At 38.3% G+C, this 72,089-nt stretch overlaps 2 protein-coding genes across 2 annotated transcripts; both read left to right on the top strand.

Annotated features, from left to right (window-relative positions):
* The first annotated feature begins 39,684 nt into the window (after nt 1-39,684).
* On the top strand, nt 39,685-41,229 carry LOC145098790 (uncharacterized). Its single transcript, XM_079036397.1, has 3 exons — nt 39,685-40,580; nt 40,680-40,748; nt 40,877-41,229. The coding sequence occupies exons 1-3, from the start codon at nt 39,838-39,840 to the stop codon at nt 40,959-40,961; spliced, it is 897 nt and encodes a 298-aa protein (XP_078892523.1). The 5' UTR covers nt 39,685-39,837; the 3' UTR covers nt 40,962-41,229.
* A 6,012-nt stretch (nt 41,230-47,241) lies between these two features.
* Nucleotides 47,242-48,576, top strand: LOC145070978 (uncharacterized). The gene is made up of 2 exons (XM_079017933.1): nt 47,242-48,209; nt 48,365-48,576. Exon 1 carries the CDS (start codon nt 47,559-47,561, stop codon nt 47,994-47,996), a length of 438 nt encoding a protein of 145 aa, XP_078874059.1. The 5' UTR covers nt 47,242-47,558; the 3' UTR covers nt 47,997-48,209; nt 48,365-48,576.
* The last annotated feature ends 23,513 nt before the right edge of the window (nt 48,577-72,089 follow it).

Here is a 72,089-nt window from a genome sequence, read left to right as displayed (position 1 = left end):
ACTCAATGCTCAAATGTTGCTTGCTTTATGCTTTTAGGAGTTCTAGTTATCTTTTACTAAATAGTAAAGGAATATGTTAAGTTGCATATTGCAAGGACTTAATAATTTCAGAAGTTTAGGTCTAGCTCTATTTCGTAGCTCTTGTTTGAGTCCAACCGTTGTAGGGTAAGATCTCTCATTTGATGAATTATCTAGTCTTATTGATATGTAATGGTATTCGTGAGCTAGTTAGGTGGAGATAGCAGGGACTTCTTATGCAGTTGATGGAGGAGAGTGGGATGGTGATGAGAATAGTACGTAAAGCACTAGCAGTAGAAGGGACATGGTGAAGTCAAGTCAGTTCTTGAGGAAAGTACGGATTGATGTAGAAGGTAGTATGGGCCCATACTACTGAAAGCAGAGGATTCGTACTTGAATCAAGGAAGGCTAAGATGAATCCAGGGAACTTGTAGTATATGTGATCCATCGAGATATGATAAGTATTCTGATGTTTGTTAAGGTGTGTTTTTTCAGTATGGTGACACTACGCACTAGACCAGTAAGCAATTCAGGCGTCGATGAGGGGATCGGGCTCGGGTTCTGGAGTCGGGCAGCTAGATGACCAGATGAGGGAGTTCATCTCATATGAGATCACGTATAGTATTCTAGATCAAACTCATTCTGCACGATCAAGGAGGGTATATTGAGGCTTTAGATGAGAAACCGCATAGACTCGACGAGTTCCTCTTCGGTACTAACTCAGTCAATCTGCATCCGACTCGCCGAGTTGTATGAACAGCACGTCGAGTCCTCCTTCGACACATGAACACTCTGACTGTTACTCACCGAGTTGTATGAACAACTCGTCGAGTCTGTTCTTGAGGTATGAAGATTGCCTTGGACTCGCCGAGTCAGGGCATTGACTCGCCGAGTCCCTCCATGATTGAGTCCGATCTCCGACTATCTGAGTCCACCTATAATTCACTGGTTCCACTCGGCATGACACATAAAAGAGGAAGAAATTGGGGACTCGCGAATCGACTCGCCGATTCTGAAGAACAACTCGCCGAGTCGGTTGCATGCAACACTACTACGATGATTCTTCTCAAATCTAATGCATACAACTTATAGATCTGGGTTCATAAAGCTTAGTTACCACGTAAAGTTTCCAACTTTACGTGTACATATGCATGAAAAGAGATTTAAAGGCTCAAAAGACACTTAAAGGAGTAGATCTAGGGCTTTCAAGCAAAATGGATCTATAAAGGTGTTAGATCCACGACTTTGGGACTGAAACATGGCTAGACCCAAAGGCCAATCACCCCAATGTGATCTCTCTACCATAAATAAGCTAAGAAATTGGTAAAATGGCCTAATGTGATTTAATAAAGGAGAATCAATCGTAGATATATAGGAAATCTGATTATTACCTCGCTAAACTCGACAATAGACACATGATCTTGGATCTCCTTCTACTCCCTTGGATCTAGCTTCCTTCTTCTCTTCAAAACTTCAAGCTTCACACAAGAAATGTTCAAAATGCTCAAGGAATGGTTAGGGTTTGCTAAATGATGCTCTGAGGGTGAAAGGGACGAGGTTGGGGCTCATAACATGGTTTAAATAGGGTGCAAAACCCGGGGATTTAGGGTTTCATTCAGACTGATAGACTCGCCGAGTCCAGAATATGGACTCGCCGAGTCCAGGATATGGACTCGCCGATTCGCCAACTTAAATGTGCTCGAAATCCCATCTCTACTCGACGAGTCGGGCCACTGACTCGTCGAGTCCCTTTTGAAACTTGAAGAAATAATAATATTAAATAACATACTAGAATCGGGGCATTACAACTCTCCCCCACTTGTCTCAGACTTTGTCCTCGAAGTCTGCTGCTGCTGCTTCTGGGAATAACTCTGGGTAGTGCTCCCTCATCTCCTCCTTTGCCTCCCACGTCCACTCAGATCCCTTCCGGTGCTGCTACTAAACCTTTACCAACTGAACCACCATGTTCCTCAAGGCCTTCGTATTTCGATCGAAGATCACAATCGGTCTCTCAATATAATTCAGGTTGCCATCAACCTGAATGTCCTCTAAGGGTACGACTGCTGACTCGTCCACCAAACACTTCCGCAACTGGGAAACAAGGAATATGTTGTGGATCTGGCTAAGCTCTGCCGGAAGATCCAACCAATAAGCGACCCGACCTATCCGGGCCAAAACCCTAAAAGGACCGATCAACCTAGGGCCCAACTTTCCGCTCTTCCGGAACCTGATGACACCCTTCCAAGGTGATACCTTCAGGAGGACCATATCGCCCACCTGAAACTCCAAGTCTGAATGTCTCCTTTCAGCGTAACTCTTCTAACGACTCTGCGCAGTCTGCAGTCTACTATGAACCTGCTGGATCAACTCTGTCATCTTGAGCACCACCTCGGTGCTCCCAATGACGCGCTGACCAACCTCGCCCCAACAAATCACGGTCCTACACTTCCTCCCATAAAGCATATCGAAGGGAGGGCGGTCAATACTCGCATGATAACTGCTGTTATACGAAAATTCCGCTAATGGAACATACGTATCCCAACTGCCACAAAAATCTAGGACGTATGCCCGGAGCATGTCCTCAAGAGTCTGAATCGTCCTCTCGCTCTGCCCGTCCGTATGAGGATGGAAAGCGGTGCTGAAATGGAGACGAGTACCCATCTCGTCGTGAAACCGCTTCTAGAACCTGGAAGTGAAACGGACATCCCGGTATGACACTACTTAAACAGGCACTCCATGCCATGCCACCACCTCTCGCACATAAATATCGGCTAGCTTCTCAGCCAATATGCTCTCCTGGATCGGTATAAAATGAGCACTCTTCGTCAACCGATCCACTATAACCCAAATCGAATCCAATCCACGTGCTGTCCTGGGAAGCTTAGTGATGAAATCCATGGTGATATCCTCCCATTTCCACACTGGAATGTCTAACGGTAGCATCTTGTCGTGAGGTCTCTGGTGCTACGCCTTAACCTTCCTGTAGGTCAGGCACCTTTCCACGTACCAGGCCACATCCCGCTTCATGCAGGGCCACCAATAATCGGGTCGAAGATCTCTATACATCTTCGTTGCCCCTGGATGGATGGAAAATCGAGACTTATGAGCCTCGTCCATCAGTACCTGCCGTACTCCGCCCCAGTACGGTACCCAGACTCTCCCATGAAGGGTCAACAATCCTCGACTATCATAGTTAAAGGAAGCTACTCGGCCCACGATCCTTTCACACTTCTGCCTCTCCTCCTTGAGGCCCTCGGCCTGCGCCTCTTTGATTTGCTCCAATAATGGAGTAATCACTGTCATCCTCAAACAAATATCTCTGATCGGGGCCGCTGCTACCTTGCAGCTCAGGGCATCGGCCACTACGTTGGCCTTCCCTGGGTGATAAAGGATCTCACAGTCGTAATCCTTCAACATATCTAACCATCGCGTCTGCCTCATGTTCAGATTCGGCTGATCCATGAGGTACCTCAAGCTCTTGTGATCCGTGTAAATGTTACATCGGACCCCATAGAGATAATGTCTCCAAATCTTGAGGGAAAACACCACTGCCCCCAGCTCTAAATCATGCGTAGGATAGTTAGCCTCGTGAGGCTTCAACTGTCTCAAGGCGTAAGCTATCACACGGCCTCGCTGAATCAGCACTGCTCGCATACCTGTGATCGAGGCATCACAGTAGACTACAAAATTTTCTATTCCCTCCGACAGCGTAAGAATCGATGCCTTGCACAATCTCTACCTGAGGGTCTCAAATGCTGCATGCTTCTCAGGTCCCCAACGAAACACCACCGACTTCTTGGTCAGTCGGGTGAGCGGTAATGCTATCTTGGAGAAATCCTGGATGAATCTCCTGTAATACCCTGCCAAACCTAAGAAGCTACGAATCTCTGATGGAGACTTCGCGACCTCCCACTATATCACGACCTCTATCTTGGCCGGGTCTACCAGAATCCCCTTCTGGTTGACAAGGTGACCGAGGAACTGCACCTCGCGCAACCAAAACTCGCACTTGGAGAACTTCGCGAAAAGTCTCACCTTCCTCAAAATCTCTAGCACCTCTCTCAGGTGATCCTCATGCTGCTCCTGAGTCTTAGAATACACCAAGATATCATCTATGAATACTATCACAGACCGATCCAGCATCGGCCTGCACACGCGGTTCATGAGATCCATGAATGCGGCTGGGGCGTTGGTGAGCCAAAATGGCATCACCACGAACTCATAATGACCATACCTGGTTCTGAAAGCAGTCTTTTGCACATCCTCGACTCTGACTCACATCTGATCATACTCGGAGCGTAAATCGATCTTGGAAAACCAAGACGCTCCCTGCAGCTGATCAAACAAATCATCTATCCTCGGAAGTGGGTAATGGTTCTTCACCATTAGCTTATTCAGCTCCCGAAAATCTATACACATACGGTGCGACCCGTCCTTTTTCTTCACAAACAAAATCGGTGCACCCCAGGGCGAACTGCTCGGCCTGATAAAACCCTTGTCTAGCAACTCTTGCAGCTGCGTAGATAACTCCTGCATCTCTGGGGGAGCCAACCGACACGGTGCCTTGGCTATCGAAGCTGCACCAGGGATTAGGTAAATCCCGAACTCGACCTGCCTCTCGAGAGGTATTCCAGGAAAATCCCCTGGAAATACATCCGGGTAGTCTCGCACTACCGGACATCATCAACTGTTATCTTGCCCTTCTCCCAAGCATCTAAAACATAGGCAACATAACTGACGCAACCCTGCTGAAAATAGCGCCTCGCTATCGCCGCTGAAGACAGAACTGGTCTGCGCTGTGGCCTCTCGCCCTGAATCACTAACTCTCCCCCAATGGGAGTGCGAACCCTCACTAACTACAGCTCACAATCTATCATCACCTATTTGGGGCTTAGACAATCCATGCCTACTATAACCTTATTCCCTCGCAGGGGAATAGGGACCAAGTCCACCCGAAACTTCTCATCGAATAACTATAGAGAACATCCTATGTGTACCCACGCAACCCTAACGGTCCTATCAGCTTCTATCTCAACCTCAAGTGGACAATCTAGCTCCCCTGGAGCTCTGCTAAACCTCTTGCTAAGAGCAAGAGAGACGAATGATCGGGTAGCCCCCGAATCAAACAATACTGTAGCTGAAATGTCGTTCACTGAGAACGACCCTATACAAAACATATAACCATAAGAAACAATCAATAATAAATGCAGAGATAAGGGAGAAATACATACCCGCCACCACGTCAGGAGTCGCTCATGCCTCCTCTGCTGTCAGCTGAAAAGCCCTACTCTTCGCCCCTGGCGTCTCAACTCGGCCCTGACGGCCATCTGTAATCGTCAAAGTAGCAGGGCAGGTGCTGACACCTTCCCTGCAGCTGCTAAACTTGGACACTGGGACTTTTTATGTCCCCTTTGATTGCACTGAAAGAAAATCAGATCTGACGCCGCAATGGCGGTGGTAGTGGCTATATAATCTTTGCTCATATGCCCAGTCTAGCCGCACTTGTAGCAGCCGGAACTCCCTGCCTTACATACCCCGTCGTGCAATCTCCCAAACTCGCCACACCGACTGTGGCTCTACTGACTCTTGGATCTATGATCTGAAACCTTGGGCTTTTTGCCTGAACTCCCTGTACCCAAAGCCGCCTCTAGCTTCCTCTTCCTCTTTATTTATAGGTCAATCTCTCTCTCCCTCACTCTCTCTCTCTCTCTCTCTCGCAATAGCAATCATCTCATCCAACGTTTTACAGCTGGACTGGCTCACAAACTGGCGGATATCACTCCGCAGCATCTCATGATAACGGGCCTTCTTCATTTCCTCATCAGTTGTGTACTGAGGAACAAGAAGTGCCATCTCCCTGAACTTGGCAGTAATTTCTGCCACTGTCTCTATAGTCTGGGTCAAATCCTGGAACTCACGTGCTAACTGTTGCACCTCAATAACGGGTGCGAACTCAGCTCTGAACCTGGTGGTAAAGTCCGCCCAGGTCATGGCATCCAAAGTTGCATCATTCCCGATGGCATGACTAACCTCCTCCCACCAATCCCGTGCCCTGTCCTTCAAAAGACAGGACGCCAATCTGACCTTGTCCCCCTCAGGACACCTGCTCGTGCGGAATGCGTTGGCCACGTCCGCCGACCATCTGGTACTCGCTATGGGGTCCCGCGCCCCGTGGTAATCTAGAGCTCCACATACCCAGAACTCCCTGAAAGTAAGTGTGTGCGACCCCATCATGGCCGCTGTAACAACCCGTTATTTCCGGGCTTTATAAATCGAGTCTTGTAACCTCTTTGGAATGTAATAGGAATAGCATCGATAAATGAATTATTCAAAAGCTCTGATTGGAGTACACTATGTAGTAGATATCGTCTTAAGGTTTCCAAATATATAAAGAACACTAAAATCCGAGTTATGACGAAGAAGTTATGACCATTCTAAGATTTCCGACAAAACCAACAACACCGATTAAACGGAAAACGCAAAGTTTCAATATGATAGCATTTAGCCTTAGGTATCTAAATGAAAGTTATAGATAACATTAAACCGTGAGCGTACACAAAGAGAACGTCCAAATCTGACTTCGTATGAGGAAGTTATGATTTCTCCAAGATCCGAATATAGCAGTAGGCAGCTAAAAACTCGAATCGGAGATCGAGCGACTTTTGGCCGGAATGACCTAAACGAGAATCGAAGGTCTCGGCAATGGTATTTCAGCGGTAAAAAGTCTGGCAAAAGCCGACATCAGATAAAGAAGTTATGAATTTTCAAAGAAATTCCTTAAACACGTTGAGTTATAAAATAAATAATAAAAAATAATTTCGGAATTTGCCAACGGAGTCTAAACGAAAGTTGTAGAGCATAGTCTCACCTACGCGTGGATATAAAGACCATCGAAAACGGAGTTCGTATGAAGAAAATATGAATTTTTGAAGTTTATTAAATAAATTATATATTTATTTAAATCAAAATTTCGGACCTTATCCGAAGAGGAGTCAGCGTCCTCATCCGGGTACGCGCTGCCTACCCCTGTACGCCCCGCGTACCCGAGAGACTTGGCCTCTGATCGTCCACGTCGCCCTATCCGAGCCATCCGACCCGTCCGAAGTACCCGACCCGTCCGATCCGCTGTCCCGTCCGACCCGCCGTCCCATCCAACCCGCGTACCCAGCAACCCGTCCCATCCGAAGCCGAGGCAGTCGAGGCTTCGGTCATGCATGACGTACGCGTACGCGCTGCGTACGGGCGTACGCCCCGCGTTCGGAGGCGGTTCAGCCTTCCTATAAATAGGATGCGAGGGCTTCCGAGAAAAATGCTCATTTCTCTCCTCTCTCTCACAATCTTGCCTCGTTTTCCGTGCCCGTTCAAACCCGAAACTCTGGTCTTTTTGCTCAAGTCCCGAGGGTCGATTTTACTCCCGAGATTCCCGAGAATCCCGAGGAAAATCCGTTTCCCGAGACGAAACTCTGTCCGGTTTTCCATCTCGCTATCTTCAAACTATCAGGTGAGTTCATACCCCTGCAAGCACACTTTAAATGCGTTTTTAAATGCTTTTTATACTCTTTTAGGGGGGGCAATACAAGTAAACACACGACTAAAATCGTGTGAAACATCGATCTTTTTATATACTTTTCATACTGTTGTCTTAACTGTCTTATGAGGTCATTATCATGCAAAACACCTCACAACACAACTTTACCCTCTTGGGATACAATATGTTTATAAATAGAAATATGTTTTATTTATACGTTTGCATACAAATACATCATATCAAGGGTAACATTCTTTACTAAATCATTTTATGCATTCAAAGAACTTATGATTCATGCTTTGTCAAACATTGTGAAAAAGGATAAACTTTGCATACAAACTACTACTTTAATACAGACTTAGTTGAGAATCCATGAGACGTGTACATCTTCAAACACTGCCTTTTTGATAAAAGGTATCGCTACAAGTCCTGTCTATAACCAGAGTCTCCCGTTCGGAGAACGTGTCAAATGTGTATAGATCTATACGGGAAGTCATGATCCCGCGCCCTGACTGTTAGCTACAGTCCGTCTTTTGGGGTGACAGTTGTCATAACGCTACGACGCCTGAAGAACGTCGCTACAGGCATATTATGTTTAGTATGGTTATAAAACTCATCGGATATACAATTATTATGGTATTATGCTTTTATGAACGAGTAGCTATTAAAACTATTCTTCATCTAACAAGTGCGAATCTTCGCATAGTTTTACTATGTAAAACTATGACACAACTTACAAGCACGTTGTTTGCTTGCGATTTTCGGTCTTAGAGACTGCCAGTTATGTCAGGAAAATAAGGGTTTTTCCTGTATACAAACCAAACAACTAATAGGAAAATAAGGGATTTTCTCGGTTCAATTAGTTGCAACTTATATCACGAACATTCATATGCATTTCATACTTTTATAAGAAAATAAGGGTGTTTCTTGGAAAACACAACGAATCATATCTCAACTATTAGGGAAAATATGGGATTTTCTGGAGCTAATACATTCATTTTCAACACACGAATTATAACTCGTTACAATTGAAATACTACGTTTTCTGGAAAACATACAAACACTTTCGAATGGCATACATCTTCTCAAAACACCACTTATGAACTCACCAACTTAAATGTTGACACTTTTTCTTTGAAATAACTTGTATTCTCAGGAAACCGCTAGACCAGGTAGCAACTACTTCTGAAGACTAACGCGCTAGCGTTAGTAACATATTTTGGATCACCATTTTGTATTTGATTTCTTTTGCAAACATGTAACATATACAATCATGTAAACTTTTCAAATATATTTATATTATGGTGGTGTGTACTTTCCTTTCTATCAACTGTTATGATACTGAAAATGACGTCCTCCACCCCCGAACGTTTCCGCCGTTCTAGTTTGGGGGTGTGACAGATTGGTATCAGAGCATCGTTTATAGTGAATTAAGTATATCAAAACCATTTTTGGTATACAACTATAAACTCAACTGGGCAAAAACACTCTGAGAAGAGTCATACTTTTGAAATTAAATTTATTTAGTTTTTGTAAAGTAAGCATGCATTCATTTCGTACTAATAACAGTTTCACATCGGACCATTTTAGAAGTATTATATATAAGTTGTGCAGTGCAGGTACGCCTTGGGACATGTAATCGGAACTGGGAAGGATATAGCCTGATCAACTATATTTGTCCGAGAGCCGACTAACGTGTGCTGAGGGGTGTCTGCAGTGGACAACAAATTTTAAAACTTACCAAACCGTTACTAGAATCAAACACAAGAATTTAAATACTATAGGAGTATTTTGCTATCTAAACTAATTTAACTTACATGTTTTGCATGTTTCGACTTTATTCAATTCTTATGACCCTATTTCTCGTACAGTCAAATGGCTGGATTTCACCACCTCAATGACCCCTACTTTCCCAACCAAGGCAACGGAGGATGGATCGAAGATGATCCCGAAGAGGATGAGGAACCCATAGAAGTGGGTGATGACTCCAGTACTGACTCAGAGCCGGAATTCAAGCAAGCCGACTCCGGGATGTCAACGTGGAAGTGCAGGTTCACACTTCTGACATCCGTAGGCTGGACAAGATACAAGATTATGCTCAACTCCAGTCTGAGGCATTTCAGGCACAGATGATTGCAGCCCTAGCCGAATTAAGGGAGCAACAAGCCGCTTTTGATCGGCGCCTAATGGAATCGAAGCAATCAGATGCGGAGTCAAGCTCCAAGCGCAACCTACGTCGCAAATAGTGCCTGCCAGGATTTCAAATTTTGTTATAAATTAGGACTTCGGATAAGAGTATTCTTTTCTTTAAAACTTCCTGTAATCGGAGACCTTTAGAAAGGTCAAAAAGTTTTGTCTAAACTCGGATGTAACACAACTATATGTTTAATATATATAGGGCATATCTCTTTCTTGTTTTAATCATGTGTAGTCCGTTCAATTCATAAGTGCATCCATTCAAACGTTATTAATGAATCAAGCTCAAAACCCAGTGTTGGTCAAACCAAATTCTTAATCTATTTTAGATAGTTAACTCAATAACATTCAACTCGCAACCACCGAAACTTATAATATCTCATTTTTCTTTTGGCAGCGCAATGCCTCCTCGTAGATCAGCACGTACCAACGCAACCCCACCACCACCTCCACCACTAACTTATGATCCGGCAATGGTCCAGGCCGCTATCACAGCAGCAGTAGCAGCAGCTCTCTCTCAAATAAACTCCAATGCAAATGGAGGTACGGGAAGCAGCACGAATCATCCCAATCGTGGCCCCGGCTAAGGTCATGTGAGGGAGTGTACTTACAAGGAGTTCTCCAACTCGAAGCCAAAGACTTTTAATGGCAAAGGCGGAGTCATTGCACTAATGCAATGGTTCGAAAAGACCGAAACGGTCTTCAATATCTGCTCGTGCCAAGAAACAAGCAAGGTTAAGTTCGCTGCTTGCACCTTCATAGATCGAGCCCTCACTTGGTGGAAAAGCCATGTGAACTCAGTGACGCTCACTATCGCTAACGCCATGAGCTGGGAAGAACTGAAGGTACTACTACTGGAAGAATACTGGCCGAGGGGTGAAGTGCAAAAGCTTGAGCAGGAGCTCTGGAATTTGAAAATGATTGGGTCTGATCTAGTCGCCTACACAGCTAGGTTCAACGATCTCGCTGCTTTGTGCCCTACCATGGTCAACCCAGAATCAAAGAAGGTCGAAAGGTACATTTGGGAGTTGTCACCCCAGATTCAAGGGCATGTCCTAGCTTCCAACCCTATCACCTACAACAGCGCTAAATGCCTGGCACAACGACTCATCGACCACGGAGCGAAACAGAGTACCATCACAGCAGCCGCAATTCCACCTAGGGAGGCTCAGGGCCAGAGTAAGCCTTGGAACAAGAGGAGGGGACAAACCCTCCAGGAGAACCCCAAGAAACAACAAGTGATAGCGACCCACGCTATTACTGTACCTACCAATTCTGCCCCCACAAGCTCATACAATGGAAAGCTACCGAAATGTAACCAGTGCAACTTCCACCACCACGGTCCCTGCCGTGACCTTCAATGCACCAGGTGCAATAAGAAGGGTCATATAGCTCGCTATTGCAAGGAGCAAACCCAATAATTCGCCCCCACTGCTAACACGGGAGTAAGCCGCGCTTGCTTTGAGTGCGGGAGCACAGGGCACTACCGCAAGGACTGCCCGAAGGCAAACAACAGGAATACCGGCGGAAGAGGCCGAGTTTTCGCAATGGGACAAGATGAAGCCATTGCGGACCCTACTGTTGTTACGGGTACGTTTCTTCTCGATAACTCGTATGCATGCATTTTGTTTGAAGTGGAGCGGAAAGGAGTTTTGTGAGTCACGACTTTAAAAGAATGCTAAAACCAATACCACAATCATTAAGTGAACCGTTCATAGTAGAAATGGCCAACGGGAAAACCGAAGGCACTAAGGAGATATATTTAAACTGCACCCTAACTCTAAATGATAACCTCTTTCAAATCAACCTCATGCCAGTCTCGATTAGGAGTTTCGATGTCATCATTGGCATGGATTGGCTGAGTTCACATCGTGCGGACATCCTATGTTACGATAAGGCCGTTCGCCTTAATCTGCCAACCGGCGAAAACTTCCTTGTTTTGGGCGACAAACCTAGTACCTCTCTTAGTATCATCTCAAGTATCCAAGCTCGGAAGTACCTATGCAAGGAGTGTCACGCATTTTTAGCGCATGTTGTAGACGTGAAACGCGAAGTCCAGGACATCAAGGATGTGCCCGACGTATGCGAGTTTCCCGACGTGTTTCCCGAGGATCTTCCAGGGATACCACCCGTAAGACAAGTCGAATTCAGAATTGATCTGATTCCCGGAGCTACCCCAGTAGCCAAAGCGCCCTATCGATTAGCCCCGACAGAGATGCAGGAGCTGTCCAGCCAACTGAATGAACTACTTGGAAAAGGATTCATCAGGCCGAGCTTCTCACCTTGGGGAGCACCCGTGTTGTTTGTGAAAAAGAAAGATAGATCATTCAGAATGTGCATCGACTACCGAGAACTCAACAAACTTACCATCAAGAACCGATACCCCCTACCCCGAATTGACGACTTATTCGATCAACTCCAAGGAGCCAACTACTTTTCCAAGATCGATCTGAGGTCGGGATATCACCAACTGCGAGTCCTAGAGAGTGATGTTCCCAAGACGGCCTTCCGGACGAGGTACGGACATTACGAGTTCGTAGTGATGCCGTTCGGACTAACCAATGCCGTGGCCGTATTCATGGATCTAATGAATCGGGTATGTCGTCCATTCTTGGATAAATTTGTGATAGTATTCATAGATGACATACTCATTTATTCAAGGAATAAAGAAGAACATAGTCAACACCTGAGACAAGTCTTAAAGACGTTACGGACTGAGAGACTTTATGCAAAATTCTCAAAATGTGAGTTTTGGATTAGAAGGGTGGACTTCGTCGGTCACGTGGTCAGCAAGGAAGGAATCCACGTGGACCCTCGAAAATCAAGGCTATCGAAAACTGGTATGCACCAACTACACCAACAGAAATTCGCCAATTTCTAGGTCTTGCTGGTTATTACCGAAGGTTCATCCAAATTTTCTCCAGCATCGCAAAGCCTCTTACCGCTTTAACCCAGAAAGGTGTGGCCTACAACTGGGGAGAAAAACAAGATGTTGCATTTCAAACCTTGAAACAAGCCCTTTGCAGTGCACCTATCCTTTCTCTTCCGGAAGGGACCGAAGATTTTGTGGTGTATTGCGACGCTTCAAAGCAAGGGCTGGGTTGTGTACTAATGCAGAGGGGAAAGGTGATTGCATATGCCTCACGACAACTGAAAACGCATGAGGTCAATTACACCACTCATGACTTAGAACTTGGAGCAGTGGTCTTCGCTCTTAAAATCTGGACTACCTTTACGGTACCAAGTGCACAGTCTTTACGGACCACAAGAGCCTCCAACACATCTTCGACCAGAAGGAATTAAACATGAGACAACGACGTTGGGTCGAATTGCTCAATGACTACGAATGTGAGATTCGCTATCATCCGGGAAAGGCAAACGTCGTAGCCGATGCCCTTAGTCGAAAGGAGTACTCAGGCCGGAGAGTGAAGTCATTAGCTATGTCGATCCATTCGCACCTGTCAACGCAAGTCAAGGAAGCTCAAATAGAGGCCTTGAAACCCGAGAACGTGGCAGGTGAGGCCCTTAGGGGAATGGACAAGAACTTAGAAATCAAGGGTGATGGAGCACGCTACCTCATGAACCGGATGTGGACACCCAAGTTTGGTGGATTGAGGGAGGTAGTTATGAGCGAGGCACACAGGACCCCATACTCCGTACACCCAGGGTCAGTCAAGATGTATCTAGATCTCAAGCAACTCTACTGGTGGCCAAACATGAAAGCGGAGATCGCTACGTATGTGAGCAAGTGTTTAACTTGCGCCAAAATAAAAATAGAACACCAAAAACCCTCAGGTCTACTCCAACAACCTGAAATACCTTAGTGGAAATGGGAGCAGATTTCCATGGACTTCATAACCAAACTGCCCAAAACTCAGAGTGGCCAAGATACTATTTGGGTAATCGTCGACAGATTAACCAAGTCCGCCCATTTCTTACCGATCAAGGAAACCGATAGGATGGAAAAACTATCAAGAACCTACATCCGGGAGATCGTACGACTTCATGGAGTACCGATGTCCATCATCTCAGATAGAGACAGCAGGTTCACTTCCAGATTTTGGCAATCATTGCAAAAATCCATGGGAACAAGGTTGGACATGAGTACAGCATACCACCCTCAAACTGACGGACAGAGTGAGAGGACGATCCAAACCTTGGAAGACATGTTGCGAGCATGTGTAATCGACTTTGGCAAGGCATGGGATATTCACTTGCCTTTGGTCGAGTTCTCTTATAACAATAGTTACCATACTAGTATCAAGACCGCTCCATTCGAAGCCCTTTACGGCCGTAAGTGCAGATCACCCCTGTGCTGGACGGAAGTGGGCGACACATAATTGGCAAAAGGTCTAGTCCCTAATAGCACCCTCACTGGTCCTGAGATCATCAGAGAAACTACCGAAAAGATCGTGCAGATACGAGAACGACTGAAGTCCTCAAGGGATAGACAAAAGAGCTATGCCGACAGGAGACGTAAACCCTTGGAATTCCAGATTGGTGACCGCGTACTACTGAAGGTCTCACCCTGGAAGGGCGTGATACGCTTTGGGAAGCGTGGAAAGCTAAATCCCAGGTACATTGGACCCTTCGAAATCATTTCGAGAGTTGGTCCAGTGGCCTACAAACTCCAACTTCCAATCGAGCTTAACAAAGTGCATCCAATATTCCACGTATCAAACCTGAAAAAGTGTTTGTCCGACGAAACACTTGTAATTCCACTCGATGAAATCGAGTTAAACGAAAATCTTAACTTTGTGGAAGAACCCGTCGAGATCATGGATACGGAAGTTAAACAGACTAAGCAGAGTCGCATTCCAATAGTAAAAGTTCGATGGAATGCTAAAAGAGGACCCGAATTCACATGGGAATGGGAAGACCAAATGCTACAGAAGTATCCGCATCTCTTCCTCAGCCCCTAAAACTTTTATCTTGTATTTAATTTAGGGACGAAATTCCCTCTAACGGGGGGATGATGTAACAACCCGTTATTTCCGGGCTTTATAAATCGAGTCTTGTAACCTCTTTGGAATGTAATAGGAATATCATCGATAAATGAATTATTCAAAAGCTCTGATTGGAGTACACTATGTAGTAGATATCGTCTTAAGGTTTCCAAATATATAAAGAACACTAAAATCCGAGTTATGACGAAGAAGTTATGACCATTCTAAGATTTCCGACAAAACCGACAACACCGATTAAACGGAAAACGCAAAGTTTCAATATGATAGCATTTAGCCTTAGATATCTAAATGAAAGTTATAGATAACATTAAACCGTGAGCGTACACAAAAAGAACGTCCAAATCTGACTTCGTAAGAGGAAGTTATGATTTCTCCAAGATCCGAATATAGCAGTAGGCAGCTAAAAACTCGAATCGGAGATCGAGCGACTTTTGGCCGGAATGACCTAAACGAGAATCGAAGGTCTCGGCAATGGTATTTCAGCGGTAAAAAGTCTGGCAAAAGCCGACATCAGATAAAGAAGTTATGATTTTTCAAAGAAATTCCTTAAACACGTTGAGTTATAAAATAAATAATAAAAAATAATTTCGGAATTTGCCAACGGAGTCTAAACGAAAGTTGTAGAGCATAGTCTCACCTACGCGTGGATATAAAGACCATCGAAAACGGAGTTCGTATGAAGAAAATATGAATTTTTGAAGTTTATTAAATAAATTATATATTTATTTAAATCAAAATTTCGGACCTTATCCGAAGAGGAGTCAGCGTCCTCATCCGGGTACGCGCTGCGTACCCCTGTACGCCCCGCGTACCCGAGAGACTTGGCCTCTGATCGTCCACGTCGCCCTATCCGAGCCATCCGACCCGTCCGAAGTACCCGACTCGTCCGAACCGCTGTCCCGTCCGACCCGCCGTCCCATCCGACCCGCGTACCCAGCAACCCGTCCCATCCGAAGCCGAGGCAGTCGAGGCTTCGGTCATGCTTGACGTACGCGTACGCGCTGCGTACGGGCGTACACCCCGCGTTCGGAGGCGGTTCAGCCTTCTTATAAATAGGATGCGAGGGCTTCCGAGAAAAATGCTCATTTCTCTCCTCTCTCTCACAATCTTGCCTCGTTTTCCGTGCCCGTTCAAACCCGAAGCTCTGGTCTTTTTGCTCAAGTCCCGAGGGTCGATTTTACTCCCGAGATTCCCGAGAATCCCGAGGAAAATCCGTTTCCCGAGACGAAACTCTGTCCGGTTCTCCATCTCACTATCTTCAAACTATCAGGTGAGTTCATACCCCTGCAAGCACACTTTAAATGCGTTTTTAAATGCTTTTTATACTCTTTTAGGGGGGCAATACAAGTAAACACACGACTAAAATCGTGTGAAACATCGATCTTTTTATATACTTTTCATACTGTTGTCTTAACTGTCTTATGAGGTCATTATCATGCAAAACACCTCACAACACAACTTTACCCTCTTGGGATACAATATGTTTATAAATAGAAATATGTTTTATTTATATGTTTGCATACAAATACATCATATCAAGGGTAACATTCTTTACTAAATCATTTTATGCATTCAAAGAACTTATGATTTATGCTTTGTCAAACATTGTGAAAAAAGGATAAACTTTGCATACAAACTACTACTTTAATACAGACTTAGTTGAGAATCCATGAGACGTGTACATCTTCAAACACTGCCTTTTTGATAAAAGGTATTGCTACAAGTCCTGTCTATAACCAGAGTCTCCCGTTCGGAGAACGTGTCAAATGTGTATAGATCTATACGGGAAGTCATGATCCCGCGCCCTGACTGTTAGCTACAGTCCGTCTTTTGGGGTGACAGTTGTCATAACGCTACGACGCCTGAAGAACGTCGCTACAGGCATATTATGTTTAGTATGGTTATAAAACTCATCGGATATACAATTATTATGGTATTATGCTTTTATGAACGAGTAGCTATTAAAACTATTCTTCATCTAACAAGTGCAAATCTTCGCATAGTTTTACTATGTAAAACTATGACACAACTTACAAGCACGTTGTTTGCTTGCGATTTTCGGTCTTAGAGACTGCCAGTTATGTCAGGAAAATAAGGGTTTTTCCTGTATACAAACCAAACAACTAATAGGAAAATAAGGGATTTTCTCGGTTCAATTAGTTGCAACTTATATCACGAACATTCATATGCATTTCATACTTTTATAAGAAAATAAGGGTTTTTCTTGGAAAACACAACGAATCATATCTCAACTATTAGGGAAAATATGGGATTTTCTGGAGCTAATACATTCATTTTCAACACACGAATTATAACTCGTTACAATTGAAATACTACATTTTCTGGAAAACATACAAACACTTTCGAATGGCATACATCTTCTCAAAACACCACTTATGAACTCACCAACTTAAATGTTGACACTTTTTCTTTGAAATAACTTGTATTCTCAGGAAACCGCTAGACAAGGTAGCAACTACTTCTGAAGACTAACGCGCTGGCGTTAGTAACATATTTTGGATCACCATTTTGTATTTGATTTCTTTTGCAAACATGTAACATATACAATCATGTAAACTTTTCAAATATATTTATATTATGGTGGTGTGTACTTTCCTTTCTATGAACTGTTATGATACTGAAAATGACGTCCTCCACCCCCGAACGTTTCCGCCGTTCTGGTTTGGGGGTGTGACAGCCACCACCTCAACATGAAATGTGCCTAGCTTCTCCTCCATCAACTCTAGTATACCCTCCTTGATCGAACCAAAGATCATTGGAGTCTGCTCAAGAATGATATGAGTAACCTCTGAAGTGAAGAACTCTCTAGTCTGCTCATCCAACTGCTCGGCTCCCGAGCCTGATCCCGATCCCTCCCCGGCACCTGAATTGCCGCCTGCTGGTCTAGGGCGTAAAACCACCATTCTGAAAACACATCACGATAAACGTCAGAAACACTGATATGACTCGAGGGATCATTACTACTACCAGCTTTTTGATCTCATCTCAGCCTTCCTCATTTAAAGTATGGATCCTCTGCTTCTAGTAGTATGGGCCCCTACTACCTTCCACATCTATCCATACTTTCCTCAAGAACTGCCTCGACTCCATCAAGTCACTACTATTGCTGCTGATCTCTACTACTCTCATCCTAGGCTTGCCCTAGGGAAATCTCTGACTCAACCCAACCAGTCCTCAGCTGCTAAAGGCCTCCTTGTAATGCCAATTATCCATTACCTGAATACCATCACATGTGGCGAGGCTCAGATAATCCTTCGAGTAAAAGACTCGTCCCCACAATGGTTAGACTCAAACAAGAGCTGCGCAGCAGGGCCAAATCCAACACTCTGAGATTATTCAACCCTGTTCACATGTGATGTGGCGTATTCACCTAATGGCTAACTCCCATCACTTAGAGTCCCACAAAGCACAAAGCAAGCAGCATTCGGACAAGGAAAACTACTCAAGCGATTCTATCCTCATAATGAAAATTGTACTAGCATACAATGCTAAGCTCATGCTATCAGGCATCACCTAAACAGGCTATCCTACTGCTGTCTACTCCATACTAGCATACAATTATCATAAAGCTGAAATACATAAAGCAGGCACATAAGGCATCCTCCTAGATCCTTAGTCCTATAATAGCATGTTGTTCTACTGAAACTGAAACAGATAATCATAATATAAACTTGTATGGGTAATTTGGGAGTACTTACTTGAGCTCGGCTGATCGCATTCACCACACCCTTTTCTCTTTATCAAAACTCTTTCCTTTCTAAGCTCTTTTTCTAAACTCTTTTTCTTTTAAAACCTTTTACCATTTCCTTAGTTTAAGTTCAGACACACCCGAGAGTGTATCCAAATCCCTCAAACCAAGGCTCTTGTACCAACTTGTAACATCCCAAAATACGACCCAAATTTTTTTTCTTTTAATAATAATAAAAATCATATACTGAACGTCATATCATAAAACCATACGTCAAATATCTCAAACCATAATAAAATGTCGTGAGACAACTGTATCAAATCAAACTAAGTATCAAAACAAACTCCCAGGACAAAAACTGAAGCTGTGGTGTGTGCGATGCCATCATCCCGAGCTCTTCCCTTTACTTGCGACCAAAACTGAAACTGTAAGCACGAAGCTTAGTGAGCTCCCCCAAACTACCACATACTATAAAATACATATAAATCACATACTAGGCCTTGCCCACTGCATCGGACCGAAGTCCGGAACTGACTGGGACCTTGTCCCCTGCATCGGACCGGAGTCCGGAACTAGTTGCATTGGACTGAAGTCCGGAACTGACTGTATCGAACCGAATTCCGGAACTAACTGCATCGGACCAAAGTCCGGAACTGACTGATCATAGCATAACATAAACACATATCAACTAGCATAACACATATCATCTAGCATGAACACATATACTGCATACTGCATCAGGCCGTAGCCTGGAACACATAACACATAAACCATGTCTGAGCTACGATGGCATCAAACACACTATCAACTACATCGGACCGAAGCCCGGGAACTACTTCTAACTAATCGGGCCGGCATTGTGGCCGTAGACCCCTTCCTACTGGAAGGAAACTCACCTCGTAATCTGGCTGCTGAATGAATTGCTCGGCAAACTATCTGCTGCTGCTCCAGTATCTACCCGGCTACAATTTCCATAAGTACACTCAATCAATCACTGTTAACTATATTGAGGGTAAAATGACTATTTTACCCCTGGTCAAAGTCAACATCTTGGTCAAAGTCAACATACAGTTGACCGGACTCGTCGAGTTGGGTCACCAACTCGTCGAGTCCTTACTCTCACTTTCTTGCTTCTGCTCCCTACTACTTCTCGAGTTTGGCATAGACTCGACGAGTTCCTCTTCGGTACTAACACTCAGTCAATCTGCATCCAACTCGCCGAGTTGTATGAAGAACTCGTCGAGTCCTCCTTCAACACATGAACACTCTGGCTGTGACTCGCCGAGTTGTATGAACAACTCGTCGAGTCTGTTCTTGAGGTATGAAGATTGCCTTGGACTCGCCCGGTCAGGGCATTGACTCGCCGAGTCCCTCCATGAATGAGTCCGATCTCCGACTCACTGAGTCCACCTATAATTCATTGGTTCCATTCGGCATGACACATAAAAGGGGAAGAAATCGGGGACTCGCGACTCGACTCGCCGAGTCTGAAGAACAACTCGCCGAGTCGGTTGCATGCAACACTACTCCGATGATTCTTCTCAAATCTAATGCATACAACTTATAGATCTGGGTTCATAAAGCTTAGTTACCACGTAAAGTTTCCAACTTTACATGTACATATGCATGAAAAGGGATTTAAAGGCTCAAATGACACTTAAAGGAGTAGATCTAGGGCTTTCAAGCAAAATGGCTCTATAAAGGTGTTAGATCCACGACTTTGGGACTGAAACATGGCTAGACCCGAAGGCCAATCACCCCAATGTGATCTCTCTACCATAAATAAGCTAAGAAATGGGTAATATGGCCTAATGTGATTTAATAAAGGAGAATCAATCATAGAAGCAGAGGAAATCCGATTATTACCTCACTAAACTTTGCAATAGACACAAGATCTTGGATCTCCTTCTACTCCCTTGGATCTAGCTTCCTTCTTCTCTTCAAAACTTCAAGATTCACACAAGAAATGTTCAAAATGCTCAAGGAATGGTTAGGGTTTGCTAAATGATGCTCTGAGGGTGAAGGGACGAGGTTGGGGCTCATAACATGGTTTAAATAGGGTGCAAAACTCAGGGATTTATGGTTTCATTCAGACTGATGGACTTGCCGAGTCCAGGATATGGACTCGCCAAGTCACCAACTTGAACGTGCTCGAAATCCCGTCTCTACTCGACGAGTCGGGCCACTGACTCGTCGAGTCCCTCTTGAAACTTGAAGAAATAATAATATTAAATAACATACCAGAATCTGGGCGTTACATCAAAAGTTTGAGACCATATTGGATTCGATTATTCTTTTGTTTCACTTTGCATGTTTTGACTTCCCAAATAATAAAATTATTCAAACTATCCACATTCGATCATACTTTGGAAGTAGGTACTGAAGTTAGACTGTCATGAATGGGTCTGTAGATTGTCTAAAGGTGTTTAGACATAGCACAAGTTTGCTGCAATATTCATCAGTACTACTGTAATAAGATTTCAGTATTGGACTAAACACACGCTAGTTTGAATCACTTCATGGATTTTATCACGAGTGATCATGAGACGATAATATCTTATATTCTTGAAATGGAGAGATATGAGTTGCGGTTTACAAGTCGGTTGCACATTGATGATGTGTAAACGCACCAGTAACTCGGTGTTATGAAACATATCATCGTGTGTGATTTGATGAGTAAATAGAGCAAGCACATAATTCGAAGTTTATCCGTTCCTTTTACCCTAAGAGGGATAAAAGCGGTATCTGTGGACCCCTCGATGATTTAGTGATGACAACCCTAAGCGCTTGGCCAACCCTGGACTGATTTGGTTTGTTCAGTTAGTTGGTCGTCATAAATCGGAAATCGGGAAACAACACATGGACAGAGAGAATTATTATAATCCATGTCTCATGTCCATACGATATCTAGAATGGAGAAATATATGATCCCTTATCTAATATACGCCTTACCAATAAGATCAGAGTTCGGCAACTGTCTTTTTGAGAGCTATGATTGCTAATCGGAGTTTAAAGTCGTACTTGAAGTTGTGGTTATTAGACTTATCCAAGTGGGAGACTTTTGGATTAGGCATCTAAGCCTATAACTATAATTGGTATGTACTTGACCCGATACAAGCATGGTCCATTTGGGTTGCAACTCTCTGGAACAATTTGGTAGGATGGATATTTGAGAAAGAGGTTATTATGATTTATTAATATATTATAAGTATAATATATTAATTGAGAAATCATAGTATTTAATTAGTATTGATCAATAATTAATTTTGAATTAATTTAGTGATCAAAAGGGACTAATTAAATTGATACAGACTGATTATGTAAATCAGTAAGACATATGGTTTGGGCTAATGATCCATCGTTAATTTGTAATGGGCTAAGCTTATGTGAAGCTCCATGAAGTATTAGTCCATATAAGTTATCTACCAGAAGCCTAAGTGTAAGAACCAGGGTTTGATTATGACTCTTGGAATTCTACACTATATATGTATTCCTATAAAGAAAAAAAAAATCATGCACTATGTGTTCCTAGAAGCCCTAGACGATTTTTGTGTCTCCAAACCTCTCTTTCAAGTTCCTCCGCTTATTCTTGGTTTGTTGTAAGACATTTGAGGCACAACACTTGGGGTGCTAGGCTCTTAAATTGAAGTGAATTGTTATCGAGATTTATGAAAGCAAAATATGATTTGAGTGATTGAAGAGTTAGAACACGAAGAGTAAATATTAATCAGATCTTATATTGATGAAGACTGATTACAGAATAAGCAGAAAGGATATTTGCGTTTTTGGAAAGTTATCCTCTACTTCTATCCTCAGTCCCTATTTATAGGGAACATGAGTGTACAAAAAATATACTAATTCTAAACATTACACTTCACACAAATATGACTTAGTAAAATAACATAAAGATGAGAAACTATACAAACACAATATTCGACTTTTACAATTTTGCTTCTACAATCTCCCCATTTGTAAACAGTCGAAGCTATTCAGTCCATAAGCTTTTGAACAGCAGAGTGAATTTTCTTTCGCACTTCTCCATACCAGGAAATCACCTTCTTGAGATCCTTCTTGTCTCCTTCATTGTTCTTCTTGCAATTGTTCATACGAACAATAAAGTGCGTATATTGCGAAAAAGTATATTTTTCTACCTCTGAGACTTTAAACAAGAATTTCTTGGGCTTCCCCTTCGTATCTCTTCCTGAAAACACCATGCCGAAAGGTTTCAGGCATATTTCCCCAACAACATATTTGGATAATGCTGACTGGGATAAGGTTTCTTCCCAAGGAATGTTCACTTCTCTTCCCAACACATTCGCCAATTCTTCATCAGTAAGAGCCAAACAATCGAAGTAATTGTCGATGTATGTCTTAACATGTGCGAAGCCTATCTTGAACACTTCAGTCTCAGAGCCTTTGAGCTTATTCTCTTCCATATGCTTCAAAATCAAAGCCACTTGAATCAAATCTTTGCAGTTCATCAGAGGAAAATCAGCTACAGTGAAGTCATACTGCTTGTTGTCTGCTCGAATAACAAAATAACGGAAATTTTGAAGCATGTATTCAAACAATATATCTTTCTTGATTGTTAACACCTTTTTGATTTTTATTAAAGACCAAACTTCATCCGGATTCTTCTCCAATACAGCATGAAATCTGATTTTCATGTGTATATAATCATCAGGATTATCAAACTTTTCGCTGATCTTGTACTGAGCAGTAATGAGGAGCATTTCGTTGATTGGAAAATCTAGCTGACAATTGTCTGAATTCGCAATATCATAACTTCTCTTTGGCTTCTTCTCGAATTCATACATTTCCCTCCCTACAACTTTTGACTCTATGGTTTCTTAAGAGTACAGCTTCGCAGGATTTCCTTTGTTCATCGTGGGAGGATCACTTGCCCTTTGCCTCATGATGCTTTGTACTTGCCTCATCCTTTCCAACTCTGCCTCAGCCTCAGCTTTCTTCTCCTCCTTCGATTTTTCATACAATATTTCTTTTCCTTTTCCCACAACATCTGTTTGAGGTTTTGAACTCGAACCTCCTTCTTTTTCCCCAATAAAAATTCCTTTGGCAATCGGTTTTGTGGTTATTGTAGTTGAGGAAATTGGCTTCGTAAGTATGCGAAGAGTAGTTTTAAGCTGGGTAGATATAACTTTTCTCACTGTCTTCGCATCCTCCTCTTTACTTGAATGCTTTTCTCCCCCTTGCACCCCTGTGAAAGTAGGTGGGGAACTTTTCGGTAGTAAAGAGGTAAATTTTGCGATTGGTGCAAGAGCTTTCTGAATTGCTTGTTCTAAAGTATTAACCTTTAGAGATAAGAACTTGGGAGTGAGAATTTGTGTAGATGAAGTTTGCGAAACCACGATTTTCAATTCAGTCACCAACTTGATCAACTGATCAAACTTCTCCTGGGTTTCTTTTTGATTAGCTTCAAGGATAGGGACAACAGTAACCTTTTGGACTTCTGTAGCAACCACATCAATCTTCTTTTGAATTTCGACATGTTGAGAAGTAATATTCCTGAGCTCCTTCGCAAGTTTGGTTTTCAACTCTTCAAGCTTAAAGTTGACATCCTCCCGAACTTTCTTCACATCCTGTACAAAGAGAACATGACGTTCTTTTGCAACAGTTTTCAAATCCTGGACCACCGAAGAGAAATTACTCCCTTGAGCTTTAATGCGAAGCTCATTATTTTTATCAGACTGATCAACCTTCTCCATTATACGCTTCTCAGCACCCTTAAGCATTATATCAACCTCCATTGCTGAGATAGAAGACATCCTGCCAGAATCAGCTTGCGACTGAATAATGGCATTCAACTTATGATTCAGGATTTTAAATTGCTTTCCTGTCATAAGCATATGATCAGGAATATCCTCCTCCTCTGAATCAAAATGAATGTCTTCAAGTACTCCTCTAAAGGCTCCTCCTTCAGTTTCATTATCAGATAAAGTTTGCGAAGGTTGAGGAGTTTCTAGTGATTGTGAGGGAAAAAGGGTTGTAAATGGGTTTTGAAGTGGATGATCAAAAATTAATGAGGTTGTGGATAGAGTTGTAGATGGAAATGAAACAAATGGTAAAGAAATGGGTAAGGTGATTGGTAAAGTGGTTTCAACACTCGTGATAGGTGCCCCCGTATCAGATACGTTGACAACCGTATCAGAAATAGGTACCTCCTCAGAAACTGATTTGGTAGTGACTATTTCGAGTGGTTCTGTGAGTGGTGTTGCGGTAGATATTTGCGAAGTAAGAGTAATGGAAACGATTGGTAAGGAAACATTTACCGTAGAAGACACTGGTGGAGTTTCTGTAACTATCTCTTCATCAGATGATTCATTGCGAATAATAAGCTTTCGCTTTTTCAACAATGTTTGTTGCACATGTTTCGCAACATCTTGAGCACGTTGTCTCTTAGATCCTGGAGAGACCGGAGCTGGAATATGGCGAACGGTAACTCCTTTACTGCTCACCTCAGTCTTGCAAATCTTTTTCAATACCCCAGATTTGGAAGGTATTGTTTCTTTCTTCGATTTAGATGAAGTCTCTTCAATATGAACATCTTCATCCTGAGCTTGTTCCAAAGATGGACCTTTCGCATCCTTTTTTGTGGGCTTCTTCTTCTTTGATGGTGCAGCAACATCTAATAACACTCCAGTAGGCACCGATTGATCGATTGTTTTCAAATATCTTACCAAGACCTTTGTGAGTTACAGAGACATTGCAAAGCATCGCATCTGGAATGCGAGCAACATGAGTAAAAATTTCCTCATCTTCTTCCACTACCTTCGGAAATTGATATAGAGAAAATTCAACAACTTCAACATCCTCCGTTACTGGAATCCCTTCTTTTTCATATACCTTCTCCAGAATTAAGCTCCAATACCTCGCACACGAAATCCCTTTTTCAGAATTTGTGTTTTCGAGACTCTTAACAAATTCCTTCAATAACTGGGTTGCATAATCGACGCTGATGTCATAGTACAAGCCCATAATCATGGCATATACTTCCATTCGTCCCCTATCCAAACCAACTGTGCATCCTGTTAGGCATCTGAGAAAAATACCAAACAAGAAATTCCATATGCACGGCAACCCAGACTTTCGAAAGTCACTTATCTTCTCAAGCTCTCTTTGATGGCCCATCTCATTGAACATGTGAATGATTTGAGGGTTAACAGGTTTGAAAAATGGAAGATTGTTTGGAATCTGCAAAAATTCAACAAACATCTTCTTGGAAAGTTTTACCCATTTGTTGTTTATCAAGTTGAAGGTTATCACATCAGTTGTATGGTTGTATGATGCTGTTGAAGCTGCCAAGGATAACCATGTCATCGGAACGGAGAAGGAACTAAACATGGCAGTGGACAGGGTTGTTTCAGGGCAACGATGAGCATCTTCAAGCCTTCGGGATAAGAAGATACATTTGGATCAACTTGATAATTGGTGCTTTGGATTTTCATCAGGGATTGAGAAAGAACTTCATCAGTGTTGGATTGAGTGGCCACCATTGTTAGGGTTTGAAAGAGATGAAGTTAAACAAGTTTGAATCTTTAGATGTTTATGAGAGTTCTGTTTGCGTAACCGTATATAATGTTCTTAACCCCCCCCCCTTTTATAGTTTACCCAAATTGATTTGAAATTAAAGCGGGATGCATTTAATGTTATCCGATGTGGCACCTTGAAAATCGGATCATGACTGCAAAAGATAACCACGCTTCTAAAAGTAACTGCCACATCTCCTTGAAAACCAGATAGAATACCAACCATCTTGAGTACACAGCCTGTCAAGTTTCCCGTTATAGAATCTGAACCGTTAAAACCCTTCGCATGGAGGCAAAGCCCTTTCACTTTTGGGATGTAAACTGAAGTTATATGCCAGATTTGTGAAATCATCAGCCTGAGTTGGTTTTACTCAGAACCTCAAGGATTTCGTGTGTGCATTGTGTCAACAGAATAAGATGAGAAACAAAACAAAAAAAATTGGAATTCTGTGATGTCAAAAATTCAATTTGACATGAATGCAGTTAAACCCCAGGCAAAGGTTGCTTCGTTAATCATCAAGAGAGACGCTCAACAGCTTGTGTAGTTTCCTGTGAATTACAATCGAATACTTTTAGATAAGTATCGAAGGGCTACTTCTAAAAGATATTTTGGGTTGGTTTCAAATTTCATTACATATCAGCCTTAACATAAGGTGATAAATTGTAAATGAAATTACTTGTTTGACCAGTGTAGTCAGTGACAAGTTGGCTTTTGAAAATATTTATCATGACTAGGATTTGCGAATAAAACTCACACAGAAATCATATTCAAAAAAAATTTGTTCTGGATCTTGTTGGGTAACAAACATCGTGGGTTGCGAATATTTGATCAAGACCACACATGCGAATTGAATATGATTTGGAGTTTCGAAAATTTGACACTAAAACAAAGGTTTCGTTAAAATCTGGAACGATGTTCCCCGTCAATTCCTTAAGGTTTATGATTTTTGGGTTTTACTTCCGTCACGGTCTCATGATGTTAGATCATAAACACAGACTTATGATTTGTCTAGGTTTTGACTGGTTTTTTTTATCAAAGACCTCAAGGACAAATCTCTTCAAAAATTTGATTGAAAGAATTGTTTGGTATAAAAAGATTGGTTAAGAATCGAAGTGTACCTCTGTTATAATAGACAAAACATAAAACTTTTAACTCATTTGAGAAGAGTAAGGTAGCTCTTTTGACTTATACAAATATAAGCCTTTTGGGAAAAAAAATTCATGTGATAATTTCATTAAGGCTTTCTTTTCTCACACATAGAGTCTTGTTGAGGCTTTTGGTCTATATACAACAGCATGCTTCTAGGGACATCCTAACTAGTTTTAAAAAAAATTGATACCTTCCCATAGAAACACATAAGCATGACCTCTTTGCATTATGCCCTGTACTAAATTCTCAGCACACAATATTTAAAGAACAAAGAAAACAAAAATATTTTTGTGATTTTTGAATTTTTCAAAATTAAAAACATAACAAAATAAAATCTTTTTGGATTTTTAATTTTTCAAAAACAAAATTGAATAAACATAAAATCTTTTTGGATTTTTGATTTTTCAAAAATTAAAAACTACAAAATGAATCGTAAACCTAACCTTAGTTGTTATGATCGCAAATGCGAAAAGATGTGGATGCGAAGCCTTTGGATGAATAGTAACATCTGAACAAGTTTGACTCATAACTGCTGAACGAGACTTTCATGCTTGAGTTTTTGGAATTGAATTCGCATCAATCATCCCCAAACCTGCCAAAATTCTAACAAATGATTTTTCATCAAGAGGTTTTGTAAAAATATCAACAAGTTGTTCAGTTGTTTTAACAAAATGAATTTCAATATTCCCATCTTCCACATGATCTTTGATAAAATGATATCGAAGAGCAATATGTTTTGTCTTTGAATGTTGTACTGGATTATGACAAATGCGAATTGCACTTTGCGAATCACAATACAATGGAATCTTTTTCATGTTTATTGCATAGTCACGAAGTTGACTCTGAATCCAAATAATTTGCGATGTGCAAGTAGCAGCAGCAATGTATTCAGCCTCAGCAGTTGATATAGCCACACAAGTTTGTTTCTTCGATTGCCAACTCACCAACTTCTCATCCAATAGTTGACATCCACCACTCGTACTTTTCCTATCCAAAGTAAATCCTCCTAGATCAAAATCTGAAAAAGCTTGAATGAAAAACCCCGTTTTCAAAGGATACCAAAGTCCTAACGAAACTGTTCCCTTAAGATAGCGAAAAATATTTTTCACTGCAGTCAAATGAGGTTCTCTAGGATTAGCTTGATATCTAGTACAATTGCAAACCGAAAACATAATATCAGGTCTACTTGCAGTTAAGTACAATAAAGACCCTATCATGCTTCGATAAAGTGTTAAATCAACAGCATGAGCATCTAACGAAGGAGTTAGTCTTGTTCCTACTGCCATTGGTACTCTTAGTTTCGTGCTATTAGTCATTCCAAACTTTTCAAGCAAGTTCTTCGTTTATTTTTCTTGATTGATTAAGATTCCATCCCTGTTCTGTCTTATATTCAAACCAGTAAAATTATTAATTTTTCCCATCATGCTCATTTCAAACTAACTTTTCATTAGATTTTCAAATTCAATTGACAATGCTGGATCAGTCGAGCCAAAGATAATATCATCAACATAAATTTGAACAAGCATTAGATGATTCCCAACTTTCTTGCGAAATAATGTGGGGTCTACTGATCATTGTTTAAATTTAGATTGTTTCAAGAAATTTGTAAGTGTTGCGTACCAGACTCTTGGTGCTTGTTTTAATCCATATACAGCCTTATCTAGGATGTAAACATGATCAGGATGTTCATCATTTATAAACCCTGGTGGTTGTTCAACATACACTGTTTCTTCTAGTTCTCCATTTAAGAATGCACACTTAACATCCATTTGATAAACATCAAAGTCTTTGTGAGCTGCATAAGCTAAAAATATGCGAACTGCTTCAAGTCTTGCAACAGGTGCAAATGTTTCTTCATAGTTTATTCCTTCTTGTTGCGAATAACCTTTAACCACTAGTCTAGCTTTATTGCGAATAATATTGTCATCTTTGTTAGTTTTATTTTTAAAAATCCATTTTAATCCGACAATTGAAACATCAGAAGGTTTAGAAATTAATCTCCAAACCTTGTTTCGTTCAAATTCAGCCAGTTCATATTGCATAGCAACAACCCAATCTGAGTGTTCCATAGCATCCTTTACTGTCTTTGGCTCTATTTTCGAAATAAAGACATTAAACATACATAGTTCTTGGTTCGCATTCAGTACCTCATTTTTCACACGAATTTGAGCTCTTGTCAACACACCATCTTGTGGATTACCAATTACCTGATCTTTTGGATGATTTCTTGTCCATTTCTCAAGTGGTGGAAAATTAGGATCAAAGTCCAATGGTGCATCTTCATACATTTCTTCATTTTTAGATCCTGCAACAGAAAAATTATCATTTAGTTCATGAAACTCATCATTTTCATCAAGATTAATTGTTTGTGTTTCATCATGCTACCCCTCAACTTGATATTCATCTTGATGCTCCCCCTCAAAATGATGTTCCTGTTGATTTTGAAAATGCTCCCCCTCAACTTGATGATTCATATTTTCATTCTCCCCCTCGAAAGTTGGCTGACAATCTTTATGGATACTCGTATGCTCCCCCGCCATACGAGCATCAGGCATACTTTTGCAAGTTATTGACCTTGTAGTAATTGTCGAATCATCAATATGTTTTGAGGATTCTGATGTTTGATTATCAGGAGCATTATTTTCCGCTTCAATTGCCCTATCAGGAATTCCGAAAATTAAGTCATAATCAAAATCATTTATTTCAGAATTATCAATTTGAGTATTTGAATCAACAAGTATTGATTTATTTTCAAATTTACTATCCGTTTGTTTAATATAGTAATCATTAAACGTTAAATTGAAAGCTTCTTCAACTTTTCTAGTTCTTTTATTAAGCACTATGTATGCAACTGAATTGTGCGAATAGCCTAAGAATATGCCTTCATCAGCTTTAGCTTGGAATTTTGACAAATTATCTTTGAGATTCATGATAAAACACCTGCAACCAAAAACATGAAAGAATTTGACATTAGGTTTCCTATTATTGATTATTTCATATGGAGTAACATTGAATCTTCGATGAATGAATGATCGATTCTGAGTAAAACATGCAGTGGAAACTGCTTCAGCCCAAAGATATTGAGGTAGATTCGCATATGTTAACATGGTTCTGGCTGCTTCGCATAGAGATCGATTTCTTCTTTCAATAACACCATTTTGTTGCGGAGTATATGGTGATGAGAAATTATGCGAAATGTCTTTGCTTGTGAGAAAAGAATCAAGAGTTTGATTTTTAAACTCAGAACCATTATCACTTTTAATTTTGCGAACATTCTTTTTCAGACTAAGCTCAATCTTTTTGATAAAATCAATCATCGTCTGAGCAACTTCAGATTTTAACCTGAGAAAAAATACCCATGTGAATCGAGAAAAATCATCTGCAATAACTAAAATGTACCACTTTTTATTGATTGTAGCAACAGTCGACGGTCCACATAAGTCAATGTGAAGAAGTTCCAATGGTTCTACGATTTTTGAATCGATCACAATCGGATGACCTTTTCTATGTTGTTTTCCTTGTTCGCAAGCTGCACACAGAGAATCATTGTCAAATTTTAGTACAGGTAACCCTCGAACTAAATCTTCAGTGACAAGTTTGTTAATATTGCGAAAGTTCAAGTGTGACAATCTTCTATGCCAAAGCCAGCTGATGCTTTTGATAGTAAACACACAACAGGTTTTCCCACAATTGGTTTGATGTCCAGTGTAAACATATCACCATATCTTTTGGATTTGAGAAGTACTTCATTTGACTTCGCATTTGAAATGATACTTCCTTCTTCATTAAATACAACTTGGTTTCCAGTACCAACAACAAATTGTGACACACTTATCAAATTATGTTGAAGTCCTTCAACATAAGCAACTCTGTTCACAGTGAATTGTCCATTTGTGACTTTCCCATAGCCTTTCCCTTGACACTTGTGATTATTCCCAAACTTGACTACTTCTGTATTTTCCAAGCTTCTATAATCTCGCAAGTTTTCCTTTCTTCCAGTCATATGACGAGAGCAACCACTATCAATATACCATTTCATATCATATTGCTCGTCACACATCACCTGCATTTATTGGAAAAATTTAGGAACCCAAGACTTGTTGGGTCCATCATTAGTAGAATGAAACAAATTCTTTGAATTTAAAAACCATGTTTTCACTTTGTTTGTGACAGAATCCATTATATCAACATCATCAGATCTAGATATTGAAATATAGTCGTTCAATAGTTTTGGATTTCCATTGATTGTAATCTTATCCTTCACAACATTTGCATTTTTGATAACTGGTTTCCATTTTTGAACTGGAACTTGCGAATGATGAGATGATGAACTATCAGTGGAAGAGTTATTTGCGAACTTGTCAAATGCATTCTTGATTTGTTGCTCAGAAAACTTCCCACTTTGATATTTTCTTCCTTTCCCTTCAAACCAACGATTGATTGTACTTATATCCGATTTTCCTTTTGTATATGAAACTTTGGTTGGTTTTGAGACTGAAGGATTTGGAAAATTTGGTTGTTTTGGTGAAAATTTTACTTTTGCATGAGTTGAATCTTTCAAACTTGATGAAGTATTCGTGAATTTGCCAACATTTTGAAACTTTTGATTATTTACAAATTTTTGTGAGTTCTCAAATTTTCGATTGTTGTCATAGTTGCGAATATATGGAATTTTGTCAACATAATTTATTGGTTTATGAAAACTTGAATCTGTTTGTTTATTTTTGCTTTGAAATTTTGATGATTTTGTTTTTGAAATTTGTTCTTTTTCAGCTCTTGGTTTGTCATTTGACACAACTTGCCAGAAAATTGCTTTTCTTTTTGAAACATTATTTTCTGTTGAATAATTTCCAACCATCAATTTGAATTCATGAGAATTTAATTTCACTTTATCCTTTGGTTTTTCAACTTTTTCAAAAACTTTGTTTGGTTTTTCACCTTTAACCACCCATTTTTGTAATGATTTTCTTTTTTGAAACACATAAGAATTTTGAGTTAAATTGTTTTCTTCTGTGTTTTGATTTGCGAAAAAACCTTCAGTGGTTGACCTTAGATAATCTTTTTCAATCATTTTGTTGATTTCAGGATGAATTTTCTCAGCATTTCCAGTAGTGACAAAAACTTGATTTGGAAAAATGGTTTTATCAGTGCATACAAAATTTGGATACACCACAGTGTTGGTTTCCAAATAATGTGCGCCTTTGTCATTTAAAATTTTGTCAAATTCTTTTGTATTCTCAAACACTTGATCAACCACAACTCGTGGAGGTATTTCATGTGAATTTTTCACATCTTCTTTGTTTTCATCAGTATCATCAGATTTCCAGCTTTCAACTTCCACATTATCAAACTTACAATGTTGCGAAGTTGAAGGTTTATCAATTTCATCCTCTACTATCGAATCAACAATAATTTATTTACCTTTGATCTTAGATGTGATATTAATGATTGACAATTGAGAAAAATCAACCTCTTCTTCCTCTTTTATCTCACTGATTTCACTCACATTATCTGAATTATCATCAATATCAGCATAATTGAATTGAGATGCAAGAGATGAAGTTTCTGTTTTCTTTAAGATTTTCACTTGTTCACTCTTTGTCAAACTTTCTATAAGAACCCGAAATTCATATCCCTAAATGTAACCCTTCTCACGACTCGTTCCGATCATCCAATCGCCGTTTCCGATTTCGTTTCCGATTCCGACATTTTATTAAGTCGTTAATATGGGTTTTATTTTATGACTTAATAAGTGACTTAATAACCTTAGAACTCATTCTAACGTCTCATATTAATGATCGGAACATTTCTAGAATCAACCATATCGGGTTACGGCAAATTGGCCGGGTGCGACCAAAAGCCCCGTCTAACACCGATATCGGGTAGAATTCTACCGTGTCCCGAACTTGGACACTATTTAAAATGATCCAAGTCTCCATTTTGAAGCTTTTGCTCCATTCTACAACTTTCACTCCAACCTCTCTCCTCAAACTAGATTTAAGGGTAAAAATCTCAAGTTTAAGGTCTCAAATCTTCAAGGTACCTTCCCTAATTTGTTATGCAACCTCTCTAGCCTTCAAATTCGAGTTTAAACCATGGATTAGGACCATTACCATGAGTTTACGGCCCTAGAACAGTCCTAGACCGTAAACTCATATAAAGGGGGGTTTTGGAGCAACAAAACCCTTCCAAACCTCAATTAGACCTTGAATATGGTTAGATGACTTTATGGAATGAGCTTAGAATGCCTTGGACCATGATTTAAAGCCTTGTATATGAGTTTACGGCCCTAGAAGGTGCCTAGGCCGTAAACACATATTTAAAGGGGTTTTTAAGCCATTTAACCCTTCCAAGACACAAACAAGACTTAGATATGACTTTTAGAATATTGGAAATGGACATAGAACACCTTAAACATAAATTTTGAAGGGTTTGTGTGAGTTTACGGCCAAGGCTTGTGCTTGGGCCGTAAACTCCTTAAACAAGGGTGTAAACTCATTTTCAAGGTGTTAGAAAGCCATCCAACACCACCAAAAGCATTGGAATAAATCATAGGACCAACCAAAAATAGTTTAAGGGCTTTAAACACATCAAAACTCTTCATTTGAGAGTTTACGGCCATAGAAGGTGCTCCATGGCCGTAAACTCCTAAAAGTGTGTCAATTGGTGCCCCAAATTCATTTCTAGGCTTGTAGGAATTTTTAGAATCACATGTGATTAATTTTGGGACCTTAAAAACACTTATTCAAGGAGATATGAGAGTTTACGGCCATAGGCCCCATGCCAAGGCTGTAAACTCCCTTAAGTGTTGTATTTGGTGATTTTAATCCATTCCAAGCCTTAGGTAAAATTATTCCAAGCATTTCCAAGTGTTAATATTCATTTGTGACCCCTTAAACACCATGAATCTTGCCAAAATGAGTTCACGGCCGTGAACTCATGTGTGAGTGGTATATAGGCCGTAAACTCCTTATAAATTTTACTCTTGGGGAGTAAACTCAAATCCTATGTTCCTCGCTTCAATTCCTGTCCGTAGATGTCACCCGGGTCACTCCAAACACCCGTTTTGAGGTGTTTTCGTTAGTTGGAGTGTGACTTCATATCTAATTAGAGTTTATGAATTTAATTAGATATATTTGTATGCCATTTCATATTACATAGGAACCTCGCGTGTTATCAGGCCTCGATTCGACGTTTAACATCCGAAATCGACACACTTCCGCGTCCGATGAGTTCATACCCCTACCCTTTTTCAATGGTTTTTCAATGTTTTCAGGGGGTGAATACAAGCAAAAGTACAAGAATATTTTGTACTTAAACTCATGATTTCAGTTAAATGGTTTCATAATTTTACATTATTAAGAATTGAAAACCTTTTAACAAACTGTTTTAACTTGCAGAGTTGTTTGTTTTAACCCGATTTTCAATTCTTATTATACACTGTTATATTGTGTACTTTATATTTGATTGTTCACACTTAAACTGATTGAACACATAAAATATTGTAATGTCTATAATAAAACACTTAGGTTCGAGTGTAAAAGACAGACACCATCAGAAAACATAAAACATATGTATGTCCTTAACAATACACCTAGGCTCGAGTGTGGAAGATAAACACCATCATAACACATAAATCATTGTAATGTCCTTAATAATACACCTAGGATTGAGTGTAAAGGACAACCACCATAAGATAACACATTTATATCATTTGTAACGTCCTTAATAATACACCTAGGATCGAGTGTAAAGGACAGTCATCATTAGATAACACCTAGGCTCGAGTGTAATGTCCTTAATAAAACACCTATGCTCGAGTGTAAAGGACAGGTACGTAGAACATAGCTAGTCGTAAATACTACTTTCCTAGTCGAAAAGTAAAGAGAAATCTTAAAGATTGGAGACATGTCCTTGTAACACTTCCATGACACGAGATAGTGGAGGACTAACCCTGTAACCAGAATCTCCGAACGTAGGAGAGCGTGGCTTGAGTGTACAGATGTATACGGGACTGACAATCCCACACCTGGCTGCTAGCTACAGCCGAACCGAAAGGTTCAAGGGTGACGAAAGTCATAAAAAGGATATTGACCACGACTCGAGTCATATCTAGTCTGAGTATGGTTAAGGACTCGCAATCTAGATTATTAACGCTTTAGACTCATTTACTAGCTTTATGTTCGTAGTAAAGCTAATGTACGTTCAAGGATGACAGACACACCTACACATACAGTCAGGAAAACATGGGGTTTTCCTGGGGAAAACACTGAACATAACCAAAACCGGTAAAGATACACACACAGTCAAGGAAACATGGGGTTTTCCTGGGAAGGATACCGAACATAATCAGAACTGGTAATAGTTCACACACACACGGTTAGGAGAACATGGGGTTCTTCCTGAGTAACAGTAGTACGTAACTAGAAAAGTGTAACAAGTTAAACAACTGAACTACAATTTACAAGAACAATCATGTTTTCATCGTACATCGTTTACTTTACTTTCGGATTTGGAAACTAACTTTACATAAGAAAATATGGGATTTTCTTGGATAACCACTTTTTCAGGAAACCAAAGGAACTTGTACATTTTCAGAAAAACTAACCGCTTATGAACTCACCAGCTTTATGCTGATTTTTAAACCGCTTGTATTCTCAGGTCCGTGTTAGATAGGTACCCGAAGATCCTTTTGTGCGAAGACGGAGTTCTCAAAAGACTCGTTTGTGTTGTTCATATATACTATGTATCACATGTATAACTTTTGCTTTTGAAACAAATGTAAAACTTTCATATATGTAATGTAATGGTTGATTTACTTTACTTACTATGTACATTGGATTTGATACTCAACATGGAGTCAACCCCGGAAATGTTTCCGCCTTCGGTTTTCGGGGTGTGACACTTTCATTGGCAATGTTAACCAACTCATCAGCATTCAAAAATTCATCAATTTTGACAATACCATATGGATATCTATCATCGGGTATTTTGTCAAATTGAGCAATTGTACTTTCGCAATCATAAGAAACAACATCAACTTTTTCACGTTCATACTCAAGAAAAGGTAAAAGTTTCCTATGTTGTTCTTTACTAATGTTATAAGAATGATGTAAAGCAGTTAATTTTGCATACGATCGTTTGGCAGAATTACAATATATGTTCCTTTGTGCTAGCAACAACCTAACATCATTTGTAAGATTATTCCTATCACAATCTACATTTTTTATCTGCATTTCAAGTTTATCTACTCTGGTCCTTTTTATTTCTAATTCTCTTCGTGTCTCACCTAGTTGCATATTTAATTTTTGAGCTTCAGTACTAGCAGACACAATAACAGAATCAAAATAAGTCACAGTATCATCAAATGAAACAATTTCAGCATCATAAGCAGATAATGGAATATTAAAAAATTCAAGTATTGCACGTACCTTGGTGGTCATGGGTGATTTGTCTGTGGATTTTGATACAAAGCATTTCCCTGAAATGTCCTCTTCGCAATCTTCAAAACTTGCGAACATGGCTCCATGTGTGGGATGCCTCATTTCTTCATCATCAGATTCACCCTTCGCAACTAGAGACATTCCTTTTGTCTTAGCGCGCAACTCTTCAATCTTTTCAGAATAGTATGCTTCATCTTTAACTTTTTCTTTCTTTTCTTCTTTCTTTCGCAACATGCAATCGGCTGCGAAGTGATTCGCACCATTGCAGTAGTGACAGTAAATTCCTGAATCACCTTTCAGCTTTTTCACTTCTTTCGCATCTTTTTGTTTCTCATCAGCTTTCTCCAATTTCTTCCTCTCCTCTCCTCCAGTTTTTGTAACTCCACTTTACGCATCACTAGCCTTTCCTTTTGGATTAAAAGGCTTTTTGAAAAACTTCTTAACTCTGTTGTTTGACTAGAATGCCACAGCTTCATCATCAGAGTTCATCAAAAATCCTTCATCATCTGAACCATCTTTTTCATTAACATCAACTTCTGATACCTTTGAAACAAGAGCCAAAGGACCTCCAATACTCTGTTTTGATTCTTCATACATTTCTGAAACTTCACTTTCATGTGTTTTCAGCTGATTGTAGAGATCATTCAAATGAGTTGTATCAAAACTCTGTTGATTCTTAATCATCATGCTCACACTTCGCCATTCCTTACGAAGACCTATAATGAAAGTTAACTTGAACTCCATGAGAGACCTAGTGATTCCATACCTATTGCAGCGAAACATAAGCTCATTTAGACGATCATAGTAATTTTCAAGAGTTTCAGCATCCTTTTGTCAGAATTCTTTCAGTTCAACTACACATTGCTTCACAGAATTGATCTTCGTCTTTTCGCTACCTTGATACTTCTCTTTTAGAGTGTTCCAGATCTCCTTTGCTGTTTTACAACTACGAATGTAATTATAAACCACAGGAGGAAGAGCACCTCTTAGTTCCCTCATGCACCTCTTTTCATTATTCTTCAACCGTTTTTGTTGATCAACAACTTCAGCAGATGCAGTAGAAGGTCCAATTGGTTGAACATTAGCAGGAGCTTGCACTGTTCCATCGATACAATTCCAAAGTTCTTCATCAATTCCATTTAAGTAATCTTCCATTCTATCAGCCCACTGATCATAGTATTCTGGAATTAACATCGGAATTTTGGTTGAGGAACCAAGCAAGTGAGAGAAGGAAGTCATTGTATTCATGTTGAAGTTCGCCAATGATGAACACAGGAATTTTCAGAAAGCTTGAAAAACTTGATGAAATTAAGAATTGATCAATTGAATTGATCACAAATCACTGATTGATTACTCGACTAAACAATTCAAAGACAGAATCAATTCAAATCTGAAGATCAAATTTGATTTTCAAAACCAAAATGCACGGAAAATTTTGAGTAAAGTTGCAACTCAAAAAGCAAATGATTCTAACACGAAAATCAGATCGATGTAGTTTGAATCCTGCTCTGATACCAATTAAGGTGAATTGTTATCGAGATTTACAAAAGCAAAATATGATTTGAGTGATTGAAGAGTTAGAACACGAAGAGTAAATATTAATCAGATCTTATATTGATGAAGACTGATTACAAAATAAGCAGAAAGGATATTTGCGTTTTTGGAAAGTTATCCTCTACTTCTATCCTCAGTCCCTATTTAAAGGGAACATGAGTGTACAAGAAATATACTAAGTCTAAACATTACACTGCGCACAAATATGACTTAGTAAAATAACATAAAGATGCGAAACTATACAAACACAATATTCGAATTTTACAATTTTGCTTCTACAAAGACCAAGTTCTACAAGCTACAACAAATAGGTAATCTTCTAACTATTTTTATGATTTATATGTCAAATTGTATGCTAGTTGTAGGCTTCATGCTTTGGATAATTTTATTGCATGTATAACTAGAGAAAACTTAGAGCCAAAGCATTTAGGGTTGTATGTGCATCATAGGAGTGTTATAGTACATAAATCCCAACACCCTCAACGAAATACATCAAGGTTACCACATGTTTAAATTTTCAATCTAGACCTGATTGTAGCTTTGGAGACTATTGATTCGCCTATGGTTTGTTTGCAGTCTGAGATTAACTGGGTAAGCTAACTAAAGAGAAGATAAGATGGTGATGTGGGTCGCTAGTAGAGGACCGGTAGTGACATAAAAAGATTACAAGCAGCGAGTAAGGGAAATGAGTCAAGAAGGTACGTGTATTTCACAAGAAATCGTATCATGAATGCAATATTCACAATGATGGTTTTAAATATCATTCAGGTTTGGAATTCGTTTGGTCACATTTTTAGTTAGGGTTAGACGAAGAATTAGGACCATATAAGTTAAAACTGTTTTGATTCAAATGTTTATGGAGGCATTTGACATAGGGTTTGAGGAAGGTGGCGGTAGAGAGAGAGAATACAATTATTTATTTGTTTTTATTCTTAATAAAAAAATATATAAACAAGAAAAATAAAATAAAAAAGTCTAAATTGCAAGTAAAAACACGTAGACAAAAAATTAAAAGGGTTAAAAAGTCTTTTTCATCGAAAAAGGACAAGGCGGACAAGAAAATCAAACCATAAGAACTAAATGCATAAGTATTTTAATAGTCGTCATGATTATTTATATTTTAGGCAACCGTAGGGACCAATTACATAATTTGTCAAAATTATAAATAAAAACCACAAGGGGCAAAAACAATCCAACCCACAAACCCAAAATTAACGATCGAGATTGACATTTTCTACCCATTTAGCCTAAATTCATCAACCCATTTAACTAATTGGGTTAGGTTGGAAAAAAATATAAATTTGTTTTTAACTGTCAACATATTTAAATTTAATATGTATTTAATATTATATTTAAATAATATTATTCAATATTTTAATTTTAATATTGTATTATTTTTTCGTTTAAAAAGATGCAACCGTAATTCTCATTAATAACCTTAGTTGCAAAAACACCATATGTACTTCTGAACTCACTCATCACTACTCAATCATGCCTCAATTGTTGAGCTTGAATTACATAAATGGATCAACCCATTTATGTAATAGTTTTTTCAATCCATTTAAATAAAATGGGTTTTGTTAAATTGGGTTGGGTTGATATGTTCGAATCATTTAATAAACCCAATCAAATAGCTCTATTAAAACCTAAAAACTGTCAAACACTGTCGCTTAGTCTATAGATTCCTGCAACTAAACCCTAATTGTATCGCAAATTCTGATCCGAATGATGTCGCTTACAGCGAGAGTCGACGAGTTGGAATCGAGAATGAAATTAGTGCAAACGGAAATCGGCAATGTTCAATCAGAAATTGGATCGATGAAAGAAGATATGCAGAAGATGATGAAGCTATTCGAACTATTCATCAGAAACGTGGGTAATGATCGTGAGATAAATCGTTTTACTGCAATTAAAGAAAGAAAACTGGATTTACCTACTTTCGACGGAAAAGATCCGGAAGATTGGATCCTTAGAGCAGAACATCACTTTGATCTCAATCATCTAACAAATGAAGAACGTCTGGAAGCAGCGGCGATAGCATTTGAAGGTGACGCGATTAGATGGTTTCAATGGGAGAGTAAGCGAAGTCCGATGATTGAATGGGAAGACATGAAACTCAAATTGTTGAAGCATTTCGGAATTACGGGATCTGGTTCACTCTTTGAGAAATTTCTCGAAGTGAAACAGGAGGGCAGTGTCGCTGATTATCGAAGGAAATTTGTGAATTTAGCTGCACCTTTAGATGATATATCTGAAGAGATGTTCTTGGGTAAGTTTATGAGTGGTTTACAACCGATGATCACATCTGAACTGAGGCTTTTTTCACCGGAAAACGTGTCTGATGCAATGGATATTGCAAGTAGAATTGAAAAGAAGAATAAATCCCTCAAAAGTGCTGGAATTTGGTTCGATAATCAGGAAGAAGTTGATCAAGGGGTTCTTGCTTATCTCCGGTTTCCTCCAAATTAGTAAGTTTTAATTGCATTGAAACACAAATTAGTTTCACTTGAATTGGATCTTCATGTAGTTTATCTTGGATGTAATTTGTTTTTTTTTTTTTTTGGTAGTGGTAGAGAAGTGGGCATACATATAAATGAACTTGAAGAGAGGCTGAATCTTTCTCATGACAAAATCATGTAAGCCCTTCTCTTTCTATCTCTCAAAAACATATATAAAAATGTGAAATTTTTTATTTGTTAAGAGGCAAATGGAAGAAATAAAATCACACTTTCATTTATTTGTTTATTATATTGGTTTACAACAGGGAATCAATAAGAAGACTTGAAGATGAACGCAAGATATATTCATCAATTGATGACTTCCACTACAAAGCAATAAGCATGAATTGATGATACAAAACAACTAATTTTAGATGATATTATATACTAATTTTAGGAGAATGAACCATATATTTCTTGATCCTTTTTAGGTTTTCTTATCTGCTTAAATCTTCATCTTCAAATTTAGCTTATTTGTATAGTATTTGAAGAATGGGTGTTTTATTACTGAATTAGTGCTCATATGTGTTAGCAAATTGTCTCTATGTTCAATGTTTGTGCAATTACTTTCTCTACAAAAAGCACATCTTATATATCAGAAATTCAGCATTTTGTGTAATTAACGGCAAAATTAATTGATATATAGGGATGACTGTAGCTTATACTGCTCCAACAAGACATGAATACCTAAAAATGATTTTGCAAAATAATTAAAAAAAAACAAAAAACTTTGCAAGAGTTGAGAGGTATTGTGAAAACTTAAACAAACACTAAAATTTTGGTTTTGTTTTAATACACTACTATTAAATTTTAGGTTTATGACTTGGGAGAGTAACTATATATTTGAGGAAAAGGATAACGACTTAAAGGGTAACATAATTTTTTATTTGTACATATTTTGTTACTGAGTTTTATTTTCGTTTTTTTTTTTCATTTATATTTACCTTTTTAACTTGTTTAACCGTATATATTTATTCCTTATGACCGGCTACTCCAAATAAGCTGGAAAAATGACTTAAAAAAGTAATATATTTTTCATTTTTTACACATTTAGTTTTTAATATTTTTTACACACACACAAATATATATATATATATATATATATATATATATATATATATATATATGTATATATATATATATATATGTATATATATATATATATATATATATATATATATATATATATATATATATATACTAGCCGTTTACCCACGCAAAGCGATGGGTGCGGATTAACAAAATGACATAAAAAATTTGTTAAACAAAATGACGAACGTATAGATATTTTTTATACCTAGGCTAGGATTAAACGTAAGATCTATGTAGTTATCGCGGTCGAAAACCAAATAGCGGTCGAGGTCCGCTATTTGAAATAGCGGTTTTCAAATAGCTAGATCAATGCGCATCTTCCAGTTTATATGAAATGTTTTATAAGGTGTACATCGTATTAGACCGATTCAAATGGATATGAAGAACATTTGGTTAAACTTTGACTCATTCAAAATCTTATCATCATCTTATTTGATTTTTTCATTAATATTGACATATTCAGTATTTAGCGATTCAATTGGATATGAGGAACACTTGGTTAAAGTTTGACCCATTCAAAAATATTATCATCATCATTTTATTTGATTTTTTCATAAATGTTGACCGGATAACATTTAGTATTTACCGATTCAATTGGATATGAGGAACACTTGGTCAAACTTTGACCCGTTCAAAATCTTATCATCATCTTATTTGACTTTTTCGTAAATGTTGACCGATAAGATTCGGTATTCTTTTAATGCATAAAGTCGTTGTTCATGATGCACTAATGATTTGTACCTCTTAATTTTCAGCCTTTGACCAAATTTGCATAATAAGTAATATATATATATATATATATATATATATATATATATATATATATATATATATATATATATATATATATTCCAAAATAAATCATTGTTTTTTTTTTTGTACATATTTGGTTTTTTAAGGTTTTTCTCATAGACATACTATGCGGGACAATCATTAATAAGGTATTTGGGGTTGTTTATGCTTATGGTCACTACGACATCGATTGCTTGGTTGTTTATAATTCTTATGGTCTGGTTTAGGTCTTGTATTATATACGTCGTAACATCTTCATACGATCACGAATTTTAACGATCTTTGTATTTACACGTTTGTATTTGAGCCTACTACAATTTTGTTTAGATTATTCCCGTTAAAAAACAATATATTTTCAATTACGATTTTATAAAAAAAAAGTTCGTACTTATATTTATAAGGAACGCATGAATATAAAGATCGTAAGTAAAAATATATTATTTTTTAACGAAACTAATCTATATGAAAGTTTTAGTATACTCAAATACAAACATGTAGATATAAAGATCGTTAAAATTTGTGATCGTTTGATGAAGTTTTGATGTTCAAAATACAAGAGCTAAATCAAACCACAAAAACTAAGCAACCAAGTAGCCGAGGCAGAGGTCGCCATAAGCATGAACATCTTCGAACACCTTATTAATGATTGTCCCGCGTAGAATGTTGTGAGAAAAACCTAAAAAAAGAAAATATGTCATAACTATTGAATGTATACAAAAATAACAATGATTTATTTTGCAACAAAAAATTATTAGGGACTAAATGTGAAAAAAATTATTAAGGACTAAATGTGTACAAAATAAATAATATATTACCTTTTAGTTCATTATTTCTGGCTTACCTGAAGTAGCCAGTCGTAAGGATTAAATATATACAGTTCAACAAGTTGAAAGGTAAATGCGGTATCCGATGTTGCCCTCCCCCCTTGAGGTCGAGGGTTCAAGTCCCGCAAGGGACATAGGTGGAGAATTGGGAGTAGTATAGGAGTAGAATAGATTTGCCGTTCCAAAAAAAATGCAGACGAAAAAGAAATTCAGTGAATAGATGTATACAAACTGAAAAATATATTACCCTTTCAAGTCATTATCCATTTAGTAAATTACTTGAATTGTCCCATGTGCAAGTGCCAAAAGGCACGTTCAATCTTTATTTTCAAAAATAAACTTGGACCGTCCCTTGTTAGTTTAAAACTTATACATTCCATCCCTCCGAACATAAAAAAATCATTTTGTCCTTATTTATTTCTTTTCTTATTATTTGTTATTTATGAACTTGTTTATTATAAAAAAAAAAAAATAGTATTGCTTTTTAAAAAAAATAGGTAACATGTTCATAACTGTCTCTCTCCCTCCTTCTTCGTTACATTTCCTATCCACAATCACCACCCACGCCTATAGACTTCAATAATCGGGCAACTCCGAGACATCTCCGATCACCGCCGCCGTCTCTTTTTTTTCTCACTCACTCCCTAGCTCCTTCTACCTTCATCTCCCTTTGTCTCACCCACCCTTGATGTCAGCGAAAGCTCCATTATCCCCAAGTTCACCTTTATCAGCATCACCATCATCACTATAATCTTTGACCCTTAAAACTTGCACCAATATTTGATAATAACCACCTTATTTTCCACAAATTACCCACCCACACGAAGAATCCATCGAAACAAAATCAAACCCAACCAAAGCTGAAACTCAAAATAATAATCGATCGGGACATTTATGGTGGTGATTTTTCCAGATTGTCTTGTACCAAGCCCTAATTGTGTCTGGTATACAACATATTTCATTATGATGTGTTGTGTACCATGAGAAACCCACCTTAAGTCCTATGAAATACTATGCATGTCAATCGCAATTTCTCGCTCTACCTAACTATCATTAAAAGGGTAAGCATAAGGGGTAGATTGATCAGTTTCTGTTTTGTTCAACAAATTGATAATCGACGGGGAAAAAATGTGAAAGTTTCTGCAAAACAAAAATTAACTTGGACAATTGTTTTACCTCCTCTTTTAACCAATGACTAAAAGCTTCACTGTGATCTTTCTCCAGCAAAGCTTGTCTTTTCATGGGGTATTTTTTCTGGATAATTATGTGTACATTGATGAACAAATTGATGATCGACGGGGAAAATTGTGAAAGTTTCTCCAAAACAAAAATTAACTTGGATAATTATTTTACCTCCTCCAACAAAGCTTGTCTTTTCAAAACAAAAATTAACTTTGATGATCTTTCTCCAACAAAGCTTGTCTTTTCATGGGGTATTTTTTTTAGGTGTATCTTGTGTCGCCTATTATGTGTACATTGATGAACAATAAAGTTAGACTATTTTTACTTTTTACTTAATATGGACAAAATCAGTAAATGGGTTAAGGCAAAAGTCCTGGCTAGATCATGAAGACCCCAACATACTTTATACATGAATGTGTGTGTGTGTGTATATATATATATATATATATATATATATATATATATATATATATATATATATATATATATATAGACACACACATCATTGTGTTAATTTATTCTATAGCTATCCATATATTTTATATATGAGGTTAATTTATTATACAATTTTCCAGACTAAGTGTTAATTAATGAAATACTTTTTGTCAATGTGGGACTAGCCCACTTGGTAGAGGCTTTGCCTCATAGATTGGAGGTCTCGAGTTATATTCCAAGCATTGACGGTTTCGTGGTCTTAACTGCTTTCGTGTACTAACTGCTAACCTCTAACCCCGTCGTACAAAAAAATGAAATACTTTCACATTTATCCATATTAAGTGATAAATTTAATAATGTATTAATGAATTAATCTCTTAATTTGGATTGTATAAATAAATGGACAACTAATCAAACAAATTATATATATATATATATATATATATATATATATATATATATATAATATACTTACTCGATATACGGATACAGTTCAAGTGCATTTTGTAGTACAAAGAAATATGCTTTGCGAAGAGTTGTGGACAAACTTCAAATGGATATGCAACTGGTGTGTCATTATCTATTGTGCTATGCTTATCATGTGGAATACCAACAACATGTATGCTTTTGTGGTATTCACTTAAGAACTCAATTGTCTCCTCTGCGACATTCTCTTCAGCAATGCATCCTTCCACTTTGTTTTTGTTCCGGACATAACCTTTTATTACCTTCATGTATCTTTCAAATAGATACTTCCATCGGAAGCATACTAGACCACATATTCTTACTTCCCTAGTAAGGTTAACAACTAAGTGAACCGTAAAATCAAAAAAAAAAAAAAAAAAAAAAATTGGAGGAAAGTGTTTCTCTAGCAAGCACAATGTCACACGTAGATCTGCTTCCAAGTCATCGAGCTCTACCACTATTATTTCTTTGCGAGAAATATAATTGAAAAAAAAACATAATATGACAATAAAAAGACTATACGATCAATGATCAATGATTTTGAAGGATTGTTAGGGTGATATGATGGTCATAAAACGGGAAGAACAAAAAAATTTAAACTATATATATATATATATATATATATATATATATATATATATATATATATATATATATATATATATATATATATATAAGAAAGGTAAAAGAATAATAATCTAAGTATTCTACTTAATGGTCAGAGAAAGGAAAAAAGAAAGGAATTAGGTGTAGAACACATTTAGAGAAAATAAAATTCCTTCTAGATATATCCCTTGCATGTTGGTTATTAGGAGCATATATTCAATAAGTACTATCTTGAGAGAAAACGATCTTTAACAACATAACCTACAAACATATAGTGTTCAAAATTTTGTAAGGACTTATTTTAAAATGCCAACCAAATCCGAACAAAGCTCACTATACAACACTCTAAGCCAAGTAGTTTCTTTAGATGCTTTCCAAAATAGCCATGTACTCAACTTCCATGGTAGAAGAAAGCAAAGGTAGATTGAAGTGCAACCTTCTAACTCACATCAAGAAGGCTTGAACCTATTGAACCCTAAATCTGAAAGGCTCGGAATCTATGACAGAATCTAGAACTGGAGGTGTCAATTAGCACATATACAAGTTGGGTTTTTTCTTCATCCTAACTTCTAAGATGAAATATGATCGATTAATAAAACTATTTGAGCACCGATGTATCAGGCTATTCATTCGAGAAGAGGTCTTTTGACGTTTAAAACAAGAGATGTCTTTTGCAAGAAGATAATCGTGTGCATATCGTTTTAGGATTGATGGAGGATCTTGTGCAAGAAGTTAATCGAGTTTTTTCTATAGGTGTATAGGGATGGATCAAAGAAGCATCTTTTGACAAATCTCGAATACATGGGTGTAAAAAAAATATGGAGAGGATGCTGATGGTGCAAAAACTTAGGTTGAATGTTTAGGAGAGAGAGAGAGAGAGAGCGAGAGAGAGAGAGAGAGAGATATGTTGGTCATCTTTTTTTTAATTAATAAAATATAAGAATATGTATTAAAAATATAAAAATAAAACTAAAAAGGTATTTTAGTATTTTAATTTTATAGGGAACAAAAATAAAAATTAGCCCAAAAAGACCTTAATTAAAAAAATCGAGCTTTTGAACAAGAAAAAGTACAAACACACGGACCATTTTTATAGTTTTGTCTTGGACTTGCATCTTTGACCCATTGAATAAACCATTAAAATAGTTCTACAAAAAAACTTAAAACAGTCCAACCCTAGCTCAGTCTATAGATCCCTGCCATTAAACCCTAGTAGTATCACAAGTTCAGATCCCAATGATGTCGCGTACACTGGGTTCAAGAGTCGACGAGTTGGAATCGAGCATGGGAACAATGCAAACGGAAATCGGCAATATTTAATCAGAAATTGGATCGATGAAAGAAGATATGCAGAAGATAATGAAGCAATTGAAAGTATTGGTCAGAAACGTGGGTGTTGATCGTGAGATAAATCACTTTACTGCAAATCAAAAAAGAAAACTAGATTTACCTAGTTTCGACGGAAAAGATCCGGAGGATTGGATCCTTAGAGTAGAACATTACTTTTCTCTCAATCTTCAAACAGATGAAGAACGTATCGAATTAAGCAGCGATGACAGCTTTTGAAGGTGACGCAATTAGATGGTTTCAATGGGAGAATAAGAGAAGTCCGATGATTCAATGGGAAGACATGAAACTGAAATTGTTGAAGCATTTCGGAATCACCGGTCATGGTTCACTCTTTGAAAAATTTCTGGAAGTGAAACAGGAGGACACTGTTGCTGATTATCGAAGGAAATATGTGAATTTAGCTGCACCTTTAGAAGGTATATCCGAAGAGGTGTTCTTGAGTCAGTTTATGAAAGGATTAAAACCGATTATCAAAGCTGAAACTAGGCTTGTTTCACCTACAAACGTGTCTGATGCAATGGATATTGCAAGTAGAATTGAAGTGAAGAATAAAACCCTCAAAAGTGATGGAAATGGGGTCGATGATCATGAAGAAGTTGATCAAGGGGTTCTTGCCTATCTCCGGTTTCCTCCAAATTAGTAAAGATTAATTGCGTTGAAACACAAAGCTTTTAGTAGGTTGATGGTATATTATAGGATAATGTTATAATTAAATGCAAGAAGCACAACGTATTTTATGTTTGGGATATAATTTGATGATTTTGAAATGTTTTTTTCTTTGTAGTGTTATTGAAAAGGGCATACATGTAAATGAACTTTCACAGAAGCTGAAAATTTCTCATGATAAACTCATGTAAGCCCTCCTCCTCCTCTCTCTATAACTATAAAATGTGAAATTATAATTTGTGGAGAGTAAAACGGAAGAAATACACAATCAGGCTTTCGTTTATTTGTTTATTATATTAGCATGTTGCTATTTCTTACATTTAGCACATTGGAATACGACAGGGAATCAATAACAAGACTTGAAATTGAAGGCAAGATATATTCAACAATCGATGAGTTCCACTACAAACCAACAATTAGCAGTTGATGATACAAAACTCTATATCTCATAATTTTATTAATGGTTTTGCTTGATTGGTAGGAAATTAGAAATGTGATGGATTTATGGTAAAAGATTTAGTACCATTGTTTTATACAGTTAACTTTTTTTTTTTGTTTTTTTCTGCAACCATAACATAACTCAAAAAATTTAGTATCAAGGTTCAAGAAAACCTTTTTTTTTCTTCTGAATATTTGGTTCAACCATATTGGATTTTTTTTGTTTTGTGATCTTTTTATCTTTTTCGTTTTGTTTTTCAGTTGATAGAAATAGTAATTAAAATCTTTAGTTTATTGAATTTAAATCCATGAAAGAATATGGAATGTTTTGATTTTTAGTAATATGTAATAATGAAAATCATTCTAGAATTTATATTTGACAACCAATTAATTGGAGTTTTACTCATGTTTTGCATTTTATTACTTTTGAAACAAAAACAAAAAAAATCAAATGTTAATAATATTACACTTAGTTGTTAATTTTTTTTTTAGCATTGAAAGTGATAGTTTTGGTCATTTTTGGCAATAACTTGTTATTTTTGGTTTTATGTTTTGTATAATTAACTTGTATTATCCAATAGTATTTTCTTTCTTAATTAGTTTATTATATTAAATGTTCTATAAGGTCATGATATTTTCTTGTATCAAGTATTTAATTGTAATTATATAACACTATCGTCTTTTATTTATGTAACTACATTTGTAATAATTATATTATCTTTTATATTTTTGACAAAGGACCCTCCTTTTTATCTAGTTTTTTATAACTTAAAAAGAACAAACTAAATGAAAAGACTTTATAAATGTATGTAGTCTTATCAACCCTATGAACATATTTGCCGATAGATAATTAATTTCATTGATGACTTTGATTCGTTATTGTTTAAACTTTTGAATTGCTTAAACTGTTTCATAGTGCAAATTGAAATACAACTCATTGAGACCACCATTAACCTTTTCATTTTGATAAAGAAAACGAGTTTTTAAACCAAATCTCCTTGGAACATCTTAGGAGTTTTAAAATCACTTCACAACTCATTCTATCAAAGAACACTTACTCGTCATTTGTAAGGTCTTTATAGCATAGTATCATCTGGTCACTTGGAAATTGTCTTATGATATTCGATGTAGCTTTCGTATTTTCTAGTGGGATTAGTTGGACAAGATCACCTAGCCACTAATTGAATATCGATAATATAAAATTTTGAATTGGATAAAACAGGCCTTACAGTCTTCTATATAATGTTTTAAAGAACTATTTCATTTATAATATTTTTGGAATTATGCTTACTACAACAAATATATATTTAAAATATTTCCAATCAAACAAATACATTAAATACTTTTGTTAGACTAAGGATGAAATGGTATGTACTTATCTAAAAGTATAGAGTTATGGAGCTTATGTAAGATACAATCTTAACTTATTCTAACATCTACTAATTGCATTTATATAGAATATCCTAAATGATTGCTTAGGATAAATTTTCTATAATCTCACTCATTGTCATTCTAGAAGATATATATTTAAAATGTTATTTTTTTAATACGGTGAAATTTGGAACTTTATGAGCTAATGACCCATATACTAAATGCATCATAGTTTGAGACTAGCAAGTTTTTCAACAGTTTTTAAACTTGTTCAAAAAGTTGATCGAAAACTAATAGAACACATAAAGATGCATTCATGTATGATTATCAAATATGAGTTTGATTAATCTTCCTCTATATAGTATGACTATAAAGAGTAAATGAGTTTTCAAAGGAGAAAACATATATGGATTCAAAATCTTTTTTAGATTTAGTTCGACATCTCAAAGTGAGAATCTTCTTTCTTATAAGAAAATTGCATAATGTGATTTCTTTATAAATCAAGACAACTCTTGTGTTTTTGATAAAGCTAGTGGGAGTACAGTGACATTCCTAGTCTTGCATGTGAATGACACACACACACTAATTCTTGGAAATAAAGATATACAGATAGATCATGTCAAAATTAAAGGATTCAGTTGAACTGCATTAATTTTCAAGGATGTTAAAGAGCTTAAGATATAAGGTTTTGAGAGAGTTTATTTTGTCAATACTACATGACATGATTTTAAGCATGCCTTGGATCCTAGTACAATGGTTGAACTAGTTATTATGACTGGATTCCATATGTTGTTGCATCTGGATTCAAAATACGTGCCATGTAATGCGTGAAGGTGATATACATATTGTATGTATGGAGCAAGAAGAACAAATACAACTAGATTGAAATGATCCTTGATCACTATCGGGGATGTCCTCATTGTGAATGAAGTAAACTTATACGTATAGGATTTCTATGTAGATTTTAATTGCAGTTACACTACAGAGTTAGAAGACAATGTTATTCGGGGAACCACACATTATGATGCTTAAATGATTAGTTCATTTATAACTATAAGTAATCTCAATACGCAAAATTGGTATATAAGTCATTAAGCATTCAAAACATTATGTAGAGTTTTATCTATAAATGTGATATAAATAAAACCGAAAATGTTAGTATTCACAAAGTTTATACAAATCAAGTTTGTCGAATCTAGTTAACTAAGTTCCTTCATCAGGTAAAGCTTGAAAGTCAAGATGGTACTATAGGACCTTGTTGTTCAAAGTGAATGGATTTCATTGAAATTTATTATTTGGATACTAGAATACTATTTGGATACTGGAATGGTACAAGTAACATATATTGAAATGGATTGATATATTATATATAGTCTTGTCATTTAATAGTCGTTGTGTTCTATATTAGGATGCTAAATCCTTGAATAACATGGTTGTTCTAAATATCCAAAGTCATTCATAGTTGTGGGAGCACCTATGAGGTAAGACTAATATGAATGGATTGGTTAATTTTGAAGGACATGAAAATGCAAGGAGCTATGACCAGTTTCATAGGTACAGGATTAAGATAATAAGTATTGTGCATGACCCGTGTCAAAAGCACTTTATGGATCGTAGTCATGAGTGTGTTTTGATAAGAGGTAGTATCTTTGTAATCTTCAACATGAAATATATATTTGGGACATAAGTGTAGGAATTGTTGTGCTTCAACATTGGTTAACATTGTTCTGTAAAAGCCAGTTATAAGATCCATCGTTGGTTATAACATGAATTATATGGTGGGCGTATGTATCCAAGATGGGATTTGTTCATCTTATTCATTGAGAGTTAGAAATCTAAGGCCTTATTAAAGGTAAACAACATAAAAGAAATTCCAACCAATCAAAACAAAGTACTTTTAAAATTTTTCATAACTTTAATATATATATAACAATGACATCTATTGGAAATGATATATCAGATAATATTGATTATGAAGAGTTCTTGAATAACTTTATTTTCAATAATGCTAAGAGAGCATCATGATATATGTTACTATCTAAGATTTGTATATTGTATTATTGTACTTTTGTTTTGATCATTTTTTAATGTTTATCTTCTTATAATAGTATTAATGAATTTTGCTTGTATATAAAATTATATTTAGGGACCTATTTTTATTTTTCATAGAGGTGCTTCAAAATCCATGGGACGCCCCTTTTTACAAGCTTTGTTCATGGAGGTGTTGTATAATTTTATAGTATTTTTTCATTTACACATGTTTTTTTTCTACTTTTTTTTCTACTTTAATATGATGTTTATTATAGTGGAGATATTTTAATACTACTTTTTCTTGATTTGGTATTTATGTGGCAAAAAAAAACTTACAAGATTTCTTATATAGTTATATTGGATGATTCAAGTGAAACTAGAATATATTAACATAATAGAGTCCATAGGGAAGATAAATAGAGTTGGTGCTTTAATGAAAATCAAACAACTTAAGTAAATTTGTAAGATATATATTTTGTTACGTGTAAAGAACACAGGTGTTAAATGAAATTGTATATCTTCAATCGTATATTTGATACAAGAGGTACATGAGTTTAAATACATAGAGAAGTACAACTAATGTGGAGAGAAAAACTCCTACATATCTGCTATGACTATTTGACTGAAATACTAAATCAAAAAGCAATCATCAATAAATATATAACACCCTGTTCTGAAAGTATTCATTTATGGATTTCAGAGGCCAAGGCTAGGGGCGTTTTGGTCTTTCATGGGTTCTAAATTTTATTCGAGAAGTTTTGTTGCTAAGGTGTGTCGCTAGAAGCATAGGGCTTCTCGCCACCTTTTCGTGGATATAAAGTTCGTCGAAAACGGACTTAGGATGTAGAAGTTATAGCATTTTGAAGTTGTTAACATTTATGGTTCCTTAATGGAAAAGTTGGCAAGGCAGTCCCATGTATGCATGAAGTGCACGCGTGTGTTTAGCTGGGTACGCCCAACGTAAGGTTGGGTTACACCCAGCGAACAAAGGGAAATGTTCGCGGGTGCCTTAGGCGTACGCCCGACGTACAGGATGTACGCCCAGCGTACGTCCAGTGTCTAGAAACCCTAATTTTAGGGTGAGCCACTATATAAAGAATATAATGGCTCAAACCCTAGCCTCCTTATCAGCCTCCCTAACCTCAGAGAAACCCTAGAACGCTTCATCCCTTCATTCTTGTGAAATCTTAACCTTGGGAAGCTCATCTTGGTGGTTTTAAGCTTGCCAATGTTGATTTGTTGGTGAATGCATAAAATGACACACACGATTGACTGAGTAGGTAATGTCAAGTCTAGTGACTGTTGCATATTGAAGTGACACCACTACTTGCCTGTATAGCTTTGGATCACAGAACGGATCACCAGCCTTTTGTAGTCGACTGTACGGATCAGCAGGTGTAGACATAGGTGAGGCTAATGACATATTACTCCTGTTGAGAATATATGTGACATATGCTTGTTGTGACAAGGTTAGTCCAGACTTCTTTTTGTGAATTTGTAACCCAAGAAAAAAATGCAAGTCTCGAAGGTCCTTAAGTGAGAATATCTGATTCAATTCATTAATAAAGAATTGAACTTCAAGAATATTAGTACCTATGATAATCAAATCGTCCACATAGACTAAAACATAAATTGTAACAGTAGGAGTAATATGAACAAATAGTGAGGTGTTAGCTTGACAAGCGTGAAAACCATGTGAGACTATATAATTTTTGAGCTTTGTAAACCAAGCTCATGGTGCCTGTTTAAGGCTATAAACAACTTTATTCAACCGACATACATGATTAGGGTGATTTGGATCTTCAAATCCCCTAGGTTGTTTCATATACACCACTTCTGATAGATCGCCATTAAGAAAGGCGTTATTAATGTCCAATTGTCGAATGTACCAGCCTTGAGATAGAGCAGTCGAAAGCACCAGTCTAATTGTTGTCGGTTTAATAACAGGACTGAACGTATCAAAATAGTCTACTCCTTCTTCTTGACTGAAACCTTTAGCAACTAGTCGCGCTTTGTATCTGTCAATTGTACAATCCGATCGTTTCTTGACCCTGTATATCCACTTAGAACCAATAATATTGACATTAATAGGACAAGTAACGAGTGACTAGGTGTTATTTTTCATGAGAGCCTCATAGTATGCTCGCATCGCATCTTGCCAACATTTGTGCCTAATTGCCTTAGAAAAAAGGTGACGTTCAAAGGTAGGGCCATGAGAAAGATCGACATTGAATAACTTGGGTTTGAGAGAGTTTGTGTGTGTACGGGTGACCATCGGGTGTTGACTATTTTCAGCTATTCGGAAAATGGATGTAGTTGGCATAGGTTGGGAGGTATTAGAAGAAGAGATGTGTTATGATAACGGAGTGGCAGGGGACGGAGGGTTTGTAGAAGGAAAGACTGATGGGCTAGATGGAGTAATATATGGACGAGGGGTGATAGTTGGGCTTGATGGACTGGTTGGATGAATAAAAGGAGTTGAGTTTGGTGGATTAGGAATTTGGGTTGGATTATCAATGACAACCGTATGTGAAGGATCGTGTTGGGATCATGACTTTAGTCTTGATGTTTATTTAAATGTTGATAAGGAAAGAAATCTCCATTAAATATGACATCGAAGTGAAATACATATATATATATATATATATATATATATATATATATATATATATATATGAGAAGTGTGTGGATGAAGGCATATATAACCTTTATAAGAAGTGCTAGAGCCAAGAAAGATACAGGGTTTGGAACGAAAGTCAATTTTATCAGGATTATATGGTCTCAAATATGGATAACAAAGACAGCCAAAAGTTTTTAAAAAATTATAATTGGGTGTCCTGTGGTATAATTATTGATATGGTGAATCAAAATCTTGACTAGGAATGATGGTTCTATTATGTAGATAGGTAGCAGTTATAAAAGCATACTCCCAAAAAATTTGAGGAAGTGAGGATTAAGCTAGAAGGGTGAGACCTTTTTCAACAATGACTCGATTTTGACGTTCGATAGCTCCATTTTGTTCTTGAGTATGAGGACAAGAGATACGATGTAAAATACCAAGCTGATGAAGGAACTTAGAAACATTTCGATATTCTCTCCCCCCACCCAGTCAGTCTGTAAGCTTTTGATATCATATTGAAATTGGGATTTTATCATTGTTCGAAACTGTAAGAAAGTTTCAAAGACTTGAGATTTTTGTGATAGGAAATAAACCCATACAAATTTAGTGCAATCATCAATAAATATGTAACACCCTGTTCTGAAAGTATTCATATATGGATTTCAGAGGCCAAGGCTAGGGGCGTTTTGGTCTTTCATGGGTTCTGAGTTTTATTCGAGAAGTTTTGGGCCAAGGTGTGTCGCTAGAAGCGTAGGGCTCCTCACCACCTTTTCGTGGATATAAAGTTCGTCGGAAACGGACTTAGGATGTAAAAGTTACAGCATTTTCAAGTTGTTAACATTTATGGTCCCTTAATGGAAAAGTTGGCAAGTCAGTCCCATGCATGCGTGTGTTTAGCTGGGTACACCCAGTGTACAAATGGAAATGGTCGCGGGTGCCTTAGGCGTACGCCCAACGTACAGGAAGTACGCCCGACGTACGTCTAGTGCCTAGAAACCCTAATTTTAGGGTGAGCCACTATATAAAGAAAATAATGGCTCAAACCCTAGCCTCCTTATCAATCTCTCCAACCTCAGAGAAAACCTGGAATGCTTCATCCCTTCATTCTTGTGAAATCTTGACCTTGGGAAGCTCATCTTGGTAGTTTTAAGATTGGAAGAGGAAATAAGAAGTTGTCAAGGAGGACCTTGGGAAGTTGGAGCTTATAGATCTGGAATAGCATCATCATTTGGAATTATTTGGAGGTATAAAGTTCATAACTTTACTTAAGAATGCTTAGATCTTGTGTAGTGTGATTTTGGAGCTATTTTGGTCCCAAGAATGGATCTTTGAGATGAAATCTCATTTGTGAGCATAGGGTTGCCATCCTCAGAGCTAAAAGGTTCCCTTAAGCAGTAAAGTTGCCATCTTTGAGGTCTTAATGGGTTCATGCATGAGTTAAGACCATTTCCATGAAAGTAGAACATCATTTTTGGATTTTGAACTTGTTTGGGGCATGCAAAGTCACCAAGTCAGTGACTTTACGGATTAAATCAGTGCCACAATGTCGGCCCATGTATTTTATGAGTAGGAAGACTCGGGGGTTAGCCCTAGGCACTGTATGCTAGTATATGATTTTGGATCAAGGTCTGATGTCGGGCGGGTGCCTGAGGAATGTTTGTATGATAGTTTATACTTGTTGTATGTGTGATACTCGCATGTGCCTGGTAGGGAGGTGAGTGTGGGCGAGGTCCTGTATCTCGTCACTTGCAGAGTACGGACGGGGTTCCGTATCTTATGAGTAGCAGAGCAGGAGCAAGGCCTAATATAGGAGAGAGGTGAGTATGGTCGGGCGCCCGTATCTCACTATCAGCAGGACCATGGACGGGGTTCCATAACTCACCAGTAGTAGGACAGCGGCGGAGCCCAAGGTAGGCGAGGCCTTAGTACTCGAATACAGTAGAGTGTTTTTAGCTTACGTGTTATGATATATGTTATATGTTATATATGTTTAGCGGTCGAGGCCCAGAGGCAGGTGAGGCCTAAGAGAAACAAATCTGTATACCGAGTTGGGCTCGATGCCAGAGCTAGTCCGGTGTCGGGCACGTCTCGATGCGGAGGGCGGGGTCCAGTATGTGGTTATGTAAGTGGTATGTGGTAGATTGGGAACTCACTAAGCTTCGTGCTTACAATTTTCAGTTTTGGTTTTAGGTACTTCCGGTAGTGGAGGGAAGAGCTCGGGGTGATCGCATGGCACACATACCAAAGGCCTTTCAGCCTGGGATGTTTACTCTGATAAAAGAAAATAATGTTTTAGACATGATACTCTGATGTGATATGTTTTGAATGAATGGTTGACACTTGTGTTTTATTATTAAATTAAAAACGAAGTCTTTTGTCATAATTTTTGGGTCGTTACAAGTTGGTACGAAGCCTTGGTTAGCGGGATCCGGGCACACTCTCGGGTGTGACTGAACTCAAACTGAGGGCATGGTATGAAAATTCTCAAAAGAAAATCATTTTTATAAAAACGCGTTTTGGGAAAAGTAAAAGAGTTTGAAAAGAGAAAAAGGGTGTGGTGAATGCAATCAGCGGAGCTCAAGTAAGTTCTCCCAAACTACCCATACATGTTTATGTTATGATATGATTATGTGATCAGCATGGTAGATGTAGGGCTAAGGATCTAGGAGGATGCGTTATATTCCTGTTATATGTGATTGTGAATTGCATGCTAGTATCGGTTAGACAACGGTAGGATAGCCTGTTTAGGTTATGCCTGATTATATGAGCTTAGGATCGCATGCTTGTGAAGATTCTTGTTGTGTGGATAGAATTGATTAATTATGTTCTGGTTAGATTTCCCTTTTTGTCTGAACGCTACTTTCTTTGTGCTTTGTGGGACTCTGAGTGATGGGAGTTAGCCATTAGGTGAATGCGTCAAGTCACATGTAAATAGGGTTGGATAATCTCAGATTGCTGGATTTGGGCCTATTGCGCAGCTCTTGTCTGAGTCCAACTGTTGTAGGGAGGAATCCTTTACTCGAAGGTTTATCTGAGCCTCGTCACATATGATGGTATTCAGGTAGTGGATAATTGGCATTAGAAAGATACCTTTAGTAGCTAAGGATTGGGTGCGGGTTGGAGGTTACCCTAGGGCAAGCCTAGGATGAGAGTAGTACTGGGAGCAGTGTTAGTAGCAGTGAAAGGGACTTGGTGTAGTCGAGGCAATTCTTAAGGAAAGTACAGATAGATGTGGAAGATAGTAGGGGCCCATACTACTGAAAGCAGAGGATCTGTACTTGATTCAAGAAGGGCTGAGATAAGACCAGGGAGCTTGTAGTGAATGTGTGAGATCCCTTAGTAGTGATGTGTATTATGGTGGTTGTTATGGCATGTTTTCAGCATGGTGACGCTACGAGGTAGGCCAGTGGGCGAATCAGGCGCAAGTGAGGGATCAGGCTCGGGTTCAGGAGCCGATCAGCTTGGGGAGCAGATGAGGGAGTTTACATCAGTTGAGATTACTCGTAGTATTCTAGACCGGACTCTTGTGATCTTTGGTACGGTCAAGGAGGGAATACTAGAAATTTTGGATGAGAGGCTGGGAGCCTTCCGCACTGAGATGGTAGCCATGATGGGGGCGCGTACACTGACATTCCAAGAGTTTAGGGCTTGTGGAGCTCCGGATTACCATGGGGCTAGGGACCCCATTGCTAGCAGCAGGTGGTTGGTTGATGTCGCCAATGCTTTCTGTATGAGCAGGTGTCCCGAGGGGGACAAGGTCCGACTTGTTGGATTAGTGTCTAAGTCCATAACTATTTTGGTATGTACTTGACCCGATGGTGCATGGTCCTTTTGGGTTGCCTTCACCAAAGCAACTTGATAGGATGAATTATGGAGACAAAGGATTAAATATGATTTATTAATATATTATGAGAATAATATATTAAAGGAGAAATCATATTGTTTAATTAATATTAGTCAAGAATTAATTAGTAATTAGTTTTGTGACTAAAAGAGATTAATTAAACTTAAGGGACTGAAATTGTAATTATAAGATAATTGCAATTGGGCTATGGATTGTCTTATATTAAGGAGTGGACGAATTCTATGGGGAAACCCATTAGAAATCGTCCAAGGCCCTTAAGGAAAGGAGTCCATGGGTTGCTTAGGGTTTAAGCATCCAAATTAGGGTTTCCTTGTTAGATAACCCTAATAGCCTCACTATATATAGAGTCCTTATGCCTCAAAACGTGGACAAGCTTCCTTCTAGGGTTTCCACACGTTTTTGAGAGCCTCCTTCTCTTCTCTTCTTCATCCTCTTGCTCTTGGTGTTTGTGAGCCATTAAAGGAGTGACACAAGTGACTCTAAGCTTTCTAAAGTCAATACAAGAAGGATTTGATATTGTTATTGCTACATAACAATCAAGGTATGATCTAAACCCTAATTATATGTTATATTGATTATCATATGCTAGATCTAGGGTTTATAGTCTTGGATTAATTGCATGTACAATAGAGAAACCTAGATCTAAGCATTAGGGTTTGTATGAGCACATAGGATGTTCTTATGGCTAAAACCCATCAGTGGTATCAGAGCCTTGATTGGTTTCTATTGTATTGATGCCTTGTATGTTGAAAAAATTCATTTTTTGTGGTTCTGCATGATGGACTCGGCGAGTCCCACTGTGGACTCGGCGAGTCCATGGGGGTACTCGGCGAGTTCGAGCGTCAGATGGAGCTATTTTCGGGATTTCTTGCTGTTTATCTTTGAGATACTTTCCTTTATCATATTAGATCAATATAAATCCAATTTTATGATATGTATGAGTATATTCTTGATCTAATTAAAGATATTTATCAATTAATAAAATATTTATTTCATTATGTGATAATTGATTAATTATTTTGATTAAATTGGTAAATTGTTTTGCAAGAAATCATTAAATAAATCAAATATGGATAATTATGTGATTAAATGTTAATTTAGATTATTTGTTATTTGATCCTTGTGTTATGAAAAGTTTCAATTTTCCCCTGTAGGTTTTATAGTTTAAATTTAAACTCAAAAGTTTAGTTTTGAAATCTAAATAGTTGAAACCCTAATGTTTTGAAAAGGTTTCAAAGTTTGCCCTCAAGTTTTGGAATTTAAATTTTGATTAAAAGTTTAATTTTGATGTATATTTAAATTCTAAACCCTAAGTTTTTGAAATGTTTCAAAACTTGTCCTCAAGTTTTGGAATTTAAATTTTGATTAAAAGTTTAATCTAGGAATGTTAAATTCTAAAACCCTAGTAGTGTTTTGAAAAGTTCATATCACACCCTTATGGTTTTATTAATTAATTAAAGTGTATAATTAAAAGAGGTTTAATAAATCCATAAAAGTTTTGGTTTATATTTAATTGAATTAAAAGTATAATCGTTAAATTTGACCACCTAGTATTTTAAAAGTGTAAAATACACCCTATACTATATATAACATTAAAACTCTAACATTATATATATGTATGAGTAAAAGTCAGTCTTACCGTTAGTAGGCCTTATTCACGAAGCCGGTCTATAAGGGGTGTTTAAGGAAATTGCCTATAAAATGGCGATTGAATGGGTATCCACTCTTACCCACCGCACTCTTGACTAGTGGAGGGTCGTTAGCCGAACGGGTAGGAAAGGACAGAAACCTTCCATTATAAGTATAATAAAGTATAAAAGTAACTAAATGCTTTCACAAAATTTCCAATCTTAGTTACTTAATCAAAAGTGAATTGATGCAATTCCATGAAATTACACTTTGTGCCCTTGCGAAGATGTTAGTGGAGCGTGTGTGGTTTACCGGCACACTAAATGGTTCTAAGCAAAGGTAGCAAAGGGTGACTCAATGTTTGTCATAGTTCGGTGGAGCGTGTGTGGTTTACCGGCACATCGAATAGGTGACTGTAACATGTGAGGGCACCATGTAAGTTTGCATGGTTATTCACACCCGCTTTGTGATCCTCGGCATCCCAGTCACAAACAAGAGGGGCATATCGAGATTTAAACATGCCATTGAAATGTTCAATAAATCTCAAAGGATCTAGGAGTTTTCATAGATTTAAAAACTTAAATTTCTTTTTCGTTTTTCGTGGTGGAAATTAGTGAATCGTCATTCACTTACCTTAGTATTGTGTTGGGTCCTAGCCTTAGTATCTCATTCGGGTGATTTACTAAGGACTCAATCAATCAACTGACTTGAATTTGTTTTCTCCCGTTTTGTAGATGTCAAAGTACGACAACTATGGTCTTCCCAAATCCCGTGGAACAAGCTTTCCACATGAAGATGATATTCCACGATTCGATCGAGGAACAAGAGATCATGCTTCACTTCCTCCACCTCCTCCAATTATTCTCCCTAACCCACAAGTTCGAAGGCTTGAAAAGTTCAAGCTCACTCAAGCCCTTTTGGCAAGTAAACATGAAAAGGGAAAGTCGGTGTGTGCACACGTCCTATGGATGAAATCACACATTGATAGGTTAAGAATGTTGGGATCCGTTGTCTGTGAGGAGATGGCTGTTGATTGGGTTCCTCAGTCACTTCCTAACTCGTATAGTGAGTTCGTAAGAGAGTACTATATGATGAACTGCGACGTGACCCTTATAGATCTCACCTATATGCTTATTGCTGCTGAATCAGAAATGGTTTGGCACAATAGAAAAGCAAAGTTGATTGGTGAATCTGCCTTCAAGACCTCTATGGATATAGACAATGGCAACGAAAGACATGTTATGATCGAAAAGTTTGATCATAAGAGAAAGGCAATGTCTGAAGTAGTTCCATGTCCTGTTCCAAAAGAGTCAATTTGCTTTTATTGCCAAGAGAAGGGGCATTGGAGACGAAGTTGCCCTATTTACCTAAGAGATCTAAGAGATGGGAGAGTCAAAATGTATGGTTCTGCTTTAGGTAAAATCCATTGACTAACTCTTTTAAGATCCTATTCTAGATTCTTAATACATAATGTGATAAGATTACAATTGATGTTTTGTAGGATCGAAGAAAGGAGAGGAAGCTTAAGGGAAGAAGTGAGCAGAATCTAACCATGAAGAAATGGATTTCGATCGCATTACTTGAAGATTAGATTCTTGAGCAACTACTTAGAGTTAGAATTAGATTGCTAAGAAATATTTATTAGCATAGTTTTTCAATGAATTGCATTGCAAGGACAAAATTTTTCCGCAATAAAATAAATTTTGACTTTATATTATTTATTTATCCTTCCAATGGCGTATATGAAAAATTGTTGTTTGAATGTTTCTATTATTAGCAATAATGGATTTGACTCTTAATTATGGAAATGTCAAAAAATTTACCAAATAAGGAGAGTTTCTCATCGCCCAAGTTTCAATTGGACAGAAACTTGGAATCATGCAACTTGGTTGCACGATGAATGAGAAATTTCATATTTGAAAATTAGACTAATTCATTGACAAAGTGTCAAGTGAAGGACTAGGAGATCAAGTACACAAAGTTGCGTGTTGATCAAGTCCACCTAAAGAGTAACCAAGATATTCGTCATGATTTACTAAAGGTTTAGTAAATATGATTATACTTATAAGATTAAGTGTAATTCTGAATTGATTGGAAATGTTTAAATCAGTAGTAGAACGAACAAGAAGAATCAAGTAGGCAGAAAGATAAAAGTTTCTCCATTCTATGAAGAAGGGAGAGTACCTTTTATACTTTATGATAGATCTTAATGATTAAGAACCATATCTCAATTGATCCTCTAAGTAAGTCTTAGTACAATTGTATGTCTAAGAAGAGAAATCAAGAAGAAATGGTTAAATCAAGAAGTCGATCATACTTCGTTCCAAAACAAGTCTTAGAGTTAAGATTGTGACATTGAGTGATAAGTATTAAGAAGGTTTATAACATTCATCAAACGTGGAAAGTTGTGATGTCATGGATAAGACAAAGACTAACTAGGACTAATTTATGAAGTGTTTTGATAAAAACTACACTAACTCTTGAATATTTGTTTGTCAAGAAATGTTTATTGACAAGAGAATCTTATATGTCAAGGAGTCAGTGAGAGTCTTAATGGTCTTGAAAGGTTTCAATAACAAATCAAAATAAACCTTATCGATCATCACTAGCACACATGTTGAGGTTTACAGCCTATCGTGTTGACACAATTTTGTTTCTATGCCATTCTAATTAAGTTAATTATACATATGAGTTCTATGAGTTCTCATTTGAACGCATAAAAGGCAGGCACCTTGATCAATGAAAAGTACATTGATAGGAAAAGGTGAGCTGCTTAACTAGTTGGAAGACATGGTGGGCAGCTGTGCTACCATAAGGCAAGAAATCAAGATTAAGAAAGTTCGGTCCATATGAGTTTGAATTTGTCGTAAACCTTGGTTTTGACAAATTCACATGGATAGGAACACATACACCATTAAAATCTAAGTGTCATAAGATTTTTTCCTTCATGAAAATGACTGTGAGAAAATGCTTTCACTAAGAGAGATTTTAAGAAGATAGCAATTGTAAAATTGCATTCTCAAATTTGATTATGGTTACGGTATCCCTCTCCATGATTCGAATTGTGAGATTTGGCAATTAGTCTTAATTGTTTAAGACACATATGAGCTATCTTGGATAAAGGTGTATGAGATTAAGAAGCCTTGATAAAGGATTATCACAGCATTAAGTATTAGAAACATGAACTTAAGAAATTCAATAGGTATTGTTTTTCTGTAAGTTAAGCTGTTTTCTGAATATATGTCAAAGCTAGTGGGAGCATAAGTGTTATGTTTATAATAATCATCATGATAGTGGGAGCATAAATGTTATAATTGTATGATTATTAAGGCCAGTATTGCAAGTTAGCAATATTAATTATAGAAAACAAGGGTTATACTTTGCAAAGTAGTAAGGATATAAAGTTGTTTTTCTATAATTAAGGGGGAGAATATTGTACTTCGTTTCAATATCTAAAGCTTAGATTGAGAAATTTTAATAAATTTAGTCAAAGGATACATAGTGCGTTCTTAAATTTCGATTATGATTACGGCATTCCTCCTCATATTTTGAATTATGAGAACGTAGCACGTAAAATATTATGGCAGAAGATTGATAAAGTATTAAATCTTCATGTAAGACATTGTGCATCGTGTCCATACACTTTGGGTATAGGATCGATTGCAAATGATATAATATTTGACCATTCTAAAAAAAATTTCAAATGTCTAGCGCATTTAGAGGGAAAAAGGACAAGAATCGGTTTTGACTAAGATAATTAAACAACTATCAAAGGACAATCCAAAGTTCGCCGAGGATTGGTCACTTGTGAGTAGTTGGAAGTATAGTATTGAATGGACCATATCGACATTATTATGAATAGATAAGATGTTATTAAGAATGAGTTGTCATATGGAAAATATGGAAACGTGTCCATATTGGTAATTGAATATTGAAAATCTATTTCTAGATTAGAAACTTTTATGCAAAGGACGTTCAAAGGAATGTACTTTGAGTGAGAAACATCATATCTAAGGATTTGTATTGTAACAATCTCTGATAGAGGACTTTGTAATATCATTGGCAATAGTCTTTGTGACTTTTTGTGCTATGAAATTACGAAAAGGATCATTGCATAAAATGTTAGAATCTAACATATTCTATAAGTGGCAAGAATATGATATTCTTTCACTTATGAAAAAGGATTTGGAGTTGTGAAATGAGTATGATTGGAAATGTGTTCATTTGATCTATTTCACAAAGTAAGAAACCATAAGTAAACATTGTGTGCATGATAAGAGCATGGGACAAGTGTAATAATTCAAGTAAGAAGTTGATTACCCGAAATAACAAATAATGAGTAATCGATGTGGTGATAAATAAAAGGTTTTAATTATACTCAAAGGTTTGAGGCCATATGGAATTAGTATTATTCTTGTGTTTCACTTTGCATGTTTTGACTTCCTGAATAATTTAATTGGTTTAGAACAGTCAAATTATTCGAACGGGCCATAGTCGTTCATATGTTGGAAGCAGGTATGAATAAAGACTGTCGTGAATTGGTGTGTGGATTGTCTAAAGAGCATTAGACATAAGCAAATGTTTGCTGCAACATTCATGAGTGCTTATGAATATGATTTGAGCATTGGATTAAACCCACGCTCACTTGGATCACTTCATGAATTGTATCACAAGTGATTGGTGAGACGATAACATCTTATATTCTTGAAACCGAGATGTGTGACTTGTATCTTGCAAATCGGTTGCACATTGATAATATGTAAATGCACCAGTAACTTGGTGTCATAAAACATATTGTTGTGTGTGATTTGGTGAGTGAGTGCAAGCGAGCATTGAATCAAAGTTTATCCGTTCCTTTTATCCAAAGTAGGATAAAAGCGATATCTTTGGGCCCCTCGATGATTTAGTAATGACAAACGTAAATGCTCGGCCGGGCTAGGGCTAATTTGATTTGTTCAATTAGTCAGTCATCATAAATCGGAATTCGAGAAGTAGTACAGAAAGAATGATTTGAAATCATGTCTTATACGATATCTAGAATGGAGAAATATATGATCCCTTATCTAAAGGACACGTGTATCTGATAGGATTAGAGTTGACAGCGGCTTTGGAAAGCTACGATTGCAGATCAGGATCTGAAGTCATACGCATAATAGTTATTAGACTTATCCAAGTGGGAGACTGTTGGATTAGTGTCTAAGTCCATAACTATTTTGGTATGTACTTGACCCGATGGTGCATGGTCCTTTTGGGTTGCCTTCACCAAAGCAACTTGATAGGATGAATTATGGAGAGAAAGGATTAAATATGATTTATTAATATATTATGAGAATAATATATTAAAGGAGAAATCATATTGTTTAATTAGTACTAGTCAAGAATTAATTAGTAATTAGTTTTGTGACTAAAAGAGATTAATTAAACTTAAGGGACTGGAATTGTAATTATAAGATAATTGCAAGTGGGCTATGGATTGCCTTATATTAAGGAGTGGACGAATTCTATGGGGAAACCCATTAGAAATCGTCCAAGGCCCTTAAGGAAAGGAGTCCATGGGTTGCTTAGGGCTTAAGCATCCAAATTAGGGTTTCCTTGTTAGATAACCCTAATAGCCTCACTATATATAGAGTCCTTATGCCTCAAAAACGTGGACAAGCTTCCTTCTAGGGTTTCCACACGTTTTTGAGAGCCTCCTTCTCTTCTCTTCTTCATCCTCTTGCTCTTGGTGTTTGTGAGCCATTAGAGGAGTGACACTTGTGACTCTAAGCTTTCTAAAGTCAATACAAGAAGGATTTGAGATTGTTATTGCTACATAACAATCAAGGTATGATCTAAAACCTAATTATATGTTATATTGATTATCATATGCTAGATCTAGGGTTTATAGTCTTGGATAAATTGCATGTACAATAGAGAAACCTAGATCCAAGCATTAGGGTTTGTATGAGCACATAGGATGTTCTTATGGCTAAAACCCATCACGACTTGCCTCCTGTCTTCTGAAGGATAGAGCATGGGATTGGTGGGAGGAAGTTGGTCATACCATTGGGGATGATGCCGCGTTATACGCGATGACATGGAGTGATTTCTTGACCAGGTTCAGGGCCGATTTTGCACCAGTGATTGAGGTGCAACAGTTAGCACGAGAGTTTCAGGATTTACGGCAGACTATAGAGACAGTGGTGAAGATCACCGCTAATTTCAGGGAGAGGGCTCTTCTTGTTCCACAGTATGTCGCGGATGAGGAGATAAAGAAGGCCCGATATCACGAGATGTTGAGGAGTGATATCATGGAGTTTGTGAGCAGGTCCAACTATAAGACGCTGGAGGATATGATTGCTTGGACCAGGGAGAGGGAGATCGATCTGGAGCACCTTAGGAAGAGGAAGTCGGAGGAGGTTCAGGTAGCCGCAGGTTCAGGCAAGAGACCCAATGCATCGGACGCGATATCGAGGGATTATCAGGACCGAAGTAATTGTGGCAAGTGTGTTAGGATGCACGAGGGTGCGTGCAGGAGTGGTAGTGGTGATGATTCTGGCTGCTTCAAGTGTGGCCGAACTGGTCATTTTAGCAGGGATTGTACTAGTACCACCCCCTCATGGATCGGACCTAATATGTTTCCATTACAGTCAGAGGGGCCACAAGAAGGCCTAGTGTCTGAGTTTGTTTCCAGTGGGATAGGTGATGGCACCTTCCCCTGCTACCAACAGGATCACCGACGGCCACCAGGAACGAGCAGAGACACCAGCGGTGGGGAGCAGGGCTTTTCAGTTATCTACAGTGGAGAGGCGAGCAGCACCGGACGTCACAGGTGTGCATCTTTTGATTTCTTGTCAACTTTTATTCATGATCATATTGTTATGGTACTGAATATATGTTAATAATTTTATGTTAGAAATTTTATTTATGTTCGTGTTCGGATCATATGCCATCTGCATACCATGGGTGTTAGAGTAGTAGTCGAAGATGTTTCCCCTTTTTGAGCCGGTTCTCAGGATGCAGTCACTGGAGCAGGTGTCATTGGGGTTCAGGAAGTGTTATGTTAAGTCTTCAAGAGTGGTTCAGATTGGGTATTGTTGGTTGGAGAGGTAGCAGTGGTAAGTGTTGGATATCAGTAGATCGACCCTTTAGATGGAGAGGAGGATTGGGAACCCTTCCCAAGTTGGTAGTTGTAGGGATCTAGTCGAATCGAAGTGGGGGATAACTATCCCAAAAGTCAGGAGCATGGGTAAGTGCAAATTGGGATGAGTTTGCAACTTTGTTGGAAAGGAAAGCAGCCCCAACGGTTGTTGGGTTAGAGGAGCGTGCAAATTGGGAGTTTGGGAAACTTCCCAACTTTGCGTTCGTGTATTCGCGGTAGATGATAACTGGGTGGGAACCAGGTGGGAGATTTTCTCAGAAGGATGTGATTTTAATCAGGATGTAAGACTACTGGGTCGCCGTAGTAATCTCCAGTAGCTAGGCAGAGCGGGAAGAGTAGCAAGGTTGTGGGATAGCTGCGTCATTTCGTTAGCAGCTAGTTAGGGGAGTATGGGCGAGGGCCCGTATCTCCTAGTTAGTGAGGTGTGGACAAGGCCCGTATCTCCTAGTTAACATGAGGAAGATCGATAGAAAGATTAGTTTGTTGCGTTTTAGGATGGAGTGGGGCCTGCATATCCCAACATAGGTGAGACCTGTGGGAGAGGCCACTCCGAGATGTAGTTGGGTGAGACCCGTGGGCGAGGCCCGTATGATTTTAGCAGCTCAGGTGGGACCTGGTAGAGGCCTTAGAGTCAATTTAGGGGATCGAGGATCCCAGAACTTAGGGAGCCAGATTGGTGAGGTAGATAGAGCAGCTTTGGATAGCCGAAGTTTCTTTGGAGGTCGCTGGGAGCGACTGAGAGTTTGAGCCTGGGTACAGTAACCGGAGGAAATCCGGTATTCCGGATGGTGAACAGAAAGATTCAGACCTGAGAGGTCCCTGCTCTTTCGGAGAGAAGGAAAGAGGCAGCATGGTGTTTAGGCAGGAGTGTCTATCATAATGGTTCCTGTGTGCGAAGTAGCTTGGGGTTTGCGGAAGTTAAAGTTCGTCTTCTTCAAAATGGAAGACCGGGTTGGCTTTCAGTGTCTAGAGAATGTTGTTTCACGCATAGAATCATCGGTTGCGTTCCGCAGATCAGTTTAGTAGAAGATGAGTGTTATTAAGGAAAGACTTTGAGGACAAAATCTATTTTAAGTGGGGGGGAGTTGTAACACCCTGTTCTGAAAGTATTCATTTATGGATTTCAGAGTCCAAGGCTAGGGGTGTTTTGGTCTTTCATGGGTTATGAGTTTTATTCGAGAAGTTTTGGGTCGGGGTGTGTCACTAGAAGCGTAGGGCTTCTCGCCACCTTTTCGTGGATATAAAGTTTGTCGGAAACGGACTTAGGATGTAGGAGTTGTAGCATTTTGAAGTTGTTAACATTTATGGTCCCTTAATGGAAAAGTTGGCAATGCAGTCCCATGCATGCATGAAGTGCACGTGTGTGTTTAGCTGGGTACGCCCAGCGTAAGTTTGGGTTACGCCAGCGTACAAAGGGAAATGGGCGCAGGTGCGTTAGGCGTACCCCCGACATATAGGAAGTACGTCCAACGTACGTCCAGTGCCCAGAAACCCTAATTTTTGGACGAGCCACTATATAAAGAACATAATGGCTCAAATCCTAGCCTCCTTATCAGCCTCCCCAACCTTAGAGAAACCCTAGAATGCCTAGATCTAGTGTAGTGTAATTTTGGAGTTATTTTGGTCCTAAGAATCGATCTTTGTGATGAAATCTCGTTTGTGAGCTTAGGGTTGCCACCCTTAGAGCTAAAAGGGCCCCATAAGAAGTAAAGTTGCCATCTTTGAGGTCTTAGTGGGTTCATGCATGAGTTAAGACCATTTCCATGAAAGTAGAAAGTCATTTTTGGAGTTTGAGCTTTTTTGGGGCATGCAAAGTCACCAAGTTAGTGACTTTATGGATTAAGACGTTAAAAAGGACTTGGATCTAAGATTGTAGCTTCTGGATCGGAGTATTAAGCGCTTAATGAGGAAAGCGCTTAACATGGGGTTATGCTGAGCGTACGTGCAGTTACGCCCAGCGTACTCACCATTCACCCAGTACGCTTAGCATATGTGAGTGTACACCCAACATACTCTGAGAGTTTAGGCTTCGAGTTATTGGGCCTTGGTTTGGGCCGTGCTTTGGACTTTGGGCCTTAGTGCGCCAGCAGAACTCAGATAATATGGGCTAACAAAATGCTTGGGCTTAGGGTAAAGCCCATTAGAGGGATTGAGCCCAGTTTAGAAAAATGGGCCATTAGTGGGCCACTAGTGAGCTTGGGAAGCTTACCTAGTGTTGGGCCTTTTATATTATAGTGTATGTAACACCGTAAATACCACATAGCTTAGTGAGTTCCCCAAAATACCACATACAACGCATAAGCCACTCGAGGCTATAACTCGGTATGACCCTTCGGTCACTGTATCTCAATGGGACCCTCCAGTCCTGTAGCTCGTTAAACCCTTTGGTCCGCTCTAGCTCGTTGGACCCTCCGGTCCGGTCTGATCAAGGACCCTCTGGCCTCATGAGTCGTTGGACCCTTTGGTCTAGTCTATATAACACATAGCTTACATATAACACAATGTACATAAATCTCAAACATACACATACGCATAAGACCCTCCAGTCTGCACATAGAAACCACTCTAGGTAATGTATAGTGAGAAGACTCACCTGACAAGCAGCAAGTAAATACCTTTCTCCCAAATCTTGAACTAGCCTCCGCCTATTCACAAGGGATGAATATTTCTAAGTGATACTCTAATCGCCACTCTAAAAAATGAAGGCTATTCTTCCTCTCTTTAACTCTTTGAAGTGGTTAAAAGACCATTTTACCCCTCCATGGCCTCTACTACTCATGTTGATCAAAGCCTTAAAGTCAACAGAAGTTGAACTCAAGCCAACAATCCATGTTTGACCCGACTCGCCAAGTGCAACCTTGCGACTCGTCGAGTCCACTTATTTTCCTTAGAAGTCTCGTGACAGTCCAGCTCAGCTCGTCGAGTTGACCCCCAACTCGTCGAGCTATCACATGATTCAGTTCTTCGAGACAAACCCTAACCAACTCGTTGAGTCTGCTCATTGACTCGGCGAGTTCATTCAGACCAAATGTTCATTCAGACGATTTCAATCAAATCTATCACTCCAAACAATAGATCTATCATCCCAAGGGTCAATAATCACGTAACGATTCTATCTTTACGTTCATACTCGAGGTTATTGCTCCAAAATGCTAATATATGCCTTTCATGAAGGATTTAGCTCATGAACCCTCATTTGAACCACTAAAGCTGGGACACCTAGACTCTAAGGACCTTAGGAGGTCCAGATCTGAGGTTTCCAACCTCAAACCATGTCTCATTCAACTCATAGATTCAAAAGGATGGAAGCATAGTCCTAAAACTCCCAAAATGAGATCTAATACAAGGAATGAGCAAGATGAGGACTTTGTACCTTATTCTAGCAGCTGAAACACTCAATACCACAGATCCACTACCTTCCTTTGTTCCCCATCATGAAGCTGTTCATCCTTCTTCATAGAAATGCACCGAGATTGCCCAAAATGATCACACACTCACTTTACCAAGGTTAGAACGGTTTAAGGGTTTCCCTCATGCTCTCAAGGGAAAGTGTGGCCGAAAATGAAGGCCATAAGGGCCTTTAAATAGGTGACAAACCCGAAAAATTAGGGTTTCTCTGCCCAGTACCTACTCGGCGAGTCCCTCCTTTGACTCGTCGAGTCCACTCATTAAATCTACATGATCAACTCAACTCGACTCGATGAGTTGGTCCCTCAGCTCGTCGAGTCCCTCCTTTAATCTCAAGATTAACATACACAATAATGTCCCTGAAAATCCGGATGTTACAGTTCCCCCCCCCCCCCCACTTGAATTAGATTTTGCCCTCGAAATCGCTCCTCAACAACAAATAGATCTAATCCAATAACCGAACAGTACCATCGAAAGGATCTCATATCACACAACTATCTTCATCTGTGGACACTTAAATCCAAACAGGAACTCCTCCCTAGAAAAGGACTGACCCATCTGCCACTACGCTACCGCTTCTAACTCTCAAGACTTTGGGATCTCTAGTAGCCTGACACATAGCCAGACAGCCCTCTCAAGATATCACCACGTTATTCGCTCCTCAAATAACAAACCCCGATAACTCAATGTCCCTCTGATTCTCTAGTGGGGACCGATAAAACAAGTCCAGATCATATACCAAGGAATGAAAAGGATCACATCACACCAGGGACCCATCCACTGTACTGCAACCACAACCCTTCTGAACAGGGAACCCTCAGCACCCTGACCTCAGGCACGAAAAATGATCATGCTTGTTTAAAAGCGTTCCCCGAAATCTAACAACATAAACCTCAGCTCCCTTCTCAATATCTCTTTCAAGTCTGAGCACCAGGTCATCTCCCGACCCAGCAGTTGAACCTCCAAAGATTACCCATTGCATGTACCAAAACGTCTCAATGACTTCCTTATCAATACAACTATCTTGGTCCAGTGTAACACACAAGTCACGAAGTTCACTTTACCTCAAGAGAATACGAAATTCGTCTCAACCTCGACCTTTGTCGTCTACTACTCATTAGTTCCATGCGCCTTGCGAGTATTCTCATACCCACGAAACTGACCCACTCCGATCAAATAAATCAGATAAAGATCAAAATCCCTCAAAATGAGACCCATCTACAAAACCGAAATCTCATCTCGCCTACTCAACACATGAACGAATCCAGACTCAAGCTCGAGAGTCTGATTCAACAGCAGGCTTGGAACCACTCAATTCCAATCTGGTACTCAACTCATGACCCAAGATTCGCGAATTTAAGCACGCGCCTTCTCCCCAATTCCTTCCGATTATGACAATCCCCACTCAACCTGGGATATATCAGTTCCTAACTGACACGGAGACCCCCATCTCTAGGTTCGGCAACCAGGCTCCTGAAGACTCAAACGGTAAGGCTACCTAAGCCTAAGAACTCCATTGCACCATACTCTGACTTAGAGAATACCACGGCTCCCCGTAACCTCA

This window comes from Lactuca serriola, chromosome 1 (genome assembly GCF_051521515.1).
Source record: "Lactuca serriola cultivar US96UC23 chromosome 1, Lser_US96UC23_V15, whole genome shotgun sequence".
Taxonomy (NCBI): domain Eukaryota; kingdom Viridiplantae; phylum Streptophyta; class Magnoliopsida; order Asterales; family Asteraceae; genus Lactuca; species Lactuca serriola.
This window is presented reverse-complemented; position numbering and strand designations above follow the sequence as displayed.

Coding starts and splice junctions, on each gene's coding strand:
- LOC145070978 (XM_079017933.1), top strand. CDS start 47,559: ATGACAGCTTTTGAAGGTGACGCAATTAGATGGTTTCAATGGGAGAAT.
- LOC145098790 (XM_079036397.1), top strand. CDS start 39,838: ATGATGTCGCTTACAGCGAGAGTCGACGAGTTGGAATCGAGAATGAAA. Junction 40,581..40,679: donor CTCCGGTTTCCTCCAAATTA/GTAAGTTTTAAT, acceptor TTTTTTTGGTAG/TGGTAGAGAAGTGGGCATAC. Junction 40,749..40,876: donor CTTTCTCATGACAAAATCAT/GTAAGCCCTTCT, acceptor GGTTTACAACAG/GGAATCAATAAGAAGACTTG.